This window comes from Ananas comosus, linkage group 21, assembly GCF_001540865.1.
Source record: "Ananas comosus cultivar F153 linkage group 21, ASM154086v1, whole genome shotgun sequence".
NCBI classification, from domain to species: domain Eukaryota; kingdom Viridiplantae; phylum Streptophyta; class Magnoliopsida; order Poales; family Bromeliaceae; genus Ananas; species Ananas comosus.
Window position 1 is genome coordinate 7,087,391 of NC_033641.1, and position 72,089 is coordinate 7,159,479.

The 72,089-nt window shown below is 36.1% G+C and overlaps 3 protein-coding genes across 12 annotated transcripts; 1 reads left to right on the plus strand and 2 right to left on the minus strand.

Moving 5' to 3' along the window:
- On the plus strand, positions 9,871–35,960 carry LOC109726490 (kelch repeat-containing protein 3-like). Of its 8 annotated transcripts, XM_020256098.1 has the most exons (12): positions 9,871–10,042; positions 14,532–14,595; positions 16,432–16,474; positions 18,563–18,817; positions 18,893–19,054; positions 19,455–19,595; positions 23,399–23,551; positions 24,596–24,682; positions 29,796–29,928; positions 31,432–31,705; positions 35,351–35,419; positions 35,515–35,960. In XM_020256098.1, the coding sequence occupies exons 1-12, from the start codon at positions 9,886–9,888 to the stop codon at positions 35,525–35,527; spliced, it is 1,551 nt and encodes a 516-aa protein (XP_020111687.1). In that variant the 5' UTR covers positions 9,871–9,885; the 3' UTR covers positions 35,528–35,960. The 8 variants fall into 8 exon arrangements, 7 of the variants coding, with proteins under 7 accessions (XP_020111687.1, XP_020111690.1, XP_020111683.1 ...); XM_020256101.1 differs by lacking the exon at positions 31,432–31,705; XM_020256094.1 differs by lacking the exons at positions 35,351–35,419; positions 35,515–35,960 and adding an exon at positions 31,766–33,623.
- LOC109726217 (restin homolog) lies at positions 40,729–52,859 on the minus strand. The gene is made up of 8 exons (XM_020255703.1): positions 52,350–52,859; positions 52,007–52,219; positions 48,746–51,703; positions 44,752–45,547; positions 44,006–44,658; positions 42,659–42,803; positions 42,494–42,575; positions 40,729–41,063 (listed from the first exon to the last, which is right to left on the minus strand). The coding sequence occupies exons 1-8, from the start codon at positions 52,620–52,622 to the stop codon at positions 40,961–40,963; spliced, it is 5,223 nt and encodes a 1,740-aa protein (XP_020111292.1). The 5' UTR covers positions 52,623–52,859; the 3' UTR covers positions 40,729–40,960.
- On the minus strand, positions 55,378–66,759 carry LOC109726232 (WAS/WASL-interacting protein family member 3-like). 3 transcript variants are annotated; one of them, XM_020255727.1, is made up of 4 exons: positions 66,548–66,759; positions 61,941–62,617; positions 61,510–61,588; positions 55,378–55,609 (listed from the first exon to the last, which is right to left on the minus strand). In XM_020255727.1, the coding sequence occupies exons 2-3, from the start codon at positions 62,577–62,579 to the stop codon at positions 61,514–61,516; spliced, it is 714 nt and encodes a 237-aa protein (XP_020111316.1). In that variant the 5' UTR covers positions 62,580–62,617; positions 66,548–66,759; the 3' UTR covers positions 55,378–55,609; positions 61,510–61,513. The 3 variants fall into 3 exon arrangements, with proteins under 3 accessions (XP_020111316.1, XP_020111315.1, XP_020111317.1); XM_020255726.1 differs by having other exon boundaries at positions 61,941–62,628; XM_020255728.1 differs by having other exon boundaries at positions 61,941–62,636.

Below are 72,089 nucleotides of genomic sequence, written 5' to 3' on the forward strand. Positions count from 1 at the left end.
TTTCGATGTTACAATCCTATACCACCCCGGAAAAGCAAACGTGGTGGCTGACGCGCTTAGCAGGAAGTTAGTGGAAAATTTTGCTATGTTGGTCACACGCCAGGAGCCACTGTGGAGAGAGATGGAACGATTGGATCTCGAGGTGGTAGCTCCGGAAATCCCGTCTATGCTTACGGCGCTCGTTGTCCAACCGACCTTGTTGGAGAAGATTAAAAGTTTAGAACCTACAGACCCCAATCTCCAAAAGGTGCGGCGGGACATCGAGAGTGGACACGACGGTGATTTCAGTGTAGACGCCGAGGGTGCGCTTCGATTTCGAAACCGATGGTGCATGCCGAAGAACGAGGAGATCCGGAAGTTAATATTGCAAGAAGCACATCGGACTCCCTATAGCATTCACCCGGGCGGCACTAAGATGTACCGTGATCTGAAGATGCAGTATTGGTGGTCGGGTATGAAGGCTGATATTGGGCGCTATGTAGCGCAATGCTTAGTATGCCAGCAAGTGAAGGCTGAGCACCGATTTCCAGCGGGAAAGCTCCAAAGTCTACCTATCCCCGTTTGAAAATGGGAGAATATTGCTATGGACTTCGTGGTCGGATTGCCCCGTTCGACGGGTGGCCACAACGCAATCTGGGTGATTGTGGATCGTATAACCAAGTCGGCACACTTTCTACCGATTCACACCACCTGGTCAGGCGACAAGTTGGCGCAGGTGTACCTGGATGAAGTTGTGAGGTTGCACGGGGTTCCGAAGTCGATCGTGTCAGATTGAGACCCCCGTTTTACTTCGCAATTTTGGAAAAACCTGCAGGAAGCACTTGGCACACGGCTCGATTTCAGCACCGCCTTTCATCCTCAGACAGATGGACAGTCAGAGAGGACTATAAGGGTAGTTGGGCAAACCATTTGAGGATAGCCGAGTTCGCCTACAACAACAGTTACCAAGCTAGCATTGGGATGGCACCGTTCGAGGTCCTATATGGACGGAAGTGCCGATCCCCTATATGTTGGAGCGATGTGAGTGAGCATGCGGCATTGGCCCCAGACATATTGCGGGAGGCGGAAGAGAAGGTCCGTCTCGCTCGCGAGAGGCTACTTACGGCACAGTCGAGGCAAAAGAGCTATTCTGACAAACGCCGTAGAGATTTGGAATTCACAGCGGGTAACCGTGTTTTCTTGAAGGTTTCACCTATGAGAGGTGTGAAACGCTTCGGAGTGCGGGGAAAGCTAAGTCCTCGATATATCGGGCCATTCGAAGTGTTGGAACGTGTTGGAGCGGTAGCGTACCGGCTTGCATTACCGCCGAAGCTCGCGGGGGTGCATGATGTATTCCACGTTTCTAACCTTCGCAAGTATATCCACGACTCCGAGCACGTGATGTATTATGAACCGCCGGATCTACAAGAAGATCTAAGTTATGAAGAGTTCCCGGCGATGATTATTGCTCGAGAAGTGCGGAAATTGAGAAACCGCGAAATTCCCTACGTGAAGATTCGTTGGACCAATCACAGCGATCGTGAGGCTACGTGGGAACTCGAGGAAGCGATGAAAGTGCATTATCCTCATCTCTTCGAAGAAATGCGTTGAGGTATGAGTTGATTAAGTTATTGAATTAGTTTCGAGGACGAAACTTTTTTTTTGGAGGGGAGGATGTAAGGTACAGAACTTCTTAAATTATGAAGTTACGGAAGGATGTAATATGCTGAATTTTTAATATAAAAATAAATATAAATAAAAATAGTGTGAGATACTATTTTTATTAGACTTATAGACATAAAATATAAGTCTAGAGTGACCCGTGTTGAAATCGGAGTGAAAACAGAATATTTAGAATTTTCTGTGTGAAATGGGGCAGATAAATTAGCAGAAAATGCACAGTGTCAGAAAATTCTGAAAACTGGAGAATAAGTCAAAATTATTTTTATGAGACTAGATTTAAAATTTCATATCATTCTGATGCCCGGAAGGTGGAAAATAAAATCCGACAGTTATCTGATAAAGATTACAGTTCAGTACAACTTTCGGTGACCAAACGGGGTCGAAACTGAAAGACTAAAATTTCTTTCATTAAGTTAAGAAAAACCGAACATGACTGTCAAATTTGAGCTCAAACGGATATTCAGAAAGCTCCGGCGAAAGATATCAGATTTCGAACTGCCTGAAGTGAATAGTGTATGCTACTATTAGGGTGTTGACTATAAGTAGAAGCTTCTAGTTTTTTTTTTCTTCACAGCCACCACCACCCCCACAACACCACACGTTCATGGTGGTAGTGAGAGAAATCCTCACTTTCTCTCTCTAAATAACTCTCTCATCTCTCTAGATCTTTCGCCCAAATTCACGGCGTAGGCGGAGAACAAGCTTGCGAACGCGTTGGGAGCGACGGATCGAGCTTTCGTGCGCCCGTTGGAGCGGCATGCTTCCGTCTCGGCGTTCATATTTTGGTAAACTTTTGGGAATTGGCCTAATCCTTAACCTTAAGTGTTCTAGTAGTCTCTAATGAGCATTCTTAGCATGTTGCTCCATTTAATTTGGATTATTTGGGGGTAATTGCATGTTAGGGCTCAAAAATGAGATTTTGTAATATGTGAGGGTCTCTCCCCAGCAGGGACCGGTCTCTCGCTGCGAACCCGAAAAACCAACGTTCGAGAACCGGTCTCTCCCTGCGCGGGACCGGTCTCTCACTGCAAAGGCGCGCTCGGGGACCGGTCTCGCCCGCCAGGGACCGGTTGCCTCAGGGCTGCCGCAACACTGCTCACTGGGGGACCGGTCTCTCCTTCCAAGGACCGGTCCCCGAGAGTAAAAACTCTCAGGACTTGCCCAGAATTCCAGTTTTCGAACTTTTTAGGTCGGAAAATATTCAACAACCCTCCAACAAGTGTGGAAAAGCTCGAAATACATCCAAACACTCGAATCTCGCAATTTGCAAAGGTCTAGTATGCTACAGTAGAGATCCCGGCATCTAGGATGCATTGTACATTGTGCAGCAGAGGCACATTGACCCTAGTAGACAGGGTATCCTCTTGTGAGGATTGGATCATACTCACTAGTCTATTTTTGCTTGTCGGTGGTCGCTCCACCGAGGCACGAGTCTCTGGAGTACTTCACTAGGGGCAGACGTAGTTGTCCCGCAGACGGTCTCGGTGTGCGAGTGCAGTTTCTCCTCACCTATGAGATTGAGAGTGAGTCGAGGGTTTAACCTACGGGTTAACCAAGTAGATTGGGTAATAAACATGAGATGCATAGTAGACTTGCATTATTACCTCGAGTAGGCATAGTGTATGTGGTAGATTGCATTGCTATGTACTTTTATATACTCATGACATGATTCTAGCATGATAGTAGTTGTTGCATGCATTATCATTATTTATGGCATGATAGAGTAGTTGCAGTTTATCTCTTTATATATCTATCTAACTCTCTACTATGCCAGCTTAGACCTAGTGGGAAAATCGGCGGCGTCGGCGGCCGAACCCACTGGGAACTATATTTATATAGTTCTCACCCCGTGTGGTTTTGGGGTACCGGTACACACAGAGGCGAGCCGAGCGAGAACCGCGGCAAGGGCATAGCGCCCTAAGTGAGCCTAGTTAGTAGCTTTTCCTTTATGCATTAGAGTACCCTCATGTACTAGATGATGTTTTGGATGGTTATTGGAGAACTACTTGTATTTTGAAGAAAATCTGTATTTACATTTTGGAAGAAGGAAATGTAAAATATTCAAATGATGTAAATGTTGAATGGTTGTAATAGTTAGACTATCTCTCTTTATACACTTGTACATTCACTTGTGGTTCTTGCTCTTGGTTACTTGGCACTTGTGTGTCTTAGTCGATCATGTATGTATTGAATTTATTCTCCTGGGCAAATTCTTGTACATGATCTGGTTGTTTGGCCTTGGGNAATATTGCTAGATATGAGGAATATAAGCACGTCATTACATTATTGTCAATTTACATGCAGTGCTACAATAGCAACAAGAAAAATACGAAAGATTGTTAAATCACTGTTTGTAATTCGACACTCCCGAACAAACAGGTACAACACATATCAATTCTGAATCTGTAACAGTACAGTGAATACAATGGATGCTGATTTCATGTGGGCGGTGCTCTTCCACCGTGCTGAAATTGATGTTCCTGTGGGATTTTCTTTTCCTGCAACTGTTTAAAAGGTTAATAGGATCAATTTAAAGCCAAGAATACAATACACATATATATATTGTATCAAGACTTTGTCAATACCTGTTGCAAATGAGTTGGGTGTGGCATGTGTGTCCCAGCGGCTGATTTGAAGATTGAGGACTAATATCCACTCTATGAGGATACATGATAGGATCTGATGATACAGATATATTTTTGGGGCCCTATGTTGTCTGATATTAAAAGAAAGAAAATTTAAACCTATTATTTGTATATAGATAAAATTGTATTAAAGAACCGTCCATAAGAAATATAATTTCTATTACTGTTACGATAATGGCTAAGCCGATGTGTACACCGATCCCATAAGGTAAGTCACTTGGCGACGAATTGTTAATCTTAGGACTTTGTAGATGAACCTATTTTAATAAACCAATTGGTTTTGTAGAATAAGAGATCCAGAATTTTAAAAACAAATAGTCAAATCATACTATATCGAATATTAGAAAAAAAATCTAGATATAGTAATGCATAAAATATTTACACTCTGTTGGGAGGAGGTCGAGTGAGATGATGAGAGACGATTATAGATAGAACATTCACCATTATATATCCTGTCCCCACAATGTTGCCGAACCTGTTAAAATATATCATGAATAATTATCAATCATTGTCATCTATTGTATATTAGAATCCAACAAAAAAATTGATTGAGGTAGGTCAAGATATACCTATTGCTTATTGCCTTTCATCTTCAACCGTCGTACAACTTTATCGGTCATTGACTCTTTTCTTTTGCTTGGCGGGCGGCCTTTACTGCGAACTGGTAGCGGGCTTAGAACTCTCCGGTCATTCCTTCTATCATCCGACGCACCATTCGAAGGTGTTGCCGCAATCGGCGAATATTCAATATCATTGCTCCTCTTGGATGATGAAGCGTATTCCAATTTGGTCTTCAAATCTCGCAATGTACGTAATGCAACTTCACATTTCTCATCGGACTAGCTGCTATGTCTGCAATGTCATACATATTACTACATACTATTTCATATCGATAAATTTTAGCGGTGCTCCCAAAGTTCTTATGCCATGTCTTCACACAGGTATACCTCCGTCTGACATCCTTCCTCCATCGTGTTAATATGTAAAAATTTGGGACAATCATCAACTTCCTATAAACTAGGACGGTAATTGAATGTCGACATAAAATACCTTTATACTCAAATAGACGGCAAATATAACTTACTAGAGAGCCACCCTCATCAAAATATACTGTGAAGGTTGTATCTTTACCTTCGACGCCATACTCATTAACTTGATAAGAATAGGCACTGCCCTTCGAAGACAGTAAGGATGTCTCGCAGTGCATTAATTCCTTAAGCTCTGCCTGAAATTCTCTAATTTCGCAATCGTGTACACATCTTGAAATTGCTTCTTAAATGCATAATGGCTGATACACGGTATGACTGACCTGAATGATTTGTAGTCTAATTCTGCTTCTTTTTCAGCTTTATTCTTTATAGCGCTTTCATACTGCTCAACAAATTATTTTAATAAAGTTTTCGAGTTCACATACCCATCAAAAAATGCATTCATACTTTCGCTTTGCTGTGTTGTGGACATTCCAGCCCAAAATGTATCCTTTACATAAACTGGTATCCACTTACGTCTTTCCTCGTACAGGCCTGACAACCATTCATTATTTTGAAGTCCGTAACAAGCTATCATTCTCTTCCATTTTTTCTCAAATTCAATTTCTATCAGTGATTCATAAATAGCATCCATCATAATGCTCTTAATCGAATGATATTCGCCATAGCTTCTTAGCTTCTCTGGTATCTTCTTTGTAATGTGCCATAAGCACCATCGATGCCGAGTATCAGGAAAGACATGTGCAATAGCATTTTGCATCGCTTTATCTTGATCTGTGATTATTGCTTTGGGGGCACGCTCGGACATGCATGACAATCAATTCCGAAAGAGCCATACAAACGATTCTGTATCTTCAGTGGAGAGTAGGCCGCATCCCAACAAGATCGACTGTCCATGATGGTTAACACCAACGAAAGGGGCAAATGGCATATCGTACTTATTTGTTAGATATGTCGAGTCGAAAGTAATTACATCTCCGAAACATTCATACGCCGTTCTACTCCGAGCATCTGCCCAAAAGACATTGCGAAGCCGAGAATCATCGTCTAGATCTATAGCATGAAAAAAGTTTCCATTTCTCTCTTACTTTTCTCTAAAATAATTACAAATTGCCTCGCCGTCACCTTCACCAAGTTGTAGCCGACGGACTTTTTCAATATAACTACGAGCATCCTTCTCTCCAAATATTAAGTTTTCATACCCACCAGCTTCAACAGCAATAGAATTAAAATTTTTGTTCAATCTGATTCCAGCACGATCATTAAGATCAAGCCGCCTCTTGATGCTCGGATCTATAACTCGATTGCAGGAAAAAAATCGAGACTTATAAGGACTTAGGATGTGATTATGCTCAAGTACAATTTTACTTATTACACAAGATGAATCCGCATTTATTACCACATTTATCTTCGCAAGACAGTTCGTCTTCACCAACGATGGACGAAGATGAAGATTCGTCATGGTCGGATGCCTTTTTCCATGACGAGAGCATGCGATTATTACATACGTAGCCTTGCCATCAGTCATTTTAGTTGTCCTCTTTACAACTCCAAATCCTAATTCTTGTGCTCAATGCTTATAGAAATTAAAAACGGCTTCAAAATTGATAAAAGACATTCTAATTTCTGGTGTCGAAATATTTATGCCTCTGACCTTACTGTTTCTTTCTTCATCCATCTCAAAAATGTTCAATTCAAATAATCAGTCAACCCAGAAATTTAACGAAATTGCTCACCTGTAAGACATTACATGTAGTCGAAATACACAATTGGAATAATGGTGACCGGGCAAACTATTTATCAAAATCAATACATCTAAATTAATAGTGTATACACTACATTCTACTATGCCCTAAAAATGAATCATTGTGGCATAACAAAATAATACAAGTATTTTATTATAAGCACATCCTAAATGTTTTAGTTAGTGCATGACAAATGTGAAGACAAAGAACTCTAATGAGATAGTCGCAACTTATCAGTCTTATTCTTAAAACTGATAAGATAAAGCTCACTTGAATTACAAGCCATTCACACATCATATAAAAGAGACATAAGTTTTTGCAGCTCAAGGACAAGCATCATATACTGGAAGTAATTGGACAGTGTGGACCAGAAGTAAGGAATCGTAGCTAGTAAATTGAGCACACTTGGACAGCAATTATGCGTAAGAGACGAATAGTTGGACTTTCATGTTATATAGAATATTACCGATCAACCTATCTGAACTGGCTAGTGAATTGGCCTCGCTAGTTCCAAGATAATAATATTTCAGCATCAATACAGGAAGGGCAATAAATTTGCAAAATCAACTTTGAGAAATCACTTATATACTTTATTTACGATGCATCTAAACAAATGTAAGTAAAACAATGGTGACAAAGGCCAAGTTCATTAAATGTACTTCAGTAGTAAACTGGTTAGTTGTCATTGTCATTAGGACTGAAACTTTTAAATTCAAAACTTTTTTCAACCTATGAGTAAACTGCACCATGGGATCTCGACCTTTTAGCATAGTTTTACTTTGGTCACGAACCTTTCAATTGTTAAATTGGAACTCTAGCATTTGTGTTGTGTCCCAATTTTACCTTTTTCACTTAAATTCCTCCATCTTCTCACGTTCATCATTACTTATACACTCAATAGTATAACAACATAAAAAAAAAAACCAGTTTCATTAAACATTAAAGATCACTAATTCTCTGCGATTAAATGCTTACAACATCACAATCAACTAATCTGTAATAACTACAACACGAACCCAAGTCACACATATCCACTGAGAAATAGAGAGATGAGATTTACCAAATGCAAGATGCTAATCAAGGCGCCATCCGCATTCGGCCACTTGGACACCAAATCAAACACGAAGTTCCTCTCGCCAACGACAACTCTGCAAGAAGCATCGCTCTGAAGCCCGCCCAATCTCAAACCAGCGCTTCCCCTCTCAGAAACTACGAATCAAAGACGAAGTTCTCCTCACTCTCGCTCTCGCTTTCTCTCGCGGAGGTTGCCTCTGTCTCGCTCAAGCTCTCATCTTTCTTGCTCTATCGCTTGCAGACCTCTCTCTCTCTAGATCGCAGGCACCAGAAAAGGGGAGTGAGACGCCTCTCTCTCGCTCGAGATCTTCTCTCTCTCGCTCTATCGCTCAGCCCTTTCTCTCTCTAACCCGCAGGCGCTGGAAAAGAGAAGAGAGATCAAAAAAGGGGGGGAAAGGGTGAGGAGGAAGAAAATGGGAGTGAGGATAACACTGATTTTTTTTTTTTCAAAAGCTAACTAATATCAGCCATTGGATAGGATAGTTGTAGGATGTACAACCCAAGATGGGTGACGAACAAAATGTAGCATTTGTAAACAGGATGGCCATTATAGAAACACCTGTCCACAAAATACAGAGAGAGCACAACAAGGACGTCGATATAGGACTTGTTACCTAATTTACTAGTATTTATAAAACTTTCAATATTCAACGTGCTTTTTACTAATATGTTATTAATTACAAAATCTTTAAAATTATAGATGACAGATCTAGAGGACGCGGAACTGGTTGATTCGTCCATCCTGACATAGCAGCATCTCCATAGGTCTGCATTTATCAGGAGTGAGGTGAGAGTCAAAAATATTACACTTCAAGTTATCATTAGTATTAATGTATAGAAATGTTGATCTAACTAATTTTTTTCACTGTAGGGATATCGTGGGGTTCAGTTCACAAAGCATGGCTGCAAATTAAACCAGTGGGGACTTGATCATCCTTTGGTGCTCGATCTGCTACGACAGTCTGGATTCTTTTATATTTTTCGACTTAGGCGTGTGTAGCTGGATTAGGCTTTATTAGGAGCTCTAGTCGAGAGATGGAGACGGGAGATCCAGACTTTTCACTTCCGCCACAGTGAGATAACGATTACACTTCAAGTTGTGGCGGTTATTTCTGGTTTCGTGTCGATGGAGAGCCTGTCACTGCTTCTCACGGGAGACCCAGGCTCTCCATCGACACGAAGACCAGAAATAACCGCCACATCTTGAAGTATAATCGTCATCTCACCGTGGCGGAAGTGAAAAGTCTGGGTCTCCCGTCTCCATCTCTCGACTAGAGCTCCTAATAAAGCCTGATCCAGCTGCACACGCCTAAGTCGAGAAATATAATAAAATCCAGACTGTCGTAGCAGATCGAGCACCAAAGGATGATCATGTCCCTACTGGTTTAATTTGCGGCCATGCTCTGTGATCTGAACCCCACGATATCACTACAGTGAAAAAAATTAGTTAAATCAACATTTCTATACATTAATACTAATGATAACTTGAAGTGTAATATTTTTGGCTCTCACCTCACTCCTGATAAATGCAGGCCTATGGAGATGCTGCTCTGTCAGGATGGACGGATCAACCGGTTCCGCGTCCTCTAGATCTGCCATCTGTAATTTTAAAGATTTTGTAATTAGTAACATATTAGCAAAAAGCGCGTTGAATATTGAAAGTTTTATAAATACTAGTAAATTAGGTAACAAGTCCTATATCGACGTCCTTGTTGTGCTCTCTCTGTATTCTGTGGACATGTGTTTCTATAATGGCCTTCCTGTTTACAAATGCTACATTTTGTTCGTCGCCCATTGGTTTCGTCCATTATATTACGAATATGTGTTGATCGTGGTCGACCTTTCTTCCTTCTAACGGAAGGCGGTACAATTGGTGGGTCCTGGGGTCGTGGCCAGTGTCGCCTGTCTGGAACTGGATGGAAAAGCGGTGCGTATGTCTGGCAATAACATTCTACAGTATACCAATAGGAACAAAGAGTATGAAAATCTACTCTTCTTTGCGAATTACTGCAAACTGCTAAAAGATGCGAGCAAGGTATTCCCGTTAGCTTGTATTTGCCGTAATCACAATCCGCATCTAGTCTATTCAGGAAAACATTGTAATTGGAATCTCCAATTTTGACCTCAAACTGAACAGCCCCAAATCGATAGACAATGTGTCCCCGCGCCGTTACCATATTCATTGTAATCCGACTTTGTATTTTAGGTACTAACGTGGCCGTCATACTTTCACCATTTTTACGACGCTGTAAAAAATAACTATCAAGTTTGTAAAAAGTTCCCGCGACAAATACCGTGATAGGCAGAGCACGAATTCCTTAAGTACCCCATTTAAACTTCCGGACATATTGGTGGTCATCAACCCGAAGCGTCGTCTTCCATCAAATGCCCACGCTCAATACTCTTTGTATTCTTCAAGATCATCGACCCACTTCCAAGCATCCTGATCTAACGCAAGTAACTCTTCTTTCAGTTTATAATATTCTACTGATATTGGAACACTGCCAATAGTATAGAATTTGTCTAATAACGAATCATTTTTAAAACGCTTATTCATATTTGCTTTCATGTGTCGAAGACATCACCGGTGTGCATGCCCCTGTCGCGTAGGATATATCTCAGCCACTATTTTCTTTAAGCCACTAAATCGATCAGATATAAAACAAACCTGTCGATTGCGTATAACATAATGTTGCAAGTTTTGTAAAAACCAACGCCAACTTCCACCATTTTCTCCCTCGCAAATTGCAAAAGTTAAGGAAAAAATGCTATCATTTGCATGGACAGCCGTTGCTATCAATGCATGGCCTTCGTATTTGCCATACAAGTGAGTGGCATCAATGCTGACCACCGGCCGACAATGTGCGAATCCACGAATAGAAGGAGCAAATGACCAAAAAACACGACCAAACTGACGTATTCCGTCTGATGGCCATCTATAATCAAGGCGCCAAACATTACCAGGATTACTACTCTGCAGCATAGTAAGATACCGAGGCAAGTCTGTATTTGATTGCTCCCAGCTCCCATAAATAATCTGTAATGGTTTGCTTCTTGCTAGCCATACCTTTCAATAATTTATTTCAACATGCAAAGTGGATCGCGCCGTTTCCTGCACTTCTTTTGACGTCATATTTAGTCTTGCCTTCATTAATGGGAGAATCACTTGGCATATGAGATTTGAAGTATAATTACGGTGTGTCGCATTAAGCATTAGAATAACAAAAGTTTGTTGACCCGCATATGTCTTAACTCTGAAATATATTGCATCTTTAGGAACTGAAGCGTGTAATGTCTAAGGACATCTCTCAACCGTGCATTTTACTGTATAAGTTGTTTTGGTGGATTTCAAAAACTTTATCTGAACATTGTGAGTAATGTGCCATCGATCTAAAGCGTCCACTAAAGATGCCTTATCATAAAAGATTTGACGAAGCCAAGTTCCGTCAATGCTAGACGTGCTAGGTAGATCGGTGTTGGTACGTCTAGCATCGAACTCAGTCGAATTCACAACATACTGATGTATCCAATTGTTATCTGTAGGAAATTGCTCCGGATGGTCAATAAAATCAAGTTCCTCTTCAGGATTGTCTACATATTCGTTGTTTATATGTGGGTTGTCATTCACACTGTAAATGGCATTCGCAAGGCAATTTAATCCACCAACGTGATTATCTTCAACATCAGCAGCTAGATCATTCCAATCGCCGTCCTCATCATTATGAATGGGTGCATCCTCCTGATTACCGTCATAATCATCTCCTTCATCGACAATATTAGCAAGAACTTCATTCCTATTTTCATAGAACGTAGATAGCCTGCAATAGGTCCCGAATCTTTACTATATTAGGTACATTTTCACTTACTATTAATTAAAAAAGAATCAAAATTTTTATTACCCCCAATCATAATTTTCATTAGGTGCATGAAATATCGTGGGTTCGTCATGTGAGGTCGAGGATTGCGCACGTGGAGACTGACTCTGTCTGCAGTATTTATAATTAAAATTTATCAAAATATTTCATAATTAAAGAAAATATTCACCGCAATCTAGAGATATTACTGACCTTGTAATCCTTACGCCTGGTTCATTACCAACTTCATGGTCACCAATTGGATTATCCGAAAAACCCACATCGATATCATTATATAGCAGGCTTGTGTAATAGCCTTGCGATTGATATTGTGTCTCTAACGGATAGAAATCTTTCTCGATGTATAGCGACACACATTCATAATGTTCAAACAATCCAATTAATCCCTCCAATGATTCATCATCTACTATATCGTGAGCAATATATTCATTCGCTCCCGTAGGACATCGAATTGTGAATTTAAGACAACATTCTTCTCTATTACAATTTACTAAACGATACATTCTCATATCAAAATTCTTATAGATCGTATCTGAACGAATCGCGATCAATTTCTTTCGACCACCGACATATCGGGGACCATTTTCATCCATAACTAACTGTCCATCCCAATGAACACTAAGAGACATCCGACGACTAGCCATTTTAACTACACTTAAAAAAACTTTCAAATCTTCTCTCAAAATATATAGTGAATATAATATAAAAGTTTAAACCTAAACTAGGCTAATGGCTAGTTTAAAACTAGTTTAAACTAGGTTTAAACCTAGTTTAAACCTCAACTCGCCTAATGGCTAGTTTAAACCTAATTTAAACTAGGTTTAAACCTAGTTTAAAACTAGTTTAAAGCACAAGTTTAAAACTAATTTAAACTTTAAACTAGGTTGAAACCTAATCTAAACTAGGTTTAAACCTAGTTTAAATTAGGTTTAAGTTAGGTTTAAATTAGGTTTAAACCAAATTTATACTAGTTTAAACAAAAAGTTTAAAGCTAATTTAAACTTTAACCTAATTTGAAGTTTATACTAGGTTTAAACCTCGGTTAAATTAGTTTTAAACCTAATTTAAACTAGGATCAGCATCTAGTTTAAAACGAGCTCGTCAAAATGTTTAAACCTAAACTAGCTAATGGCTAGTTTTAACCTAGTTTACACCTAAACTAGGCTAATGGCATATTTAAACCTAGTTTAAACTAGGTTTTAAACCTACTCAAAACTGTGCTAATAACTGCAGCTGAGAGAGCTACCTGCAATGTGGGTTGTTGAGGGAGGTTGGCACGGGCGGCGGATGCGGCAGTCGATGGGAACCGGCGGGGGCGACGTCGGCAGGGGCGGCGACGACCGGCCAGGGCTCCTGGAGAGGGAGTGGCAGAGAGAGAGAGAGAGAAAGAGACAAAGAGGGCGAAAGCAAGACAGGGAGGGAGAGGTTGTCAGGCTGGGCCCTAGGTATACCTAATTAAGACGGTGAATGATTCATCGTCTTCTCTAGAACACGGCCAGCCTTCGAAGGAGGTGCTGCTGTTGCACCAAAGACGGTGAACGATTCACCGTCTTATCTAGGCTACAACACCCTGGACTTGCAAAGTTTTAGGGGGTGTGGGGATTTGCTGTGAAGGCGGTGAATAGTTCACCTCCTTCAGAAGGCGGTGAATCATTTACCACCTTCACAACAGATATTACAAAGACGGTGAACCATTCACCGTCTTATCTAGGCCACAACACCCAGCACTTGCAAAGTTTTAGGGGGTGTGGGGATTTGCACTGAAAGCGGTGAATGGTTCACCGTCTTTAGAAGGCGGTGAACCATTCACCGCCTTCACAACAGATATTACAAAGACTGAACGATTCACCGTCTTTGTGAGAAATATCCTACGTAGCGCCCACGTGGCGAAAGGAGGGTTAGTTTTACGAATAAAATTTTGGCAGGGTCATTTTGCCAATTATAAATTTTTGGAGGGTCATTTTATAAAAAAGCCCTATAGATTAACCTATTACCCTTTGTTGATTTTCTCCCAATCTACATGGTATCAGAATAGGAAGTCCTGAATTCGAGTGCTGTCTGACTCTTAGTATTATTTAATTTTCTCCCATTTAATTAAGTTCATGCTTTCGGTCTATTAAAAAAATTGCGATCCTAGAAGTGAGAGAGAGTGTTGAATACTAAAATATAAAAACACTTTTCTCTGGTAGCTTAAGCTATAAGAGACAAACGGTTGTTTCATATAATTTAACAGTTCTATATTTTGCTAGATTTCTTTATTATCTAGTATTACAATGTGTTTTTTTAGTTAATTTTCCTAAACAACAGCTAACGGTTGCAATGTTGTTTTCATTGCAATTGCTTTCACTGACTTAGGATGAGATCACGTTGCAATGTGATCTTCTCCTAAATCGACGATTTTTTGGCATCTTTTGGGTTTACAGTGTATTGCTCATCAGTTCTATGCAATGTGGTTTCTCTAGTTATGTTACAATCTCTTAGAAGTTGTCTTGGTTCTATTTGAGGTTTGCTCATTTACTATTACACCACTCTTTGATGTAGGCGATGTGTTACTCAGCTTATTTATGAACGAGCTATATGGCTTCCAACTTGATAATCATCGGTGGTATGTTTCTTCTGACTATTATTGTGTGCAATGTTTTGCATTTCCTCTTTTTTTTTACTTAGTTATTTTACATACTTCACTATATTTTTTTTATCATTTGGTTGTCTAGTAATGCTTACAAAGGAGCCTGCTCAATAGATGAATATTAGAAGAATATTAGAATAATGAGTTTAGATATTCTATTATACTATAATTTTTTAATCAGAAAAAAAGGAATTATTGGATGGTAATGAAAGCCTAAAAGTTTTAGAACTTCTGAGACTAAGGTACAAACAGCTTATTAACTTATTTGTTCATCTGGACCTAAAGTAAATTGTGTTGAGGTTGATGGTTATGGTGGAGAATAATGATCATTTTTCTGCTGCCTTCAATTTGTATCAAGGCTGAAAACTTTGAAGCACAGATACTTCAATTTATGTGTACTTTGCGTATCGGATGCGGATATGGGCCCGATATGTGTCCAATACAGGATTGTAATATCTGGAGTTTTTTAAAAATAAAAAAAAGACCAGTTATGGCTCGTATATGGGGGGATACGGGAGGATACGGCTGGGATTTGCGGGGATACGGCTAGGTTCTTTTATGATCTAAAATGATCGGAGTTGAAAATTTTTTGAAAACCCCATAGGAAATAAGGAAAAGAGTGGAAAAAATGCCAATCACTCTTCAATTCGGCATTTTGGATGGTGGAAGGCACTCTTTCTCACTGTCTCCACAGAATATTAAGTTATGGTTTATGCCTTTAGCATTAAACTTTTACTTCTTAATCTAATTGGTTAAACTGTTAGCATATTTTCTTTTGCTAATGTTTTATATAGTAGAACGTAATGCTATTTGAAAACATACATATATGATGGACTAATTATCTAGTTTGTTCAAGTAAATATCTATTGTTATCATTTAGTCAAGCTAGATGATGTTTGATAGTCTTTGAATTATTATTCCTTATAGTTGGTTATCTTTTTTGATGAACAGAGCTAGAACAATTGTACAAGCTAATGTATATGTCTCTTAATATAATCTAGGTATCTTGATTGTCCTCAATATGTCATTATATATAGTCAACATATGTTTTAATATATTTAAAATAATATTTTATTCAAGTGTCCCCTACATATTGTATCCTAGAGTTTTTGGAACTTAACTGTATCATTGTATTCGTATCGTGACGTATTCGTATCCTTGTATCCGTATCTGTGCAATATAGTTTGCAAATCACAATGTAAGAATTGAACTTTATTTGTATGATAAAGAGACATTCCCTTGCTTTTAAGTTTGGATTGCTGATTCCTGCAAATCATATTGATGCTGTTTAGCATGCTGATGTGCTGGGTTGTGTATAAACAAAGATGACAACCGATGGGTGATAATACATAAATGACTGCACAAACTGCTGAATGGACTTTGGCATTGATTGCCTACTTTGCAAGTAAAAGATTAAGCTGGAATGCCTTTGAGCTTCAATGAGAAGTCATAAGAAAAAGTCACTAGAGAGAGGCTGTTAAAGTTAAATTTGATGCTAGATGTTGGAAAAGCATAACCATGTATGAAAGTATACTACATGTTATATGCGCATTCAAACCCTTGAAAGCATGCAATGGTATCTGTTATTCTTCTAGTGCAGCATGAGATGAACAAAAGAAATAGTATTGCCTAAAATCGTAAAAATTCAAACTGCAAATCCGAATTTAATGACTTTTACTGCTGACAATAATGTAACTCTTGGTTTTACATTGATGTGGAAAATATAGCTTTAGATATGATCTATAAGTTCTCTGTTGCATGTATTACCAAATGTTTGTTTCCTGAGATTTTGTTTTCTTGCATATTATTTAGGTATCCTTTGGAGCTACGCAAGGAGAAGTCTACTAAAGATAAGGTGATACAATGAATCTCTCTCTTTAACGAATTTTATATTTAAATGGAAGTCACTTTCCTTGACGAATAGCTCTAATACTTTATTGTCATGTGTTGAAATATCACACAAAAATTCGAAACCAGTTCAAGTCAGTGCCTTGCTTGATCCTAGTTGAACTTGTAAAATTCCTTTCACTTCTCTCTGAGAGAGTTGAAATTACTTGTGTGACAATCATATTTAGCATCCAAGTTTGTTAAATGTTTGCTTGTATATTTTATCTCCGTCAGTCATAAAAGCTGTACTCAAATCCCTTGAGCCATCCTCCGCAGCCTCAACCCTTGAACTGTCAGTTCTTACCTTCTTGTTCTTAAAGAGAAACAAATATTTCTATCTGAAATCTTAGATTGATGAAAAGCACGGTAGGCAGATAGTGAAATGGCTGCCCATCTACAAAATACGGTCTTGGAGAAAAGAAACATTTCTGTCTGCAACTCTTAGAAGATGAAAAGCACTTTAAGCAGATATTGAAATGGCTCTGCCCTGCCCGTCTACAAAAATTATGGATATTATCTAGTTCTGTCCAAATTAAAATCAATTTTAGTTGCTTTTATACTAGCATACGAAGCTGTTTGAAGCCAGCTAAGAAATTATGCCTCATGTAGGCGTCATATTGAGATACGTGCTGGCTCATAATTTGAGTCACGATCAAGACTAACCTGCGAACTTGATTTAACATTGAAGTGAATGGATGCTAGGGTTTCCAAAATTTGTGCCAGGCCAAGACAAGCTATGCCTTGCTTGCAGTTGACTTAGCTCATTTAACCTGGTCCTAAACATGTACATAACCTGTGCACATTATGATAGTGATTGTCCTGGATGCCTTCACAGTGTGCACCCTTTATTGGACGCGTGAGTAATCAATATAGCATGCTTTGTTGATACGGAAAGTGCAATATGAAATGTTTGGCTTCAATTAATTTAGTTTATTTTCTCAAGTTTTGATCAACTTATAAGATGCTCTTTATTAGTGTGGTCTGTTGGTTAACTCACATAAATGCCATAAAGACACCTTAATGGTATTATACCCCATTACATGCACGTTATGGTAGTACTTGGATTGTGAGATTCACAAGTTAACATTTTATTAGTTCGTAGAAAGCAAAAAGTGTAGAAAAAGACAGTAACATGTGGCAGAACTCATGGTTAAAAAAAGGGTAAAAATGTATAGAGACCGAGGATTAACGTGCCTATCGGCACTGGCCGTATTTACCATGCCGTATTGTGCCAACAAGATATCGGCACAATACAGCCCCCGTGCCGATGGCACAACTCAAAACCCTCTATTCTTGAAATTAGTAAGAAATTTTCTCAATAAAGTTCAAAAGATTTGATAAAAATATGTAATAAATAATTGGCATATTTTGCTGCTAAAGAAAATAAATATTTCATGTCATTACGTGTTGGCACACATGTATTTTTTGTGACCGACATGCATCGGCATGGCCCGACACGCACCGTACCATACCGTGCCGGCAAGTTTCCAATATGATCCCGTGCCACGGCACTTAAATCCTCGATAGAGACCTCTTCAAGTATAAGCCAATTTGATGTGCACCATCCAAATTGTTTTTTTTTTAAATTTGATTGTGGCCTCCTTAGTTTTAAATATTCTTATTTGAACTATTTTCCTCAATTGAATTGGGGATCCGTTAAAAGCAACAAATTCTTTGGCTATCAGTCATTAACGGTTTACTTAATCTGCAATTCCATCAACTGAAAACATCCAGAATCGTTAAATTAAGCAAAATCAGCATTACATATATTTACTCCCTGATTTAATTGATGAAAGTACTCAAATCACAAGAATCGAAAGTTGAGCAAGTGGTTGTCAAAAGAAAATAAATTAACGGGTTTATTTCGAAATGGCCTATCATTGAGGGCGTTGTACATGTTAACCTTAAAAAGGAATAGGGCTTACACTTTGCTGAAGTAATCTGTTTGCAGACTTTTATTCATGTCGAATTATTAAACGTTGACTTTCTAACGCCATAAACTGTGCTGTTTTATGTAATACTGAACCATATTGTTGTATCCTGTGTACTTGCACAGCAGTCAAAAGGTTGCAAGAGAAATGAACGATCAAATGATAGCCAAGATGATATGGAAATGCCTCTACAAAGTGAAATGGATGATAATACTGAGGATTCTGAAGAAGCAGCAGGCTCACAATGTGATGTTTCCAACGTTTCTAATCATTTGACTAAGAATCTATCCTTAAATGCAGTTAGTTCAACCAAAGTCTCTGATGCGAAGGTGCAGGGACTTATTGGTGATTGTGATAAGCAACAATCAACTCTGCCTGAGGTTGGTTGCATATAGATATTTTAACTTCCTATTTGTCGGCCTTTTCTCCTCACTTATCATCTTTCAATATTATAGGTGGTGAAGCCTTGTGGGCGAATCAATTCGTGCATGGTTGTGGGAAAAGACGCACTCTATTTATACGGAGGGATGATGGAAATCAAAGATCGAGAAATTACGCTTGATGATCTTTATTCGCTTAACCTGAGCAAGCTAGATGAGTGGAAGTGCATCATACCGGTTAGCTATTTTATTTCTCTTGTTCTGAGATTCATTTAATTTATTATTTTGTTCCTTCTGTAATATATGTTAGAGGCATGTAATTTATCCAGCGTGTAAGTTCGTTCCTGTCAGTTGGTGTCGTACTAACTACATATGGTCGACATCTGCTAGATGACTTAGTAGGATAGCTTTGAGAAACTAGCAAGATATTCTAAAATTAAGTATATCATCAAAGATTTCATTAGATGTTAATAACAGTAACCTACTTGAAATAAACTAATCCAACTCTATCTTGTTCTTCCGCCTATTTTTTTCCATTGAAATTGATAATTTTACATAAACAGTAGACCATTTCTTAATAGTTATCAGCCATCAGCCAAGTTGTTCTTTAACTAATTTCTAGCTTTTACATTCACAGGCATCAGAATCTGAATGGCAAGACATTTCTGAAGATGAGGACGAAGAGGAGGATGAGGATGATGACGATGGTACCGAAGATGATGAAAGCGATGATGGTAGTGACACTAGTGAGGCAGATGATGATGATGATGATATTGTGGTATTGTATACAATAATGCAGTCTGCTCTTCCATTATCTTTTCTTCACTATATATATATATATATATATATATATATATATATAGAGCTAGGCTGGTATACTATCGGTACTACCAAGTTGTTTTCAATAATGCCGCTTCCAAATCGACGATCGGCTCCATTAGACTTGATCTATACTATTTAAAGTATTTGGAAGCTAAATTTCATAATTTTTCGGCATCATTTTCCTATCAAACGAGTAGTCTAAAAATGAACGGCTGAAAATAAAAATCTCATAAAAAATGATGATAAAAGACTTGAATTTAATATCAGAGGTACTGATCTTACTCTAAATAGTGAAAAAAATTTTCTATAAAAATTTCATCAGATTTGGATTATTTTACACCGTTAAATTCACAAACGCGTCACATCAACCCTTAAAATTGTCAATTTTGAGACCTTTTGATTACTAGCCAAACGATGTCAAAAAATTATATGGTTTCCAAAGACTTTTAATAGTGTAGATCAAGTCTAACGGAGTCGATTGTCGATTTGGAAGCGGCATTATTGAAAACAACTTGATAGCACGGAGGCCTTCGTGCTATTGATAGTATACCAGCCTAGCTCTCTCTCTCTCTCTCTCTCTCTCTCTCTCTATATATATATATATATATATATATATATATATATATAGAGTGAGCTGGTATGCTTCTGGAAGCATGGAGCCTTCCGTGCTTCCAAACCGTTTTCGATGTTGGGACTTTCGAATCGACGATCAGCTCCGTTAAACTTGATCTAGAGTATTTGAAGTACCTAGAAAATAAATTTTGTGATTTTTCGATATCATTTGCCTGGTGATTGAAGGGACTCAAAATCAATAATTTTAATGGCCGTGGTGAGCTGTTTGCATGTTTAACGGTATAGAAATATCTAAATTACGTGAAATTTTGATAGAAAATTCTTTATACTATATAAAACAAGATCAATATTTTTTATCTAAAATTTTAGGTATCGTTTGGTTTAGGTATAAGCAAGAACTAGCTATTACAGGGATAGGTACAAGTATGGGGATAAGAAAAATAGCATTTGGATGAAAATTGGGTTGTTTCTGGGGATAAGAAAAATAGCGTTGGATAGATAATATGGAATAAAAAAAATATTAGGTAGTTTTATATAGAAAATGGAGGTGTTGGTGGGGATAGTTATAACCGTTTATTATAGGTAACCGAGAATTATTGTTCTCGGGTAAAAAATTAGTGTTTGGGTATAAAGGGGGGATAAGGGCATATCCCTATCCCTATCCCCTAACCAAACACTGCCTTAATGTCATATCATCATATTTTGTAAGATTTTTATTTTCAGCCGTTGATTTTGAGCCACTTCGATCACTAGGCAAATGATATCAAAAAATCGCAAAATTTATTTTCTAGATACTTAAAATACTCTAGATCAAGTCTAACGGAGCTGATCGTCGATTCAAAAGTCCCAACATCGAAAGCGACTTGGAAGCACGGAGCGCTCCATGCTGGAATACCAGGCGCACTCTATATATATATATATATATATATATATATATATTCTCTTGAAGATGATGCTGTTATATATTGATTCTATCGTGGTTAACATTCCTTAGGGTGCATTTGGTTCGCACTATCTTATCTAGATATCCAGAAATCTAGTATATATTATAGCATTTGGAATTCTAGTTAATATTCTGGTTAGAAACCTTTTATTCCGAATGGAATAAAATTTACTCCAAAAAGGGTAATGTTATTAACGGAATGAGAGAGGGGTAAGTATCTCACATTTCTAAATGCTTGTAATCTGAGATGGTTTTCCAAATTCCTAAACTACCCTCATGAAATCTTGAAACCTATTATTTATTTAAATTTTAGTTTGAAAATAAATTTAAATGCAAATTTAAATTAAAATTTAAAGTAAAATTCTTTAAGTTTTTTGAATCCAAGAATCAAATTCTCATTTTAATTCACAATTTAGATGTAGAATTTAAATTTTGAATATTAAATTGGAATTTAAGAGTCAACGCACATTTTGAATTCAACATTTGAACTCAAAAGAAAACATTGAGTTTAATGTTTTATTTTAAATACATTTCGTAATTAAATCACTAGAAGCCCTTTGAATTTAAAAATGCTTCAAATAAATTTCGTTTTAATTAATCACTAGAAGCCTTGTGAATTTAAAAATTGAACTCAAATTTGAACTGAAGCTTTAAACATACATTTCAAATTGTACATTGATCTCAAAGTTTAAGTTTGAGTTTAAACATATATTGTTTAGTTAAATCATTCAAAATCCTTTGAATTTTGATAATTAAACTCAAATCTGAATTCAAGAGTTAAATATATGATACAACTTGAATTCAATGTTGGAGCTCCAAATTTGAGTTTAATTTATTTTATGCAAATATATTTAAATTTTAATTAAATCACTATAAATCCTTTGATATTGGAAACTAAACTCAAATTTGAGTATAATTTGGACATAAAATTTAATTTATAATATAAAATTAAATTTAAATTTTTATTCAGATAAATATTTTAGTTAGATAAATATTTCAAAATTCAAATAAAAAAAGGGGCTTAAAAACAAATTGAAATATTAAGCCAGCAACATATATAACGAGTTTAAGCTTGACTTTTTTTTAAAAAAATTTCAAAATCAAAATTTTGATTTATATATTAATTTTATTTTATATTCTAATGGTAAATAATGCCTTTATGAATAAATAAAGTTCTTTCTGTCGAAAATTTCTGGAAAATTACATATATCATTATCTAAATTATAGGAAATCTAATGGTTAAATTAAACACAATAATTTTATACTCCTGATAATTTAAGATAAGACTAGAGCATGAATGAAACGCGAGAAAACTACATTCCCACTAATCTACTTACTGGAAATGATTTCCTTTAATCTGATAATTCTTGGGAATTCTTTGTTACGTGAACCGAATGCAGCATTAACTGAATTAGATGGAAGTAGGCACCAAGATCAGTAGATTGTAAGAGGTTATGCAACATGCTCGGTATGAGTCACACCCATGTTAGAGAAGCACTCTGTACTGCAAAATGTTTTTACAACATTTTGAAACTATTTTTTAAGGCAACCTAACAATCTAGATTGATAGAGATGCAATGATGATATTCTGCAGATTCCAACACATTAGCGTACAATAGGAACCTCTACATTCTGACTAAATTTTTATCTGATTACTCGGTAAGAAGATTCGAGGATCCACATTTAAGCTGATAATACTCCTATACAGCTATACTTCATTATCAGATGTTTCAGATTACATAGATTTTGTTTTTTCTTCCAGTCTTGCACAAGAATCTTATGCTGTATCAAATAGAGCTTTCCTAGTCCCATATGCTAGTTTTTCACAGTACAATTACGAAATTTGGTGTAGATTGAAATGTTAACAAACCAGCGAGTAGTTCTCTTTGATAGTGGTCTACTTTAGGAGGTGGTCTGGGTAAGACCTATTGCCAATCTAGATGAACATCAAAAGGGTGATGTTACTTACTTTGTTATTCTAGTATACAAAACCAAAATGTCTAGTCTACAAAACGAAAATGGCTATCTTATGCAAGATGCTCAAGTCTGCTTAAAGCATGAGCCTGAGCCTGTTCTTGTGTCTAGACAATATCCTGGTGATTGACATAATTAGACATTTTCTATTCACTCCCTGCATCTGATAACTATCTCCTTGTTCTAAACTTGTATTGCTTACCGTCGTTCAGTTATTATCTGTGGACCCAACATAATTTTTTTTTCTTTTTCTCGGCATGCTTGCGAAGTGTGACGTTAATGGGAAAAAGACTCTGGATATGTCCACTGCCGTGTCCTTATTGAAGGGTGAAAAAAAGAACTTGCGTAGAAAAGAAAAACGTGCAAGGATAGAACAAATCAGGGTTACTCTTGGTCTTTCAGACTCTCAGAGGACCCCTACGGTAATTTTCTATTTAATTTTTTTTTCCCTTTTTTCAAGATTTCTTATATATAATTTTTGAGCTGCCACTATTTAGAAGTTGCCGTAGTAAACTATATTCCATTTTGCGTGCTCACTCGAGGAAAATGCTGAAACAATCTTGTTCATTAAATGCTGCTTATCTCTGAAAACAATAATTGGTCAAGAAGTAATGCTTTCTAGGACTTAAGCTGTTATTACTGCTGATAAATATGGGCAAAATGTTTACAAGCACATGCAGTATCCATAAATAGAATATCAGTGCAAAAACTATGAAGCCAATATAAAAATGAGTAAACGTTATTAGCTTGAGAAGCTTCCTGCTGGCTGCAGATGACTTAAAACCGAAATTATGTGTTCCAACTAGTGGGCATTACTTAATCATTGGATTTTTTTTTTTTTGTAACCTTTATTCACAGAAAGATGTCATCATTATCTCAAAATGAGATAATTAATCTTTCAAATTTTGTTTTATCAATGGCTAGTATGGAACAAAGGGAACTACTGTTGTTCATTTCGTACTTTGGCTGTTTGACTAAAAATTTTTAGATCTTTTGGTAATCACAAATTCTAAGAAACTGGCTGGTTGATTAGAAAAATTTTAGATCTTTGGCGATGTTTGGTACCATTGCCTTTTTATTTTGGTTTTTAATCACATTCTATGTAATTGGATGCATGAGTGGATGGACTTCTTGATTTTCTGTTTTTGTTGGTGAGCTTGCAATACACCCTGGAGGGATGCTGAACATCTCTTTTGGGAAAATAAACCAGACAGAAAAAGTTGCAACTAAGTTTTTTCTTTGTTGCCAAACAAACGAGGTAAACGTACAAATTGCAAGGAAGCAGCCATCCACTGCTGCACTTCATTGCATTGGATTTTGTGTTCTGAAAAATGGACAAAAAAAAGCTGTAGTATCAAATGAGGCCTTATTTGTCAAAAGAGTTTGTTGTTGCATGGGCTTCAGATAGTTCTTTTTGTATTTTTCTGACAATATTGATCGTTTAATTCTGATTGTAAATTTTGTAGCCTGGAGAAACTTTGAGAGATTTTTATAGAAGAACAAGTATGTACTGGCAAATGGCTGCTCATGAGCATACTCAACACACTGGAAAGGTTTGTTACTCTGTTTTTTCATCCAAAATTCTGTACCAATTCCTTTTTTTTCTATTTAATTTTGTTGACTTTTTTATTGTTATATTTACCGGTATCCCGCTAGTAAGATACTTGGGTTAGGTTTTGGGGGTGGTTAGGTTCGAGCCCTTGCGTAGAGGGCATAGTGAGGGGACGTTGAGGTAAAGGTAACGGTGTAAGAGGGGAGAGTTTTTTTTTTAATGCAAAATATTGTAGTATGAATTCTTTAGAGGAGCCCTAGTATATAATTCATCCCCAAGTAGTTTGTGCCAGCCTTTTAATTGCCCAGGTCAATGCTCAAAAAACAAACAAGTAAAAATGTTATTTTACCCGAGGTTTAAAGTGCCGCTCCGTGCCGTTTAAAGTGCCACCCGGTGCCGCGGCACGTACCGTGCCACCAAAATGATGGCACGGTACGGGGGGGGTCTTGGACCCCCTTCCGTGCTGCAACATGCGACGTCGTGCCGCATGAGACAGCGGCACGACGCAGTGTGTGGCGGTACAGTGCCATGCCGACACTTTGCTATTTTTTTTTTGCTTTTTTTTGCTTTGTTTTGTTCTTTGGGGTATCCGAATCATTCTAGGTACCCTACACCCTCCAAAATCAAAAATTTACTTATTAGGTAAGTCAAAAAAATTATAGTTTATTTTTTTGTTTATCAATATACGGACAAAAGATTTGTCCGAGCCCTTCGCTTCCACCACAGACATCCATTTTTTTCTTCCAAAATTTTATCAAAATGTCGCACCGCAAAATTTTTGGCAAATTAAGGGAACAATCGAACTCGATAAACAAATTTTGACGCACATCAAACATAAAATTTCATTTTTGTGCTAGAAGATTGAAAATACTGATAAAATTAAAAGCTAAATTAAATAAATTGATACTTAAATTTATTTAATTTATTTGTCGTATAATTTATTGTTTAATTTTTTGCCCAATTTGCATAAAAAATCCACTAGTTTTTTTTGCAGAAGTGGGCTGTCTTTTTCGATTTTGCAGATTCGGGCCGGATTTTCAGCCTTTTGACCAAAATGCCCCTCGTCTACATCCGCCTCTTTTGTATACGGTGAGAAACGTATATCATAACGTACGATCCTGACAGGCATTAAATGCGCCCCTTGCGCTTTACGCAACCACACTCTCATCGGAACCCGAACCAAATCGGCCCCGCTATTTGCCAGCCTCGGTGTTTGCTGTTCGGCTTTAAGAAATTAAATTTGCTGAAGCTACATGAGAAAACCTACACGGCCGGCAATAGGAATAATAGTGCAACGCGAAGAGAAATGGTGCAACAACCCTTCTAACAGTGCATCTTTCGGCTGGTATCAGTGCAATCTCTGCCGCTCAGATGTGCAATGCAGGTATTCAACATTCTCCCTCACGAGAGCAATCTCCCATTCCCCCGTAAGGAAGGCAGTCTTGTACCTAGACCATAAGAAGCGTAGGGGAGTATAATCCAGCACTCTCCTTCCTTATGGAAGCCTGGCAGTTTATTCTATCACTGTATGCCGACCGCTGCATTTGCAGAGGAGAAATGGAAGAAGCGTCGGGAAGGGACATGGCTTAAAGGTTATGAACTGGAGGAGGGATGAGGCAGAAGGAAGGAGGGGAACAAGGCGGTCACACCAGCAAACCGCTACCAAAAGGCCCAGCAAGTATTAATTGTAAGAGCCGCTTTCTCTTCCCGAGGAAATATTTGTGCAGGTGAATAACCGGTGGATATTAATTGTGCAAATATTTGTACCGGTCTCACTCCGCCTCACCCATAATCGAGTAGAACATATACGTTATTGTACGACCTCTGCCGTGAGGATTAAATGCGACCTACGAGTGGATACGCAACCTTCGAAATATCGGTATGCGAACCAAATCTGCCCCGCTATTCGCCATACTCAGTGTTCGATGTTCGGTTCTTTGAAATTTGGAAGAAACGTCACCGGCGACGAGAATATTGATGCAAATGGAAGTGAAATAATACAACAACCCTTATAAAAGTGCAGTGCACACTTTATATTAGTGCAACATTGTGGCAAACAGTGCACTATTCGAGCAAATATTTTCCACGGTTGCTGTAAACGAACCAACCGAAAAAGGAAAGATGTTCGGTCATGTGGCAAACAGTGCACTATTCGAGCAAATATTTTCCACGGTTGCTGTAAACGAACCAACCGAAAAAGGAAAGATGTTCGGTCATGTGGCAAACAGTGCACTATTCGAGCAAATATGCTGCAATATTAGATTAAATCGTGTAAGATCGTTCGAAATAAATTAAGATTTATTTAAATAGAATAATCATGTGGCTATTCTGAATACATTTTCTCGCTGTACGCTGTTGACTGTTTGGTGTGCTATCACGTCAGGACATTACTGGATTCTTACGATGTGTGATGAATAGGTTGTCCCCAACGAGCATCCCACTAACTATCAACCGCCTTATTGCTCCCATTCCCCTATTCTTACAATTTATGCATTGTTTATAACCACCATCGTCCGCTTCGAAGCCCAAGTGGCCGTTACACTTTCAATCTATGTTGCTTGCAATGGCCTCAAAGTCGTCGCAGTCTACTGATTCTTCGTCTAACGCCGCCCGGAAGGCACTGTCGTGGCCGGTTATCGGCGGCCCGGGCGGTATATTCATTGTGAATTCGAGGTGTTTCGTTGGAGCATACAGGAAGACTTACGCGTCGGTCGTGAAGCCCCATCATCTTCCCGTCATCCACAGTACCATTTTCGGCAATATCTTATAGTTTTTCGACATCACCTCAGACAGGCTCATGCTGGAGTTCATTCTGCAACATTGGAAGGAAGGTGTAGAATTCGAAATAGGCCCGCAGGTCATATGCTTCACGGCCCAGGAGATTGCACTTCTGCTTGGATTATCCCTGTCGGGCCAAGTATCAGATCTAAATCTGAAAGTTGAATCGGAGATTCAGAAGCGTTACCTTGAGGGGAAGAAGGTCGACCGCAAGAACCTCGAGGTAGTATTGAAGGAGAATGTCGCCCAAGGAGGACGAAGGCGACATCTGCGACTTCGTCAAATTACTCATTCTGTATTTTTTTTGTTGCATTCTTTTCACAAATACCAATAATATTTGCCCAAAAGGCCTTGTTGCTATCTTGTCGATGAACTCTCTGGCCTGGGACGCTATAATTGGCCGAAGGCAGTACATCGGCTAATCATCGACAGCCTATGCTCCGCCGAAATAAAATTGCAAGGTAATGTGTAGCGGGTGGGATACGTTTTTGGATGCACCCCTCTTCTCCCTGTAAGTGTATATTGTGAAAATAGTTTTAGGTATCTATCATATTGCAAAGTATAAAAACATTTGCGACAGGTCGCAAGTAATCGTGCAAAAGGACTTTGTTCTATATGTTAATCGTGTAATTTTATGAACTATAGCGTAATATTGTGCTGATTAGTAGTGTAATATCGTCTTTGCAATGAGGTGTGGATATATGAGCACACTGGATACAGATGTCCTTTATCTTTTTGCCGTGCAATATTTTCTCGTGTCCAGATGTGGGATACAATTAGATAGATTCGGCATTCACGGGTATCGTCGAGAGTGAAGGAGGATTTTAACTTCACTAGGTGCCGACGCAGGCTCGACCTCTCCCCGGAAGAATAACGGTTGCTAGGGGTCATGGTTGATGTTCCACGTCGTCGGCGCCCCACCAAGAATGAGGAACCCCCGAGTGGCTATAAAGAGGTGATAACAGCAATTGTTCGTCTGGAGGGCGTGGTGTACAGTATTGCCACCTCCGTGGTCGCCATACTGAGCAATCCTGCTCTTCTACCAGCACCAACATCATCGCCAGCGCCTGTTGGAAGTAAAGAGAGTAAAAAGAGGCACGAAAGCGTGCAAGTTCCACCCCCCACCGTCTGAATCCTCTGGGCGCTCCTCACGACGTGTGAAGAAACGAAAGTTAGCATCGCCCGTCTTGGCGATGCCGGCAGAGATCTCGGGCAATAAGGTGAAACCCGAATTCGGGCAAGAACGAACGCCTAGATCGTCGAAATCTAAAGAAGATGGGGTCGTCACAAACTCCGCAGTCCATCTAGAGTTCCCCATGAGTGGCGTAAGAAGCGCACACCGGAGAAAGGCAAGCGAACTAGGAGCTCGTACCTTCTCCGACCGCTCTGGGGACGAAAGAAGAACGGCGGCGACCTGATCGCCGACGTATGTAACGCGCTTATTATTTACATTCTCAATAAGAGTGTGATTCTTATGTTACATTCTCAATACTAGTGTGATTGGACCACACTGAGTTTAATAAAAGTATGTTTTAATTATTTATTGGTGCAAAAGTTATAGTTATAGTGCAACATTTAGTCAAGTAGTGTAACATACAGCCGTATCAATTGTATGCAGGTTGTGTCGCCGAGAGAGAGTGCACACCCGCGGGCGGCAAGAGAATCGCATCCGCGCCCGATCATTGTTTTTGAAGAACAAATCGAAGAAGATGACCGTACAATAGTGCGTCTGTTCGCCGGCGACGTAGCAGTGGAATGCGACTAAGTATGTAAATGTGTAATTGTTGTTTAAATAGTGTAATTGTTAAACTAATAGTTCAAATGACTATTTTTTTACACAATTTCAACTGCATAATGTTGTCATCCAAGTATGTCACGACATCCAACCATTATCTTCGCTACCAGAGGCGTCGGAACCCATATTGTCGGAAGTGTCGAAGTCTGGCGAAGTGGGGGCACCCGCATCGCCGGAACTGGAGGCGGCGGCGGAACCAATGGCGGCGCCGATACCGGAGGCGGCGGCGGTGGAAGAGGAAAAGCCCGCCGATGGGGCGGCACCCGCATTGTCGAAACGGAAGGCGGTGGCGGAAGTAGTTAAGCCCACTGCGGCGGCGGAAGAAGCAAAGCCGGTCGAGGCCGCGCCACTCGTCTTGCCGGAATGAAAAGCGGAGGCGGAAGCGCCGAAGCCCGCAGAGACGGCACGCACAACTAAACGGGTAACTGAATGTTGCACCGGTACTTTTTAATTAATGCAATATTTCTTCTATTTGTGTAATATTTATCCACTAATGGTTTAGTTCCCTAAATGTTGCACTATTTTATTTTCCTGTGAATAGGCGGCTGTTTTTATCGACAACCCTCCCGACGAATGCTCGCAAATCGAAGAGACGCTAGGCTCGTGCCACACCGGCATCGAAGGCTTCTACATAAGAAGCGAAGTCCGCCAAGCCGGAACCCAACAATACAAGGGTATGTGAATGTTGCAACGATACTTTTAAATAATGCGATATTGCTTCTAATAGTATAAAAAAGTCCAGCAATGGTGTAGTTCTCTAAATGTTGCACTCTTTGATTGATTTATAAACAAACCCCAGTAATCATCGACATCCCCCACTCGGAAGATACTCTTCCAAAACAAAAAAGGGCCAAAAACTACACGTCGCAAAAGCGATGTCGACCAAGGATTTAAAGTACTATGGTAAGCGAGTGCTACCACAGGAGGACCAGAAGTTAATAAAAAAATATTTCTTGTCAACGACACCAAAACGATAAGCGTGCCCTCGAAAAACATTGGCATTGGTCAGAAGGACTTCGTCGACCTTACAAGTTACATGGCCTTCGTCAGCTCCGATATTATTGACTTCTACCAGCATCTACTGGAGAAGGCGAAAGGCCAGAGGTGCATATACTCTACAAGCTTCCTTTATCAAACCATGGATACAAATTTTGGCTCAGAGATGTTTATGACGAATGTGACCGAGGGGGCGATTAGTGACGCAAAGTATTGGTTCATCCCGCTCTTCGACTTCGAGTACTTGCACTTGCTGGCAGTCGATCTCCAAGAAGGAAAGTACCTCTACTTATCGTCGATCAAAAACGTTAAATATAACGCTGGGTTCGAAAAAGCGATAAATATTCCCTTAATAGTGTAATATTGTGCCTGGATTATTCTATTATTTTCTCTAATTAGTGCAACATTCCCTTATTCAATGTAAGTTCGTATGAAATTTCTTGGACAAATTTTTCCGATTTGTTTCGTCGCCGCGCCACCTGTCCCCTTGACTGAAAGAAGATCAACATAGAAAACATCCTAATCAAGATAAGTCAAATGACTGCTCTATCTTCATTTAGCATACGAAGAATACTTGCAGAAGGGGTGGAACATTAACTTCTCCCAGAAGGATGTGACGAAGAAACGCGACGAAATTGCAGCAGAATTTTTGCAGCATTTTTACTTTGAATGATTTGATTAATTATTTTTAAATTTTTTTTCAATTTTTTTCACATTTGAGCATTCGGTGGATTTGTAAACAGCAAATGTTTGGGTTTTACTGTGTAAATACATGACTCAAAATTTTTCTGTAATGGTGTAACACAACAACCAATTACACATATTTGTTCAAAATAGTGTAAGTTTGTATATAAAGAAGCAAATCAATGACTCCTTCACTCTCGACTATCCCCGTGAACGCCGAGTCCATCTAATCGTATCTCACCTCTGGAGACGAAGAAATATTGCACGGTGGAAAGGTAGAGAACATTTGTACCCAGTGTGCTCATATATCCACACCTGATTGCAAAGACGATATTACACTACTAATCAGCACAATATTACACTATAGTTCACAAAATTACATGATTAACATATAGAACAGAGTCTTTTTGCATGATTACTTGCGACCTGTCGCAAATGTTCTTCTACTTTGCAATATGAGAGATACCTGAAAATATTTTTACAATATACACTTACAGGGAGAAGAGGGGTGCATCCAAGAACGTATCTCACCCGCTTCACATTAGTTTGCAAGTTTATTGTGGCGGAGCATAGGCTGTCGATGATTAGCCGACGTACTAGCGTCCCAGACCAGGGAGTTCATCGACAAGAGCAACAAGACCTTTGGGGCAACAAAAAAAAATACAGAATAAGTAATTTGACGAAGTCGCAGATGTCGTCTTTGTCCTCCTTGGGTGACATCTCTTTTAATACCACCTCGAAGTTCTTGCGGTCGACTTTCTTCCTCTCAAGGTAATGCTTCTGAATTTTTTATTCAACTTTCAGATTTAGGTCTAATACTTGGCCCGACAGGGGTAATCCAAGTAGAACTACAACCTCCTGGGGCGTGAAGCGTATGATCTGCGGGCCTATTTCGAATTCTACACTCTTTCCAATGTCGCAGGATGAACTCCAGCATGGGCCTGTCTGAGGTGATGTCGGGAAAGTGTAAGATATTGCCGAAAATGGTATTGTGGACGACGGGAAGATGATAGGGCTTCACGACCGACGCAAGTCTTTCTGTACGCTCCGACGAAACACCTCGAATTCACAATGAATCTACCGCCTGGGCCGCCAGTAACCGGCCACGACAGCGCCTTTCGGGCGGCGTCAGACGAAGAATCAGTTGACTGCGACAACTTTGAGGCCATTACAAGCAACGTAGATTGAGAGTGTAGCGGCCACTGGGCTTCGAAGCGGGCGATGGTGGTTATAAACAGTGCATATATTTTGAGAATAGGGGAATTGGAGCTAAGGCGGGTTGATAGTTAGTGGGATGCTCGTTGGGAACAACCTATTCATCACACATCGTAAGAATCCAGTAATGTCCTGACGTGATAGCACACCAAACAACCAACAGCGTACAGTGAGAAAATATATTCAAAATGGCCACATGATTATTCTATTTAAATAAATCTTACTATATTTCGAACGGTCTTACACGATTTAATCTAATATTGCAACATATTTGCTCGAATAGTGCACTGTTTGCCACATGAATCTTCGGTCGGTTCGTTTACAGCTACTGGGGGGAATATTTGCTCGAATAGTGCACTAATATAAAGTGTGCATTGCACTTTTATAAGGGTTGTTGCATTATTTCACTTCAATTTGCATCAATATTCCCGTCCGGTGGCGTTTTCTTCCAAATTTCAGAGAACCGAACAGCAAACATTAGGTATGGCGAATAGAGGGGCAGATTTGGTTCGCATACCGATATTTCGAAGATTGCGTATCCACTTACAAGTCGCATTTAATCCTCGCGCCAGAAGCCGTACAGTAACATATACGTTCTACTCGATTATGGGTGAGGCGGAGAGAGACCGGCACAAATATTTGCACAATTAATACCCACCGGTTATTCACCTGCACAAATATTTTCTTGGGAAGGGAAAGCGGCTCTTACAATTAATACTTGTTGGGCTTTTTGGTAGCGGTTTGCTAGTGACCGCCTTGTTCCCCTCCTTCCTTCTGCCTCATCCCTCCTCCAGTTCATAACCCTGAAGCCATGTCCCTCCCCGATGCTTCTTCCACTTCTCCTCTGCAAACGCAACGGTCAGCATACAGTGATAGAATAAACTGCCAGGCTTCAATGTAGAGGGAGAGTGCTAGATTATACTCCCCTATGCTTCTTGCGATTTAGATACAAGACTGCCTTATGGGGGAGTGGGAGGTTGCTCTCGTAAGGGAGAATGTTGAATGCCAGCGTTGCATATCTGAGCGGCGGAGATTGCACTGGTACCAGCTGAAAGATGCACTGTTAGAAGGGTTGTTGCACCATTTCTCTTCGTGTTGCTCCTTCGCATTGCACTATTATTCCTATTGCCGACCATGTAGGTTTTGTCATGTATCTTCAGCAAATTTAATTTTTTAAAGCCAAACATTAAACATCGGGGCTGGCGAATAGCGGGGCCGATTTGGTTCGGGTTTCGATGAGAGTGAGGTTGCGTAAAGCGCAAGGGGCGCATTTAATCCCCGCCAGGACCGTACGTTACGATATACGTTTCTCACCGAATACAAAAGTGGCGGATGTAGAGGAGGGTCATTTTGGTCAAGCGGCTGAAAATCTGGCCTGAATCTACAAAAACCGAAAAAGACGGCCCACTTTTTCAAAAGCACAAAACTACTGGATTTTTTATGCAAATTGGCCTAATTTTTTGATAGATCTATTAATTTTTTGAAAAAATAATTAAAAATAATGTTTCAAATACTTTTTAAAATAATTTTTTTGTATTTTATAAATTTTAGATTGTAATATGGTCAAAAGAAAAAAAAGATGTTTTTGCATTTTAAAATTTCTAACTTATAAAAATTTTTATTCTGCATCATATATAGTTGTACTTTACATACAAAAAAATTTACAAGTATGTTAATTGATGAGTATAGTAAACTATATATAGCAAATATTCATAATTATTTGATTAAATTTTTCAAAATAACATTTTAAGAGCTTATTAGAATAAAAAAAACTGAAATAAGCCGGCACCAAAACATGCCAGTAGGAGGTCATGCGTATCCATTAGTATGCAAGCGTATCATGTGTCGGCACGGAAGCGTACCAGTGCCGTACCGTGCAAGGCAAACAGCGGCACGCCCTCGTGCCACGGCACTTTAAACCTTGCTTTTACCTCTCTTGTTTTACCTATAATGGGAATGACCAGATAGTCATGAATAAATGGCTTTGTCCTGTTTTTGAAATAAATTCTGTTCGAGTGGCTTTCCATCAACTCTTAGGCCAACTTCTTGATTTTCTTCCCCCCTTTTTTAACCTTCAAATTGTATAGGATTTTGTTTTTCATGGCTGAACTGCTCCCTCCGGGGGGCTTTTTTCCCACTCAATCTTTGCTAATGCTTCTCTCATCTTTTCCGCAAGTTGTTTTGTACCTCTGTTACCAGAATAATCAGTAGGGGTGTAGCTTCAAGACTATATCTAAATTTGATGCCTCTTGGAGGCATAAATAACAAAAGAATCAAATAGAAGACGACCTATGAAGCATGTGTGCCTAAATACAAATACAGCTTCCCGGATTGCATAGGACAATCATTGCTCACTTTTTTGAGTTTGTGTCGACTATCAAGTTAGCCGGTCAGAGTTGCGATGTTCATAAATAATGACAAGCCATAAGCTGAATTGCTGATAAAGTAAAATTGATGGGGAACTGCTATTAAGCGGGGAATAAAGTGTTGATCTTTGCTGTTATTTTATGGTTTGATTTTATTTGGACTGGAGGAAACCAAAGACCATGATTATGCTATAATAACAAGAAGAAAGTTGTAGATGCAATGGTTGTTATCTTTGCACATTGTTAATGCTATTTGTTGTAATATCTTGGGAATCATTGCATCGTCCCACCTGTACATATGCTTACAACATTCAAACAGTATATTTTATTGTTTGGATTGATTAATTCATCTTTCATTGTGCACTACGTATCAATTTGAGTCTTTTAGCCAAGTTAGGAATCGATAATGCTCCTTTACACATCATCTCGACCCAATTTTGCTTTGACTAGCCACAGTTCTGTGCTCTCAACATCTGTTCAGACAAATTTTGGCAGCGACTCTAGATTGTGGATTTTTCGGTTCTCATACAAAGACACCGTATCACTGATCAGTCGAGAGACATTAACAGCTTCTAGTTTTGGTTTTTATTCTTAATATTAAGTGCTTAGGATATAAAATGAAGCAATATTTACAAGTCACTTCAAATTAAGGATCCGATATGGATTGTTAATTACTATGCTTGAGCTACAGATTTTTAGCGACTTAATTTTAGTAGGCTTGCACAATTTTTGAAACTGTCACTTATTACTGTATGTGAATAGCCTTTTTTGTTTTCACTATGGCTTCAAGTTTTGATGTTATATGTCTATATATTTGTATTTATTTGAACATCAGGAGCTTCGGAAAGATGGTTTTGATCTTGCCGAAGCCCGATATAAGGAGCTCAAACCCATACTTGATGAGGTAACTTTTGGGCTGAATTTTACCTAGTTGCTTGATGTTTATATAGATTTTTGAAATATTTTTATTCATTTGTTTCTGTCTCACATGGTGTGCAGCTGGCAATACTAGAGGCAGAACAAAAGGCTGAAGAAGAAGCCGGTGCCGAAACAAGTTCGAGAAAAAAAGTCACTAAGAAAAACAACCGAAAAAACCCAGCGAAGTAGTTTTATTTTTCGTTGTGGCTTTTTGAAAATCTCTTGCTTCAGTAATACTTTTGTGCATTAGTCAACGACGACGTCATGGGCAAAATTGTGTGTTTTGATGCAGCATTATGATGATGAGAAAGAAAACCATTGTGAAATTTTGTCGGAGCCTATTATCAGCTTCTGTGTACATTACTAGATGTTTATTTTTGTTTTGATATTTGGGTATTTACATAACTGTGTATTTTGCTTCTGAAATACTGAGGTGGGTAAGTGAACATGTCCCGAACCAATTTTGAACTGCTTTAGAATCGAAACCTGGAAATTGGGTAATTGAAAACCTGGTTAGGGGACTGATATAAGATATTTTTAAAAATTTTTTGTACTGCATAAAATTCGTGGTTATTTGTAGTTTGTCCTTTATTTTACTTAACAAGTTAAGCGGAAGAAGTGGATTGGATACCCAAAGATATCATACCTTAAGGTGGTGTTTTAAATTTCAAAGTTTAAATTTTAAATTTGATATTTTAAATTTTAAATTTTAAATTTGATATTTTTAATTTTTAAATTTTAAATTTGATATTTTATATCTTTATTTTTTGTTTATAATTATCAATTATTTTTTTNGTGGTTATTTGTAGTTTGTCCTTTATTTTACTTAACAAGTTAAGCGGAAGAAGTGGATTGGATACCCAAAGATATCATACCTTAAGGTGGTGTTTTAAATTTCAAAGTTTAAAAATTATAATTTTAAATTTTAAATTTAAAAATTTAAATTCAAAAATTAAAAATTTAAATTTAATTTGAGAGGGATAATATCATTATTTTTTGTTTATAATTATCAATTATTTTTTTTTATTTTCAATAATCATCTAAACACAATTTTTCTAGTTTCAACTTATACTCATATTTTTATCCAAATAAAAAAATATTTTTGTTCTTACAAAAATTCATACTTGTAGCTATTCTCGGTATAACTAGTTTCAGCTTATACTTTTGTTGGCCTCAAACTTATGGGGCCTAATTGCTTGCTAGTGGATGATACAACTGAGTAAGAAACAACTAATGAAGCTCCTTATTTTGGTGTTAGAACGAGTATATATATCTAGCTTGTGCCCTACCACAGCCCCGTTTGGATACCTTATAAAATGTAGCATGATTAAACTATGCTATACCCGTAGAAAATTTATCTTATGAGATGTTTGGGAGGCTCGAAAGAGCACCAATTTTTCAAAGCATAGTTACACTACATCCTAAAAAATGGAGTAAAATGATAGCTCCATCCCCCTCCTCTCTGCCTTATGTAAAATTTTAAATTTTAATGTAAGATATTTTATTTTAAATTTTAAATTTGTAAATTTTTAAATTTAAAATTTTTAAATTTTTAAATTTTAATTTTTAAATTTAAATTTTGAAAAATTATATATAGACTTCTGAGTCTTTCAAAATTTAAAGTTTAAATTGTACATTTTAAATTTAAATTTTTTTAAATTTGAATTTTAAAATTTAAGATTTAAGATTTTAGATTTCACATTTCAGTTTTCTAATTTCAAATTTCAAGTTCCAAGCTCCTAATTTCAAATTTAAAAATTCAAAATTCAAATACTTAAATTTTAAATTTAAATTTAAATTTTTTAATTTTTAATTTTCAATTTTCTAATTTCAAATTTAATATTTCAATTTTCAATATTCCATTTTCAAATTTTAACTTTTAATTTTCAAATTTAAATTTAAATTTAGAACTTCTAATTTTCAAATTTAAATTTAAATTTAGAACTTCTAATTTCAAAATTTTTATCTCAAATTTAAAATTTTACTTTTTTAAAATTTAATTTTATGTTTCAAATTTCAAATTTCAATTTGAAATTTCATTTTTCATATTTCATATTCCATATTCTGAATTTTGAAATTTAAAATTTAAATTTAAAATTTAAATTTTTATTTTTAAATTTTGAATTTTAAATTTTAAAATTTTATTTTTAAGTTTTAAATTTTGAATTTTAAAATTTAAAATTTTATTTTTTTGTTTTGAATTTTGAATTTTAAGTTTTAAAATTTTAGTATGATACATATCCAAACAACTTAAAAATGAAGCTGTGGAATTTTTTTATAGTTATAGAATTTTATATTTTATTAAGATCAAAATCACAGAATAGAAATTTCATGATGTTTTTTAACTATATATCCAAATATGGCCTCAAAGCTTTCTTTTGTAACTACAGTTTAGAGGTTTTATTTTAACTCCTTGTAAGGTCTTGAATAGTCATATTTATTAGGACTATCCGCTTGTTATATCATTACTACATTGAATGAGTATTTAAAAAAAAAAAACAAAACAAAAGTCATGGATTCATGATGCCGAAAATGTTGGAACAATGGCCACACATAAAATCTGTTTGTGATTTAGATCTAACTAAATCTTATTATGAAAATAAATAAATCAACTTACATATGATCGCTAAATCCAAATAAATACTTAATTGATCCAGAAGCGTGCGATGCACTACCCTAAAGCGTATTCCCGTCCTTACGTGTGGGATTAACCGGAAATAACACCCCAAGGTACGACCGGAATTCCTCCTCCTGCGAGCACGATCGTGAAGGAGGTTGACGGAGATTCTTTCAACACCCAATGATAAAAAAATCAAACAAAATAAAGGTAAAATAAAAATTTAAATAATGTTTCTTCTTTTGTTTTTCCACTTGGCTCACTCTCAGTCATATATATGTCCTAGATAAACAGTGCAATCCAATGTATATATATATTGTGGAGAGAGAATGGAACGTTGGAAATTTTTCCAATGTTTCCAACGGTCATGCCTTTATGTGGCATAAAGAAGAAATTAATTACATTTGATCCATCAAATTAATTAACATAATAAAAGATAATAAATGAGAATAATTGTAAAATTAAATAATATTTAGAGATTTTGGATTTTTCACATAAATTTTGGATTTTTCACCAACAGAAAAAGGCCTTAAAACTCCTACTACAGTGAAAAAAGTGAATAAATTTATAAACTCCAAAAAATTCTTCGCTAAATTATTGAGTGTGTTTCGTAGATAGCTACTATACTAGAGCTGATTCTTGCTAGTAAAGCTTCCAAACAGGACTTGATAATATCCAAAAATACTTTTTGAGCACACCTCAATATGTTATTGTTGTAAATTTCTGATATTTTTTTTTTTATTTTGAGAGATTTTTTTTTTTTTTTAGAGATAGGTAGCATGCTACCCGCTTCGTTTATTTTATTTAGAAATAAATTTTAGCTGAAAATGTGAATCAATTAGGATTTGAACTTGGAACCTCGGATACCAACCACCAAGCCCTTTGCCACTTAGTCTAGGGACGGTTGGTGAGAAAAATTATTGAAATGTTGATAAATACAAATGACACTTCTAACTGTGTTCATAAACCAAGACACTTACATGGATAACATTCTTAGGCACCTTAGTACCCTATGTTTGAAGTGAAAAAAAAAAAAAATTCCTAATCATAATCGAAACCGATTAGATTCAGACTCAAGCAATTTTGATAGGTCTCCTGTTGACCAAAAAATTTTGGGGCCAATAATTATAATTTAAAATCTACAATAGGCCCATTCATAAATGTGAATTAATGGGCCTCATTAAAGCCCTTTAAAACTTTAGGCCTATACAATAATTCGGGCCTCGTCTCAGCCCAATGAATAATTGTGGCCAACAAGTCTCATCAAAGTAGGCTCAATTTCAGCCCAATTCATGGGATCATGGCCCACATTTTCACCCACGTTTGAAAATTCAATTTCGAATATCATATTCAAATTCGATTTTAAATTTTTAAACCCCCCGAAAATATCTGTTATCCTAATAACCTTATTCGAAATTCGATTTCGAACTTCGAATCAACTCCCAAAATATCTCTCAACCAACATTCATTCGAATTTTGAATACCTATCCATCCCATAACCCATTCAAAATTAAATTTTTGAATTTCGAATCCCCAACCAACATCCATTCGAATTTTGAATACCTAACCATCCAACAACCCATTTAAAATTTGATTTCGAATTTCGAATCCCTAACCAATTCCCAAAACATCCTCCAACAACCTATTCAAAATTCGATTTCGAATTTTGAATTCACTAACCAATTCCCAAAATATCATCCAACAACCCATTCGAAATTCGAATTTCGAATTCCCAACCATTTCTCAAAATATCTTCCAACTATCCAACAACTCATTCAAAATTCAATTCCCAACCACGCCCCGAAAATTCCATCGACCTTGCGAGGTGCGTCATTCGTGGTGGCAGACACCCTACTTTGTTAGGGCATAACACTTCTTCTTCTTCTTTTGTCATAACCTTACATTACATCTTTACTCGGGGAGAAGTGATATTTTTAGGCCATGTTTAGAAGTATGAATATTTTATTCGATATATTTTTTTAATTTATTCAAAAAATGTGTACATTTGATTGATAAAGAGTATGATCAAATGTTTAAAATTGAATACTATATTCGCCCTTCGATTCCGTTTTTCGAATAAGATAAATTACTTCGTAGTTAAGATATGTTATCCTGTTTATTCATAGATAGTAAGACTTTTGAAGTAACAAAAATCAAACTCATCACATACAATCATAATAGAACATTTATTCAAAATAAGTTATTCTTAGATAATTATTTCGATATCCAAACTTCAGTGAGGAACTCCCTAACGATGTCTCATTAAAGAGTATTAATCTATCACCACGTGTCACTTTTATCTCCATCCAAAGATTATAATCCCTCCCTCTAAAATTTAATATTTCTTTTAAGTATTAATATTTAAAAATTCTGAACAAATTATTGGATGAAAACAAAACTAACATATAACAGCGGATCGGAAGCTCTCCAATGATGCGTCACTGGGGAGCTCCTCACTGAAGTTTTATCCTGCAAACAGGGCCTTGATAAAACTGGAAGGTCATCTGCTCCTAACAAAATAGTCTATGCCAATATGAACCTCCCTTCCAAAAGGCTTGTGGTGGCAGTCCAAGAATTTCTTTTTGCGTATACAAATTTGCTATTCAAAAAAGAATAATAAAAAAAAAAATGTAACTCAACAACATTGTAAAGAATGATCCAAAATCGACATCGATGCGTGTAAAAATGTGCTAGCTTTAAATAATTTTTATTCTTGTGATATTTCATCTTACATCGTGTGTGTGAAATCTTGTAGTAGATCATTGAATACCAATATGTGTAGAAGGGCCACAAAAAGAATGACATGTGAACTAATCTAAAGAATAAAAATATAATAAAACCATGATTATACATCCTATAATACAATTTGCAAGCCATGGCCCATGGGAGGTGGCTACATGCTGGGGAATGTCATACTACGGTGACTAATAGCCATAAATGCACGAAGAGCAAATATGCTATTAGACCTAGCCTGGCTCCTGGCCTGCTCATGAGCATTCGGCCTCCCGAAACCCTGCAATAAGTTAGAAGGAAATTAAAGTCCTCGCTAAGTAAAAGCTTGTAGTTATTAACATAAATAGAAAAACAACCATACAAAAGCACCCGCAATCAAAGAAGCCAATTGAGAGAGACTATGAACTGCTTTTAATATTATGAGCAGACTGGAGTGTTAAACAATGGTCCTCTAATGGAAGCATAATATTTTCTCTCTTTTCTTTACATTCTATCACTCTGTTAGAATTTGGGTTCAGATGAGGATTTTGGGTCGACTTAAGATGAAAATCCGATCCAAACATGATCTTAACTTGGTTCAAATCCCAAATTGCAATGAAGCTGATGGAAAGGTCCTCAAAGGAAAACTGAAGTAGCAACTCATGAAACATAAATGATACAAATGAAACCACAGGGACAGGGCACTGATTTGAATATGTGCTATAACACAGCACCATTTTATTTCCGAACTTTAGCCCTTTCCCTCAGGCACAAAGGGAGAATTAAACAATTAAAGTAAACAGCATTTCTCAATTTTGGTGAAACTGACTAGGAGATTGGGATAAGCCCGTTAAAAAATTTTAAAATGTCAATTCCCTTCGTATTTCTGCATAGATTGCCAAACTGGGACAAAATAGACCATTTCACCTGGATTAGCAATTCAACTTTTGTATTTTCTTTTCTTTTTCCTAATAAATAACATATAGTCTGGGTCTGGCACATAGTGCCAAGACAGCTTGGCCTCTTTAGATTGTGGAACAATGATTACACATTTGAACTTGAAGGACAAGGTTAAAGAAATTTTAAAAAAGAGACACCCATCTGTTACTTTGTTGCAGTCATCAGTTAAACAAAAATTATGGAATGTTGCACATAAAGTTAAATGGCCGTAAAAGATGCTACAGCACTGTTATAATGACTAATAAAAGAATCCTGTAAGTTGAAAAGGACTTTTTATTCCAAATGTGAAACAGAATTTATAAAATGTATTACTACAATAGGAAAATAGGAATAGTTTGGTGAATTGCTGGTATTGCCAGAAATTCTAATAAGAAATACACGTCAAGAAGCCCACAAATAAGATGATGAAAATTGTTAAGATGGTTCGGACACATCTAAAAAAAGAGACCGTGGCATCAGCAAGAAGCGAACTGAATCAAGGAAGGTTGAAGCTGTGGCAAAAAAGATAAGAATGGACTGACCCAAAAAACTTTTGGAACATTAAACCAACACAGATCTAGCTTGATTGGTGTAAGAGATGCTTTTAATTGTTTTTGATAAAATATTAAGCACAAAGAGTCTGGAATAATAGGTTATGCATAATTTAATGGCTGGTCCATTTAGTATGTCCATTTTGTCAGAAAATATAAATGTGCATGTACAGAGGAAGAAGCAATATCAAAAGGACTAAAAGTACAATGAATTAACATATTTTTGCCATAAACAGCTTACCAAAGACCATCAACTCTATCAGCAATAAGCTTTCCTTGCTTTGGAATAAGGCCAGTTGTGTTCAGCGACTTGAAAAAATGACCTGTAAAGAAGAAGGTGCAACGATATTTAACAGCTAGATATTATTGATGAATGTCACAATAGACAAAGTATACAGCATCAAACCTTTGTCATCAGTTTCCTGGGCAGCAATTAATCTCTCGGACTCCGGATTAATATTAAGAATAAGATGGTCATTTGACCCCTTACGCATCGTTCTTGCATGGGCTGCCGTGGAGACAGGAGGTATCAAAGATTTTCCCATCGCCCCCTGCAAATATGCAAGTCAAACACAACACAATGCATATCACAAACTAGATGCAGGTTAATCTAAATTAAAAGTATTATTTTGGATCTTCGAAACATTTTTCTGGTGTTGTATAGCTTCAACAATAAAATATTTAAAATTCCAATGCATACAAAAGCAAATGCAAATAAGAATAACTATAATAGGTATCAATAAAGAGCTACAATATTGTAGATATCATATGAGTTTGACAAGTGACATTACTACAGGAGGATAAGTTACGATAATTGCTGTAACAGCGGATGGCAGGGTAGGGAGGGAGGCAGGGAATTTATTTGAAAATATAAATGAAACATTCGTTTCAGGAACAAATTTTGTGAACTAAGCAGATTTATTCCCAAGTTATCCTCCTATCCTAAGATAATGAGAATGAAGCCAATTCTGCAGTTGGTGTAATAATAACTGTATATCGTAATAATAGCTGCATAGTAGGGACAAAGTGAGGGATAGTGGCAGATTAATCAAATTTGACCAAAACAACTAACGCCAAGTACTTTCTGGCGCATTTGGTAGGGAAAAGTTTAGGTTATTCTCCAGTTGTTCTGAGATGAAACAATGCCAACATGTAGTAAAAGCACTAGAAAGTAATCACAGTATCTGATGCAGGGTGATTTAGGGATGTTGAAAGTGAGATGGGTTCTAAATGAGATTTGTTTAGAAGTTTGAATTGAATGACTCAGAAGAAACTGTAAAAAAAAAAAAGTGATGACAGGTCAGTTTGTTTTGGTCTAAAGCATCAAAACTATCACCAAAATTCGAATTTATTGATACATTTAAAAGTACTGAAGTTTCAGTCTTCAACCAGTTCGATCTTCCATGCCTTCTTCACATGGAGAACATCATTTAAATCTTTGGCATGGACGTTGTTTTCTCCTTTAATAATGAGGTGCACCAAAATTCCCAGCTCATTCCTTTTCTTTTCTTTTTTTTAAACTTCAGTAATTAACTTAAAAGAACATCCCCACTAGATTTACTAATAAAGCTACCTCTGCCTTCTGTTTCTGGCCACTATTATAGTTAGATTGACCCAAATCAAGCACAACAAAGGCGGTGATAAACTCTGAACTCTATAGCTGAATAGACAAACCTACATATATGAATTTTTTATTTATTTATTCTGTGGGAGACTATGTTGAAGATGAGAAGGATACGAAAAACAAGTCTACCAATTCTTCGATCTCAGATATCTCTGAACCAATTGCTGATGAAGATGCTTCAAAGACAGTTCTTTCTTTGGCAGCCTCTGACTGCACAAGACGAGTACGATACGAGTCTTCAAGAATTTTGAGCTTTGTTGATAGATCATCCACAACCTTCTCCTTGGCCTGCAACTTAGCTTCCACTTCCTGTAACGTAGACTTGTTATTCTCAGATTCGATAGTTGAGGCAACAGCCAATCTTTCCAACAATGACAAGAGTGCCTTCACAGTGATGGGTTTCTGATCCTCAAAGGAATCTTTTCCTCCCAACAGATCAATTATTTTTCCTAAACCAACCGTCAATTCAGCTAATTCACTCCTCTTTGATTCCAAATCCTGATAATTGGAATCAAAGAATTCCCTGGCCTTCTTTAGCTGTTCGATCTCAGTAACATGAGATGCAAGAAGTAACTGCATGTCATCCTTTTCATAGGTCAAAGTATCCAATCTATGCTGCAGATCACTGACTTTATCAACAATATACGAGAGCTTGTCAATGGGACTTGAGAAATAAATTCCTTCGCCCTGGAACTGTGACTCATCAGAAGAGAAATTTAGCTTATTTACTTTGTCAACAAGGGTTTCTACTTGGTCTTTTGAAAATTGCTGATCATTTGTACCTGAAACAACAAAAGAACTTCAACAGATATGAGAACTGAAAAGAGCTAAGGGGAAAAAGAAGTGTCAAGGATAAATCTATATTGTCTCATTACCTCCATCTTTTGCAACCAAAAGCTGGAGTGGTGCAAGCCCTTCCTCTCTAGCCCTCACTATATCCTCTCTTGTCTGATAATTCTCTATCCTGGTCTTCATCTCGGTGTAAGCCTCTTGCAACGTAGCAAGATCATTTTCCAGCAGAGTACCTCTCTCTTGATAATGATGACAGTCTTGAAAGGCAGTTTCCGCGGCCACCTCAGTTTGTTCCAATTTGTGCTTAAGATCATGCATAGATCCTGCACATAATTTTTTAACATCTACCAGCTGTCCAATTTGCATCTTTAGTCTCCCAGCAACAGATAACAGACTATCTGCTGCACTAACATTCTCGCTATCATCCACCTTTGGTCCAGTTTCCACTTTGGATCTTGATTCCAACCCAAACAGATCATTGAATCCAATTTGGACCTCTTGGGTGTCATCAATACATTCAGACAGAAGTGCCATCAGTTCTTTTTGCAGAGAAAGCAGTTTACTTTCTTCAGCCTTGTTACGAGCTTCCAGCCTATCTACATGTGACTTCAAGGATTCCTGTACTTCAAGAATATTGAAAAATTCATCCTTTGTTATTTGCAATGCTTGGAACGTACGTGCTATATGATCATCCATGTAAGCTGACAAATCTTTAAAAGAGTCTTCAAGAGATTTGACCCAATTATTCAACCCTTCAATCACCGTACCAAAGGATAGAGCTTCATCAAGGTTTGCCGAACTTGTTTTACCGTGAGCCATTTTTCTGTTAATAAAATCTTCATAATTTGGTAGAGAGAAGAGCTTCACAAATTCTGGAACCTATAAATTTTGAACAATAATTTATCAGATTATGTCCCAAGCATGAGAGGTTCATTCAGCAAAATGTAACACTGAGACAACAGAAAATTGAAAAACTTAATAGCAGAAAAAAAAAAGATAAATAGAAGAAAGACAAATTATGAGACAGCATTGATGTTTCTCTCTAGATGCTAATGAAGGAAATTTAAAAAATTTACTCCCTAAACTTAAAATTTATATCCTTTGTTCTACTTCATCACTACAGCTGATTACAAGACAAGGCCATGAATCACTATTATCAAATTAATTACATCGGTGCATTGTACAGGAAAAAGAGCTACATCATTAATCAAACAAGCATCTAGTAATAATTAATATGTTCTTCATGGTTTGCTACAACGAGCAATTAAAACATAATTTAACGAATCAAGATTACATAACATACACTCATTCAGCAACAAGTAGAATAGGCACCATCAAAATGGTCGAAATGAGCAATTCAGTCCCTATTTTCTCTTGTCGCTAACAAGTTGGCCATTACAATAATTTTTGGGATATCTAACAGCAATGAAGCAAACAAAACATTCAATTACCAAAAGTGTATAACTGCAAACATGAAGCAACAGGACTTGCAGTGAATTATAATTACATAAAGATGTTAGGATATTCTGAACTACATATGACATAATAACCAGAAGACTATTACAGAATTTCATGTCATTCACCTTCCCGACGTATATATATAGAGAGTCTCTGCCTGCTATACTATTGTAAGTACCATCACCTTCGTTCTCATAAGTTGTTTACAATGATAGAGCTTTTGAATCGACAATCCATGCCGTTAAACATAATTTAGAGCATTTAAACATTCCAGAAATCAAATTTCATAACTTTTTGACATCATATGCCCTATGATCAAAGGACCTCAAAATTGACATTTTAAATGACCCGTAAGGAGCATTTCCGAATTAACGGTATAGAAGAATCGGAATCGATAAAATCTTTAATAGAAAATTCTATTCACTACATAGATCAAGATCAATAACTCCAATCTTGAATTTAAAAACCCTATCCCCTATTTTTAAGAGATTGTTCGATGTTGATCGTTCATTTTATACCCAATTGATGGACTTTATTATACGTTCGAAAAATTACAAATTTCTATTTCTACATACTTCAAATACTTTAGATTATGTCTAACGGTGTGGATCATTGATTTGGAGGCTTCATCATCGAAAACGACTTTTGAGTATGAAGGCCTCTAGAAGAGTATAGTATGTATATATATAGAGTTGAGCTGGAATGCTAACGGTAGCAAACGGGCTCCGTTGCCACCCATTTGTTTTCGATGATGGAGCTTTCAAATCGATGATCGGCACCGTTGAACATGATCTATATCACTTGAAGTATCTAGAAATCAAATTTCAAATCTTTTCGACATCATTGACCTAATGATCAAAGGGTTTCAAATTTGTAATTTTAATGGTCAATATGAGGCGTTTTCACCTTTAACGGTGTAAAACTATCCAAATCAATTGAATTTTGGTTAGAAAATTCTTTAAACTATTTAGAACGAGATCTATACTCTCGATCTTGATTAAAAATTCCTATCATCACTTTTTAGAGGATATTCATTTTCAGCCATTCATTTTTACGCCCACTTGATAAACAAGAGAACAATATCGGAAAAGTATGAAATTTGATTTCTGGATATTTCAAGTGGTATAGATTATTTTCAACGGTACCGATCGTCAATTTGGAGGCTCTATCATCGAAAACAAATGGGTGGCAACAGAGCCTGTTTGCTACCGATAGTATTCCAGCTCAACTCTATATATATATATATATATATATATATATATATATATATATATATATATATANTATATATATATATATATATATATATATATAGGCTGGGGCTACTATACTCTTATGAGTATAGATCCTCTTGTACTCATAAATTTTTAACCGTTGATTGATGGAATGTGTGGTTAGGATGATGGTGGTCCACACTTAAAATGATAGTGGTCCCCTAGGGTTGAGTGGGTAGTTGGTTGAATAGTATGATCTAACGGGTGAAAATGATCAATTGAATAAATCTAAGGGCTGAAAACTTATGAGTATAAGGGAGTCAATACTCATAAGAGTATAGTAGCCGGACTCTATATATATATATATATATATATATAGGCTAATATTCTATTAATAGCACCAAGTCATTAGTGCTACCAAGTTTTTGGCCATTGGATTAAGTGATGTGCGGTTAGGATGATGTCGGTCCCCTAGGGTTGAGTGGGTGGTTGATTGAATAGTATAATCTAACGGGTGAAAATGATCGAAAGGATAGATCTAACGGCGAAAAACTTGGTAGCACCAAATGCTTCGTGCTATTAATAGCATAGTAGCCGAACTATATATATATATACACACGGATTATGCGGTCGGGTAAGACGCTTGCATGGCGAGTCCGCACATTCCTTGGGAAGAATCCACATCTCGCTGGATCCTCATGTATCCACCCTCGCCCCACGCCGTTCCCCATGAGTTTTTTATGAGCCAATACTTAGTTCCGTCGTCGGCCGNGTATAGTAGCCGGACTCTATATATATATATATATATATATATATATATATATATATATATATATATATATATATATATACACATATAAGAGTCCAGCTACTATACTCTTATGAGTATAGGACCCTTTATACTCATAAATTTTCGGCTGTTAGATCTACCCCTTTGATCATTTCCATCCGTTAGATCATACTATTCAACCAACCAGCCACTCAACCCTAGGGACCACTATTAACCTAACCGCATATCACTTTATCCAACGGTTGAAAACTTATAAGTACATAAGGATCTATACTCATAAGAGTATAGTAGCCCTAGCCTATATATAGAAGTCAAAAAGGGAATGCTACCACTTTATGTAAAAGACCAGTCAAATAATTGAGCTTAAGCCACATTCTTGTAGATTGCTATGTCCTTCAGGGCTTCAGTCCTGCTACTTGCACTAAAATATTTTTGGAAAAACAAGGGTATAAATGTTCTTTAAATTAATCTTTTACAGCTTTGACTGCTTTAACATTAAAAAAAAAAACTTCAAACAAATACGATGAAAATAGTCAGCATATGCAAAGACAACCAATGAATCATATAAGAATAATTCATAGAAAATGAAAAAAAGAAAAAGAAAAAAAAGAATACCTCCTCCAAGCCATGATAGTCATGAAGTCCCTTCGCAGAGAACTGCTCATGCATGCTCTGCATTACAAGGCCCATGTCTGTCAAGCTATTGGTCTTTTTTCTGAACTCTTCAGTCATCAAGGTTACAAGGTGTTCATCCATCATAAGCATCTTAAATTGTCCAAGGTGACTATGCAGTTCAGCTGAATGACTTTCCAAACTGCCACGAGTTCCTGCCAACTCTTTAAAGCATTCAGCAATCTTGGCATTCAATGAGATTATCTGCTGTTCATGCTTTTCTTCAGCTTCCCTCTTCTTTGCATCCAGCAGAGAAAAACTATTTTTTTCCCGTGATAATGCATCTTCTAATGATTCTATAGTTGCATGGGCATCAGCTAACTTGTTCGCATTTATAGAAGCTTCCTGTTTTGTTTTCTCAAACTCCTCCTCTATACAAGCCTTAGCAAGTTGAATTTCCTTCTCTTCTTCAGTAATAAAAGAAATATGTTCTTTTGCTCTACTTAGTTCATCCTCTAACGATTTGATAGTTAAAAATGCATCAGATAACCTGCTAGCATACGAGGTAGTTTCATCTTTTACCTTATGTAGCTCTTCCTGTACATGAATCTTAGCTGCTTCTGTTTCTTGAATGTGCTTTGCAATCCAGTTCACCTTCTCTAAAGGGCCTTCAAAGATGTTATCAGCTGGGAGAACAATATTTTCTATAGAACTAACTAATATTTGCAGTGAATTTTTGTTTTCATCCAACATCCTTTCTAGTTCTGTTCTTTGATTATGTAAGGACACAATATCAGACTCAAGCTTCTGAATAAGCTTAGAATGAGCAGACAAATGCTCAATTTGCTCCTTCAAGTCTGTGATTGTCAAATCCCTAGACTGTATCTCATGTTTTAGTTTCTCTATTTCAGAGTTTTTCTCATCCAAAGAATGCTTGATACCATCACGTTCTTGCATCAGGCCCTTTCCTTTCCTCACAGCCATCGAAAGCTTTTCTCTGAGCAAAGAAGTTTTCTCATCAGATTTTTCAAGCTCTTTCTGTAAAGAGTCTTTCTCATTTCTCAAATTAGTAACTTCCCCTGAAATTCTTTGCAATTCTTCATATAGTCTGGTCCTTTCAGATCTATCAATCATCTCTTCTTCAAGAATGTTCTTACACAGTATCAGTTCCTGATCAGTAATGTACAATAAACTTTGGAAACTCTCAAACTGCTCAAGATCAGCAGAAGCAGCTTTTATCCTTTCTTGGATTCTATCAACACATTTCTGTATCATCAAGTTGCTGTCCACAAGATGCTCACCATCCAACTCAACTTCAGAAACATCTACAAACGCCTTTATCAGCTCATCCTTTTGATGAGAGACCTCAGACAGCTTTCCCGTGATTCCTTCGTGCTTGGACCTTAATTCAGCATGCTCATTTTTGAGAATCTCTCTCTCCTGTTTCTCTTCCAAAAGAGACACTGTCAAACGCTCAATTTCCTCGCGCATCGAAGCTAAATCTGATTCATGTGATGCCGCAGCAAGCCGCATCTGTGCAATTTCATCCTGCATCCTGTTTACATCATCGTTAGCCTTTTTGAATGAGCTTACTAGCCAGTTAATCTGAGCATCTGATCCTATAGAAGAAATAGATTCTGGTAGCTCAATTGAGCACAAGGCATTTTTAACTTTCTGATGCTCTGCGAAAACTACATCTGCAATATTCTTTTGATCAACAAACCACCTGATCTTATCTACAGAATCTGAGGAAAGCAGTTTCTCAGGAACATTAGTCTCAGACATCACCTTATCGATTTCCTGATGAACCTTGTCCTTTTGTGAGAGCAACTCTTGAAGAGAACTGACAAGATTGTGCGATTCCTTGAGCTCAGCAGCACTAGCTTTAGCAGTCTCTAGGGCATCATTTGCTTCCTGTAACTCGAGTAAGCACTTCTCAAGATCACTAGACTTCTCAGCTAAGGACATCTTCAGCTCCTCAAGACTGGCCTCAGTGGCTTCCATGGCATCAGACTTCTGTTGCAACTCCACCATGCACCTCTCGAGCTCACTTGTCCTCTCTTCTAATGACTGCTTTAGCGAGTCACGATGTTGCACCAAGGACTTGCCCTTTTTCGCAGCCAAACTGAGCTTTTCTTTGGTAGTAAAATATCTGTTCTCCGCTTGCTCAAGTTCCATTTTCGTTTTGCTTGTCTCGGCATTAGCCATATCTAAATCATCTTTCATTTTCTTAACCTGCTCATTCAAAACAACCATTTCTTCCTCAAGTCTACCCATCTTCTCTTGCAAAAATTCCTCCTTTCTCTTGCTTTCAAGTAAGTGTTCTCGAGCAAGACCTAGAACAGAAATAGGCTCATTCCCTGAAGCAACCGAATCAGGCCTAACTTCTCCCAAAGAATCTCCAAGTTGTCTGATTTCCAACAGCAACTCTCTGTGTTTCTCTATGAGCAAATAAGTTTTCTTCTCTAACGGAGAGTCTCCTTCAACATCAGAATCAAGCAAAGACCCATGTTCTCGTCCAATGACTGTGTCAAGGGAAGCTAGCAACCTACTGGAAGCAAGATCCGATCTCTCTCTCAGAGACTCCGACCAAATCTCCCGAATCGAACCCAAGTACGAATCAATGACATTGCGCGAGATCAAAGACACAGAAGCTTTTACATTGAGGTCCTCAATCTCCTGCTCTTTGGCATGAAGAAGACTATTCAGGAACTGAATAGTGGCCTTAGTGTTTGCGTGCTCATCAACAATAGTTCTCAAATGATTGATAAATGTGGAACAGTCCTTCAACATGGAATGCAACGGCGTGGGAAACGACACTGCCATTTCGTCGTCTCCACCGGACTCAACTCGATGCGCATGCACAACTGACTCATCACTGCTTGCTGGCTGATGATCAATAATATCTTGAAGTTGCTGCCGTAGACTGACCACTTCTCTCCCAAACACTTCTCTTTCTTCCTGAATCAAGCAAGAAAAGGTCATTTTACAAAATCTACTACATCAGAAAAGCGGAAGAGTTTGGATACCACTTTACCACCCCATGGTCAAACCTACACAACTTTACCACCTAAGTTTATTTTTCCAGTAGGACGTGCCATTTGGGACCGCTTCGATGAGCGCATCGTAACACGTGCATATGGGAAACAAACTATATAAGGATTTAAGTGCTTAACCTTACTAATCCTACAATGTCAACAAGGAGTATCTAAGGTTAATTTTTCCGGGAGAAAAAGAAAAGGACGATAAATTCGGCGATCTCACCTTATACTTACAGCACTCCACCGCGGCGTCCTCGAGCCGGGCCTGGGCTCTGGCGAGCTCGCCCGCCGATCTATCCCCAGATCTCTCCGCGATCTCGATCAGGTCCGACGCATCCTCGAACGTCTCCTCCCGCCCGCCGTCCTCTCCGCGGTCCCGCTCGTCCGGCGCCTCCTGCGTCGACCCATCAATATTCACCAGAATGCCGCTAGAATCCTGCACGTAAGAGTCAAAGCCGCAGTATATAAATAAGAATATATGTGCACGAACGCAATATTATAAACGCATAGAGATCCAAACTTGCGATAGGCAATGAGGAGAAGAGATGAGATCTCTAAATTCTGACCTGATCGGGGTTGCCGGGGAGCTCGACGAGGACGCCGTCGCTGCTGCCGCTGTCGTTGCTGGGCGATCCGGGATCGGCGAAGGCGGAGGGGTCGGCGCCGGGGCTCTGCGGCGGCGACGATGGCGGCGGCGGCGGCGGAGGCGGCGGCGCCACCGCCAGCCTCGGGACGGTGACCGGCGCGTCGTCGTCGGCGGCGGCGCCGGAGCTCGAGGAGTCGGAGCTGCTCCTCGACGCCTTCGGGGACGATGCCGAATCCGAATCCGAATCCGACATTGATTCGGACCAATTCGACCGGATTCAGATCTATGGAGTTGGACTGGGAGAATTGGATCGAAGAGGGAGAGGAGAGGAGAGGAGAGGACAAGGGGATCGTCGGAGGGGATATCTTATATTAGCTCATTATTAAAACCCTAGGGAGGAGTAAGAACTAAGAAGGTGGGCAATGGCGAGAGAGAGAGAGAGAGAGAGAGGAGAAGGGGCGAAGGAGACGAAATTCTCGCCTGCACCCGGTCTACTCGTATGCATCAAATAGTATCTACACCGCGAGCGGAGCTACTATACTATATATACTCTTTATTATCGAGTCATTTTCCATATTAAAGTTTTTAGTAGAAGATTAATTAATACTTACTGTTAATTAAACATGATTTCGAAAGCTTCGGAGTACCTAAAAATCTATTTTCGAAGATTATTATAAGTTTATCAAATAAATATAACATTAATGGTCAAAATTAAATGATTTTTCCTCAAAAAAAATTTAAAAATATCTTCTGTAAAAATAAATAAAACTATCCAAAATACCCGATATACCATACCCGATCCGAACCCTACCTGGATCCAAACCGAACCGGATAAAAAATAAATAGTATACTGGTGAAAAAAAATTATTCATTAAAATTTTGAATACGGGTCCGGATACTTTATACCCATACGAATCCGATCCGAATCGGACATTTTAATAGGTAGGCTCGAGAAGAGTTTCCAAATTCGGACTCAGACGGACTTAGACCTAGACCCGGTGAAGTTTAGTAAATAAAAAAAAAATTGAAGTTGAGGAATCAATTTCAATAAAATTTATAGATGAAGGGTCTTTTTATGTTTTCATCTTAGTGAAAACTTAGTCGCTATGTTTACTCTTTTTTTTAATTTTTTTTCTATTCTTTTTTTTTTAATTCTAACTGTTTATTGCTTGAATTTTTCTTTTGAGCGAATTTTATCAGACTGAGCGCAACTAGTTAGAACGCTAGTTTTTGTAGTAAGAGGTTTATGATTTGTTTATAGACTATTTAATAAAATTTATAAAATTATATGCATATGGGTATCCATACCCGATCTAGCTCCGACCCGTACTCGATCAATTCCCGGTCTTAAGCAGGTAATATACGGATAATCACAACCCAAACTCGCTCAAATAGACCTGATGAGTACATTATTAACTTAAGTATCTAGACCCGGATCCGATTCGAAATTAAATAGGTAGGGTTTTTTTTTTTCAATTCATTTCTTTTTAGGGTACAGGTATAGTAAATCAGCTATCCAAGCCCGACCCGGTGTACGGACACCTTTAATAAAAAGAAGATTGCATACTTCAATTTAAAATTAGAGTTATTAATCTTAATCTAGATAGTATTAACAAAAAATTGATCAAGATTCAACTAATTTTAGTTATTTTATACTATTAAATGAGAAAATGTTTTATGTCAGCTATCAAAATTATCATTCTTTAGATCTTTCCAACTTAAGGCAGTTGGTGTCAACAAATTATAAAATTCAGTATTTAAGAAGTTTAAATGAATTAAATCTTATTTAACAGCATAAATCATCGAGTTGTAAGCTCTATTATAAAAAATGACTTATGGAACAAAAATAATCATACTCATAAAAGCATCATATAACATATGAGGTAGCGCTACCCGCTTCGTTTATTTCATTTAGAAATAAATTTAGCTAGAAATGTGAATCAACTAGGATTCAAATTTGGGACTCGGGTACCAACCATCAAACCCTTTGCCACTTGCTCTAGGAACGGTCGATCATACACAAGACCTCTAAAAACATATAAACCATAAAGAAGTATGAAGTTACTTAGGAGTTCAAGAGCACCATACAGAAGTGTTTTCCTCATCTACTTGGGGGAGTCAACTTGAGTTTTAGTTTTCTAAACGAAACTATTTTTTAGTTTCACGGAATGAGGGATATAATGCACCGAATAAATTAACAAAATGTGAAATAAGTCAGGTAGACATGATTAAGTTGAGGCGAGTGTGGATCGAATTGAAATGGAATTTCGAAAAGAGGTAAAGTGTGAGTTCCAAATTTTTTTATTAGATGCTTGAAACGGGAATTCGAGCATGCAGAATGGAACGCCCATTTTAGAGAATGAGGTTGGAGAGAAGGGCCACTTTCGGGCGTTCGGAATGTTTTAGACACTACTTGAGAACATCCGGACCATCTTTTGAACCCTCAACCTGAGAGAACTATCGTGTGGCACAATAAACTCTGGATTACGCTGGGACACTCAAAATGTATTTTGTATTTTGCATGGACTAGTGGGCGTCTGGATCACCAATCAGGTACAATTAAATGAAAGGCGCCCAAAAGTTCAATCGGGCGCCTAAAACCTAGTACAAAGACAGTAGGTTATTTCTTTATAAATAAATAAAAAATATTAGAGGTTTATGTGCAATAAATAAAAAATGTTAGAGATTTATGTGCTATTGCAACATTTCGATAAATGCCCATTTCATAGCCAAAACCCCAATCTCTTCCCATCTCTCTCTCTCTCTCTCTCTCTCTTCCTCTTCTCTTTCTAAAACGAATGGTTCCCTAATTTAGAGATGTCATATTCCAACCCGAAACATAACAGACGCTTGTATATCTGCTAAATTAGCAAATATATAAGGCTAGAGAATCAAAGAGAAAACAGGCAAAATAATGATTACAAAATTTTTCACTAAATCCAAGAATCAAATGTTGAGGTTAACAATTGAATTTCAACTAGAATTAAATGAATTCTCACATATATATATATAGAACTAAAGTTTATTAAAACCAGAGTTTATTACGAAACACAAATGAAATTCTATCCAATAATACCACAATATCAAAACAAAAGCAAAATAAATCCAGATAATAGTTTTACGAACTTCATTTATTCACATCTAGTAGCCAGTTATAAAAGCAAAAGAAATTAAATCCAGACAGTACTACATCTAACGTTCACTAGGTCCCACTCCCGCCCGGCAAATCAGTCTCGGTACCTGGGTAAACAATCATACGCCATATTAGTCTGATTAAGCATACAAATAAATATATAATAAATGCTCTGAAGTAAATTTTTATACAAAAATTAATTTAAGTGACTGGTCTTTAATTTGCAAAATTTTTAAAATTAGAAATGATCAGAATTTAAAATTCAGATCAAATATGGACTACAAATTTACAAAGTATTTTCTCTTTCATCAAATAAATGAAATAAAAATTAAGTTCTTGATAACTAAGTATATTGTGTGATCCGTTGGAGAGATCGAGAGGCATCCGTAGGCGCAAAACAAAATAGAGGCACACAAAGGTACATATATATAGAATAAAGGCACTCGAAAGCACAAATACAGAATAGAGATATGGATAGGCGTGACACCCAAAGGTGAAATACAGAGACGAAACTAACTTCTATAACAGAATATATACCGACATTGCCAACATTAGTATAGCAGAATATCAAAAGACATTATAATTTAAAACACTTATCTAGTCCCTAATTTATAGAACAGATTATCAAATTTCAAAATCTTTTGCTAAAAGAACTTTTCAATCACAGTTGAAACTCAGTTTACAAAAATATTTAATAGTACGCTCAACCCTTAATTTTATAATCTATAAAATAAAGATTTTTGCCCAATCAGAATATTTTTCTAAATTATTTTATGAAAAATTAACGGGTGTCCAATCGCTTATCTCAAATGTAGCTTCTAAGCTAAAGCTATCCAATCAAAAATCCGAAGGGAATCAATCACCGAAACCTAAATTAAGAATTACGATTCTCTATAAGCTACTAAAAATAAAATTACAAAGAGAATATAAGCATTCAGAAAGATAAACTTATACAAAAATTTAAATTTGGATAAGCTCACATAGATTAACAAGATTGGTTTCAAATACATGCAATTTAAGTTGAGACGGAGCACGAAGGAGGTTTAGAATAATAAGCCCAATGAAACTTAACTATCCATCAAGAAGATGAAGAGCTAGCTAAGTTTATTTCTAAATGAAATAAACGAAGCGGGTAGCATACTACCTATCTCTCAATAATAAACAAAGATTCTAATGTTCGAAAAGAGGGTTTTCAAATGTTAAATATAGTTTTAAAATTTACAATCAGATAGGATCGAAACTAGAAACAAAACGACATATGCCTTCTCTTTGGCATTTTGTCAAATATGTAAAGAGCATTCCAAAAGTATGTAGAATGTACAGAATTTACATCACTAAATCACATGGAGAATACAAGATAAAAAATTACGGTACAATCAATATTAATTTACATCAATAGAAAACATATCTTAATGGTTTTAAATTTCAATCACCAAGAAATAAGTATTCAAAAATAATCACATAACCATAGATAAGGAGTTTTGATATTGTCAAGATTTGGTAAAAGAGACAAAAGAGGTAAGAGGAAAAGAACATCTTCAAAGACAAAAACGATGACGACGAGATGTCATCGGCGACAAGCTAAAAATGCCGATAGAGGTCAAGGAACACAACTGCGGCAGCGGCCACGGATGATGGCGACGACGATGGTGATCGAACGGCATTGTACGCGCCTACGGGAGATGGGAGGGGTTGTATGGGTACAAGGAAAAGAGAGATAATGGGAGGTGGGTTGCTGATATGAATTGAAATAGAAGATAAAATTAGGGATTTAATTACACAATATACCACCAAGCCCCCAATTTTTAATATTTACGAAAAGGCCTAAATTTTAAAAAAATAGGGGTCAAAATAAAAAATACAAATGTATAGGGTGTTATAGGAGATCCACTTAGTTGGAGGCTTGGAGAAGATCGAGGGCCTCAAGAGGAGCTTCTAGGAGGAGGGAAGCAACCATTTCACCCACGTTTTTCTTGTTATGAGTTGAAAATTTTAGGGTTCATTTTGGAGCTTTTTTCAAATAAAGAATTTTTTTCTTAGAGCTCTTTGGAGATTAAGGGTCATCTCTAAAAGAGGGAATTAGAGCCAAAGTGGAGAATATCATCGAAATGGATTTGATATTTTCTTTCTTTAAAGTTTCTTTGGTTGCATGCATGTATTGTGAGTAATATGTAATCTAAAATGTAACTTTAGTTGCATGCTAAAGGATCTAATTGGTCAAAATAGTAAGTGGGCATTTGACTTATGAAAATAGAATTTAGCCCTTTATTATGTTACAAGAAAGTACTTGACAAATGCATGTAAGTATTATGTAAAGTCTGAACATTAGAAACAAGTAGGGCTGGCAAACGAGCGAGCCGGCTCGTGCTCGAATATATATATATATATATATATATATATATATAAAATGTATTTTAATTATATATAGGCTTTAATTTAATTTAGCTTGGCCCATAAAATAAACTAAACAAGTACAACCGTGCAATTGAGCTCAACTCTAAATTTACATTACACACTCTCTCTTTCAGACTTTTACTGTTGCACATAACCTAAAACATAATAACATTCAAATTTTCAAATCCTTAATTTTTTCCCCCTCTCTCTCTTTCTCTCTCTCTCTCTCTCGTTCTCCCTCATACCCATAGTTAATTAATTCGGATTTGGCAATAATTCGATATGAATATAATACGTATAAAATTCGTTTTCTAATTTTTAAATTCGTTGAAAAATTCGGCTTAAAAAACGAATTCGGTATAAAATATAAAATATAAGATATAAAATATAAAATAATTTATATTTAAAAATAAAATTATAAGTTTTTTATTCATATTTTCAATGATTCGGCAATAATTCGCGAATTATTCGCGAATAATTCGCGAATGGCCCAAAAATTGGCGAATAATTCTCTCTCTTTCGAAAAAATTCGTAAACGGACCGTTTAATTCGGATTTTCAATAATTCGCGAATAATTCGCGAATTACTAACTAGGCTCAGACCCTCACCCCATCAGGCAGTCACCCTAGCTCACATTTCTTGCAATTATTTTGTATTTTGAACTATTAGACATGTTGCATCAAATTGTAGGTAATGTTCTATAAAAATTAAACTTTTGATTATATAATGTCGAGAATTTCAATCAGCTCGTTTAGAGCTCGAGCTCGGCTCGACTCGAAATTAGGCTCGCTCGAGCTCGGCTCGAATTAATTTCAAGCCGAGCTTGAGCCTAGATTTAGGCTCGAAATTAATTTCAAGCCGAATTTGAGCTGACATAAGCTCGCTCGAGCTCGGCTCGTTTCCACCCCTAGAAACAAGTGTGGCATTTAATCTAAGTTGAAACCTAAGGTGTGAATGTAGTTGAATGTAGTGGCACATGAGCTCTAGGAAAATTTTCAACTAGAGAACATGAGAACAGGGAAAGGAACCTTATGGATTACCCCAGAAGTCATTAACTTCGGGTGAAAGATGAATTATGTTGCGACCTTCCGGAAGTGTTATACAGGAGAAGTCCAATCCTCTCAGTTCCTAATGCCGCACTTTGGGAAGTCCGACAGCTCTCGACCCGAAGTGCTTATCGATTTAAGAGAAGTCTAATCTCTCTCGACTCTCTATAAGGTGTTTAATAAGAAAGTAACCAAACTAATAAATTAGTTAAAGTTAGGAAATAAATTATGATAATAATTTAGGCAGATGACATAATAAATTGTTAGGGCATATTGTGTATATATCGAGGCATTGTAGTAGCAATTGATTTCTTACATTTGTATTGTAGAAGTAGATGTTTTGTTATTATTATTGTCTACTAATGTCTCCTTTTGATCGAATGAGTATAGAGTGCCACTTTCGGCAGTTGCACCTAATAGAAACTTAAATTCTTACCCAGTTGTTTGTCTACCCCTTTTCAAATCTTACTATCGCCTCTGAGGAGTAGAACCGCGACAGGGGCATCATGGAGTTGCTAGATCGTTGTGAATCAATCTAGTGGCTACCTTTAGGGTGTGTTTGGTTCGAAGTCGGAATTGATATCAGAATTGAAATGAGAATAAGCTGGAAACAGAATCGGAATGATTCATTACCTCATTCTGTTTGGTTCGCCACTTGAATTGGAATCGGAATAAACAATTTCCATCGTTGATATTTAGTTCAGATCGATATCAGAAACGTAATCAAATTAATATGCCAATTTTATCTTTATAATATATCAGTCTAAATTCAAACTAAAAATGAAATATTAAATATTTACATCAAAATTTTAAAATAATGTCAAAATTTTAAATATATTTTTTAAAAAATTAAAATTTGAAATTGAATAGATAATTAAAATATAAAACTAGATTTCGATTTATTCAAATTAAAACTTAAAAAGTATAATTTAAATTTAAATTTGAATCCATAAATTTAATTTAAATTTTAAATAAAATTTGAATAAAACTTTAGATTTTAAATTAAATTTAAATTTAAATTCAAATTTATAAGTTAGATTCAAAAAGCTTGATTGAATTTTAATTTTTAATTTAAGTTCAAATTTAAACTTAAATTTAAATTATTTTATATATTTTAGACTTCTTCCAACAGTTTTATATAGAAAAAATCATTCTAATTTACATAATGTAGAAAACCGATTTACAAAAATGTACATTATAATTTTTAGTTTAACGAATTATTAATTAAGATCAACAATGAGGCCTATAGGATATTTAATTAAAAAATAACTAAAGTAGATGAATCAAAGCGTTCATCAACTAAATCATAAACAAAAATCAGGTCATTCTTGGATGAAAAATATATTTATTAGCCCCACATTATATCATACAATTATTTATAATTAGGTATAACTATATAGGAGCAAATTAGTCCAAGACTCTTATATATATATGTAGTCTATATGGTGGAGGATATTTTTGCTATAATTTATTAAAATTTTTAATTTACTCAGCCCAAATCTAGAGTTATAATTTCGAAACCCAAAGTCCGACCCATATATAGCCCATTAGACCGGGCCTTGTTTAGGCCCAGACCCAATTCCTATCCTATTTCTAGTCCATACTTTTGATGATATGATAATAATTAAAATATCGCATCACTTTCATATAAGTGTTATATTAATATTTAGTTAACTAACTTAGGTTGTATTACTTGATTGCATTGTTTTATATAGTCCGAGAAAAAAATTATAATAAATTAAAATTTTAGGACCAAAATGTCACACTATTCATAGTCTGTCGACTAAACGTGAAGTTGAGCCTATAAATAAATATATAATTAGGTTAGACGATTCGTATATTATGTATCTGATTGCGTTACATTCTATGAGATATTTAGTTTTATATGTACGTAATTTCACGTTACACATATCCAATAAATTATCCAATAAGTTAGTTACAATATATTTTTTTGTAAGCATTGAAACTTTTCATGCAACTTTATTTTGCCTAATGCCTAATGGCATCTCATGCTAAGTCGATAACCCAAAAAGAATTGTTGCGGTTGCAACTCTTATCCAAGGATTGAAATATTTTTTCTAGGGTTTAAATTTATATTTGGTATTTACTTAAAAAAATAGAGGAAAAAAATAGTATGAAAATTTAGATTAATAATATTATAACTAAAAAATAATTATAGATATGGCATTGTTCAACAGAAAGGTAACAATTCAACAAATTTGTGACGATGACACCCTGAGGTTGAGTTTTTTTGTCGAATTATTAATGGATACAAAAACCCAAAAAAAAAAAAAAATTGCAAAAATTAAAAAGCTCCTTCCTTTTTTTGTTACGCCATATAAAGATGTTCGCTGAAGCACATTATAAAAATAATGCAGAAATTAAAAGTACATGAATGAGAAAGAAATTAACCCTAAAAAGAAACTTATTGCTCCTACAGAATCCAAATCATATAAAAAGATTAATTAATCTTTTTGACGAGTAGAATATTCTAGAAGTAATCTAAATGATAATATTGAACTATTTTCGTATAGATTTTTACTCGTGCGTTTAGAATTAATTCTTACCTTGTCAAAAAATATCGTCCCATGAATCCCACCACGAATGCCTTCGTATGTTCGATAAAAATTCACCAGGAAAGAGCGGCTGTAACAAAAATTAAGCCCATCAGATCATCCAAATAAAAAAAAAGAAAAGAAAAAGACTTAATATACTTTCTATCCTTCAAAGTTTGCTATACTAATATATGTTAAAGTGGGGTGCGCATGTTACACCATTCAAGATCAGTAATCTTTTGACTTCGTCGCATTAATTTTTTTTATTTTTATTAAAAATTATTTGAATTTTTACTTTGTCACATTAATTTTTTTTTTTTATTTTTACTAAAAATTATTTGAATTTTTATGAAATAGAAAGATAGTGGGTTAATTACTGTAAAAAAATAATAAGAATAGTTTGCACACAAAGGGGAACAAAGTTAAGTTAAGTTAATACGTACGCCGAGCTGTTGCTGTATGGATCTCGGCCACCTCTTCTTGGGTCGCCAGCCTGGCCTTTTTCCGGTGATGTGCATGAAGTCGTTCTTGATTTCCGCCTTGGAGAGCGCGAAGGAGAACGTCGGACTCTTTTGCCTTATGGGCAGAGGATTGTCGCGATCCGGCAGCGGCCGGAACGGTAAGCCGGTCTTCTGGTCACCGGAGGCCGCCCTTCTTCTGCTCCTCAGATTCCACATCGGCAACGAAGGCGGCGGCGGTGGCGGCAGCGGCGGCAGCGGTTCCTCATTTTCCTTTTCCTTTTCCTTTTCCTCCCCCTCTTCTGCTTGCATCTTCTTCTTCTTCCGCCGCTGCTGCCGCGGAGGCAACGCATTCGTAATCGGCGGGTTGCAACGAGTCCGGGTCTTTAGAGCATTGCGGTGGTAGGACGTATTGTTTAAAGACGGGAATCGGGGGTTCGGGAGGTGCGGCCGAGAGGGCCGCAGCCGAGGCGGACCAATGCCGTCTTCCGCCGGTGGATCTTCCTCTCGGCCTCGGACGGCATCCGGCCGGAACGCGGGCTGCCGTGTCGGTGTTTCGGGGCTGTCGCCGGATCTTTTCTGATGCGTCGGAGGCGGGAGCGTCGACGGCGTAGAGCCCTCCATGAGTGCAAGTCGATCGATCTCTCCCTTGTGTTTTCCACCTTTAATTCAACTATTTTTCTATATATTAGCAAGCAAATTGCATTATTATTATTATTATTATTATTTCGGAAAAACTTCAAATACCACCATGTGGTTTCATATTTTCTCACTTTAGTATCCTGTTGTTTAAAGTCTATCAATTTAGTACCATGTCGTTTCATTTTTATCTTTTTATTATCGATTTCACTAATTTTTTTCGTTAAACGGTGATAACGTTAAAACTAAAGAATATTAAAGTGAATATTTGATAAATCTAGATAGAGTATGTGAAGTTTTTTTTGTATATAATTTAATAAAATATTAACGAAAAAACTGACGAAAAGATAAAAATAAACTGAGAAAGTGCGAAACCACAAGGGTGGTATCTGAAGTTTATCCTTTTTTCTAGAGAAAGATAGCATGCTACCCGCTTTGTTTAAATTTTTTTAAAAAATAAACTTAGCTAGAAATATGAATAAGTTAATATTCAAACTTTGGACCTCGAGTACCGACCACCAAACCCTTTACTGCCACTTGCGCCAAGTACAATCGGTTAAATTGCATTATTAGTCCCTCAACTTTGAGTCAAATTCAATTTGGTTGATTCTCAAACTTTAAATTTCGTAATTTTTGAACTTCTAACAGTGCTAAATTTTCATCGTTATATTCGATTAAAAATAGTTTCTTGCATCTTCTCGATACATTATGCCTCCATTTGGTTCGGGAGTAAGGGGAAATAAGCTCTTGTTCTGTTTTTATACGAATTTTTGGAATAAATTGCTATAATTTGATATAAGGTTGGAACTGTTAGAAAAGTTTGTTCCCAAGTGAAAATAAAATTAATTAAAGTCTAAATTTAATTTTAATTATAATATTAAATTATTAATTAATCTAATTAATATGTTTAAATCATTATCCATTACTTAAATAATAAAATAATTAATTAACTTATTATTTATAATTAATTAGCTGGTTAATTATTAATAATTTAATATATTTATTCATAAACTAATATTTATATTGATCAATCATTAATATTTTTATTAATTTTATTAATTTTTTACTAGTTATCTAACTAAAATAATTTACTAACTAATTAAAAAATTAAATTATACTTAATATTTAATTAATGAATGAATATATTTTTATTATCTTATACAATATTCATAGCTAATAAATTTATTAATTTATTAAATTATTTTTAATTAATATTTTGATGTTAATTAATTAAATAAAATATTTTTAATTTAAAATTATAACCCTTCCAATCTAACCATTCAAACACTATTTATCTTATTCCCATGAATAAGCCAATTTTCATCCAAACACAAATTTGGTCTAATACCTATTTATACCTGAACTTGTACCCATCTCTAGAATAAGCAATTCTTACTTATATCCGAACCAAATGTAGCTTATTAAGTTTATTGTTTCTTCATATGTGTTATACTTTTAATTTAGAGATCAAAATCTTATATAAAAATTTTCATAATTTAATGGACAATAGAATTAAAATATAAAAATAAATCCGTGATACAGAAATGCAGAGATGCATTACAGGCAATAATTAGATTATTCTCGCCTAAAATAAAACTTAGGCGTTTGAGGATTAAAGGACTACTAATATTAAAATTAAAAGTTCAAGGACGAAAGTGAAATTCGACAGAAACTTTGGTACTAATGATCAATTGGTCTGAATTAACGATGCAAATTTTAAAAACATATAACTCTTACAGGAATTGATTATATATTGAGATAATATTCAACCCAACCCAACCCAACCCAAATCTGAATCTGAAATTTTTCAAATATGAGTTAGAATTTTACTAGATCCGACTCATATTCAAATTCAGAACCAGATCTCGAACTAAAATATTTTTGGATTCGGATTCGGTTTTGGGCTCACTATAATTCTTCCGATTTGGATTATTGAATTCGAAACTTGTTTTGATATATTTTCAGCGTGCTACATCCTCTTTGAATCTATTTTTAATATTATATATATTTTTAGAATTCGTAAGGTTTTTTTTTAATATTTTTCTAACTTTTTCTATAAAATTAAGAAGCGTACATATATGTTGTATATATTTTGCTTTTAGTACTATATATTACTCAAATATTTTATTCGCAGCCCTATTTATTTAATATTCAATCTTATTGAATATATATTTAAATTTTAATATCCAATCAACATCTAAATCTGTATGCGAATCTGATATAAAAATATTGATATGGATACAAGTTAAGCACAATCTAAGCCCTAAAGATATATGATATTTACTATTTGACCTGAATCGGAGTCGGAACTCGTGTGAGAATGAATATTTTCAAATAAAACCATTCGCTCACCGTTAGGAGGTGAACCTTGTTGAGCTTTTTCTTTTCTTTTCTTTTCTTTTCACTTCTAAAACCGAATTAAAGCAAATTAGAACACAAACTAAATCGAACCAAACTGAAATAATTTGATCGGCTCGTATATTCGGTTTAATTAAACCAAACATGGATTTGAACATAGCACTTTTACAAAATAATGTCTGAATTTTTAATTTGAATAATTAATTAGAGTTGAGCTTAAAAGTACAGGAGTATTTGTGCTCGTGACTCTTTAGTCGTTGGACCGCCTCAAGATTTATACATCACTTTTATCGATGTATCCTATTAATTTCACTTTTACTCATCCTGTATGGATTTTGAGATGATTCGACAGCTTAAAAGTTAGCTCCTGTGTTTTGAAAAGCACAAGAGCTCAACTCTAATTAACTATGCCTTCTAAATTTTATTAAATAATTTGATACACCTCTCTCCTCACGCAAAGTTACTAATTGAAAATATTCATGGATTTACAACAACAAACTCTACACATAAATAGCTTTCTTGATTTTTCAGATTTTTCTCATTTTAAAGACCTGAAAATAAGGTTTAAACCATCGTTTCTCTATATTGATTATTCCTGCTTTGAGTGCTCAGTCACATCATGTTGAACATAAATTTCTATAAACATCTAATTAGAGAATCTGTATTTGAAGGATGTCCAGATTTAAATTCGAATCCAAAAATCAGATTTACAAGATTTTTTTAAAAAATTTTAAAGACTCGTAAATAAGGTTTGAACAACCATTTCTCTATATTGATTATTCCTGCTTGTGTTGAAAATAAATTTAAGTATAAATATTCAAACTAGAAAATCTGTATTTGAAGAAAAATCGAATTTAAAAAATTATCATTGTTACCGAATTCGAATCTGAGCTCGATGGAATTAGCTGATTTTGAGATTTTGACTATTATCGAATTTGTATTCGGATTGGATTAGAAATATCCGAACCATTTTAACCCCACATCCAACGAGTTCTATCTTTCCTAATTTAAATAATAATAATTATATTTTAAGAAATTAATTAGATTGTCGACTTAAAAGTAAATTGGAGTAAAGCGCATTTAACTTCTCTTTATGCAAATTCTAAAGAGGAGCTTCGTATAGAATTTTTTATTCGCTTTGTTTCATCTGTCTCTCTTTCTCTTTTCTTTGACTAACTTTTAAGAGGCCACAAAAGCATGTACGAAAAAGATTTCGACCATAATAAGTTGAGAAAATAACAACTATCAATTAAAAGGAAAAAAATTGTGCAACATGAATAGGGTTAAACTTTTAAAATAGGAATACATATATTTGCTAATTGTAATCTAAATAGGCTAAATTCAAAAGCAAAATCTATATCTCTATGTTTTTAGGCATTAGGTTGAACACTTAGTAGGCATTCCAAAGAACATACAGAATATAAGAAATCTATAAATTGGTATCTAATAGAAGCACAGAGATTCAAACAGATCTCGAAATTCTACCATATAAATTTCAAAATTCTAAAAAAGTACTTTTTAAATTGAAAAATCTATCAAAAAAGGAATTCCTTCAAAAAGAGGGAAAGAACAAGATAAAGAGAACAAATAAAAACCTTTTTAATGATGAAAACGATGACGGACGAGATGCTTTGGACGAACGAAGCAACGCCAACGATGAACGAGAGACGGAGTTGCGATGTCGTTGTCAAAGAATGAGAAGCCAAAGCCTTTTAGTGCGCGCGTGCGAGAACGGGAGAGATCACGCGCATGACGGAGATGCCGACCGTGATGTGGGCGTACGGTCGAGAAAGAGAGGAGCCGCCGATTTGAGATGTCGTACAACAAAGAAAAAGGAGATTTGGACGCTTTTAATTAATTAGGGTTGCTCAATTTTACTTTGACCCCTAAACATTTTACGTTATGCAAAATAGTCCCTCTGTATCAAAAATAAATAAATAAATAAATAAATAAAATTAAAACAAAACAAAATTAAAATAATAGGGTGTTACTGTCACTTACACCGTCTTCCCCTAAAAATAAGTTTAGTCCTCTAAATTTACTTACCTCAACTCTCAAAAAGTTGAGGGTACTTCAATTTCATCTACTCCAGCTTCTAAGGCTTCGTTTGGGATTGCGGGGAGATTGCATTACGTGCGATGAGAAAGTAAGTTGGAAAAATACCTATTTGTTTTCGTACGTAATATTGCGTTCCACATATCACGATGAGTCGATTATGATATATTTTTTGCGGTTCCACCAGAGAACGCAGAAGCATATCCCTATATGCTTTTTCCTCAACTCCATTTTATCTAATAGCGTTAGATAGGCCTCAATACCAAACTAAGCCTAAGTAGTCTCACGTTCAGAATGATTACTACATTGCACCTTCACATATAGAATAGTTTGCCTTATCAGCACTTGATCTTTTCTGTCTACAATACGTATAGGCTGTTCAACATAAGATAAGTATTCTCTAAGGATATGTTTGTTTGGGTGGAAGTGGGACGAAAGTAGAGAAGAGAGAAGTCGTTTTCATTATAAATGATTACTTCCGTTGTTTGGTACGCCATAAAAAAGTTACGGTCGAAACTCGAGTTAACCTGAAACGACGTAATTAATTTTGGCCCATTATGGGTCGAAGTCAATTACGGTGAAGAGAGGCGAAAAACATAATAAAATAATATACTAGGTAAAAATAATTATATTTAAATATATTTAATTACGGTACTAATTACTCTTTTATTCAATTGGCATATTTAAAATATGATAAAAATTGATTAGTTAAGTTTTTTTTTTTTTGTTTATTTTGTACAATTAAAATATGATAAAAATTGATTAATTAAGTATTAATATTTTTTACTTTATAATTTTATTGTTGTATTACTATAATTTATGTATAAAAAATGATTTAGTTGTTTTAAATTAAATTTTAATTATATAAAATATAATTTTTTTTATTTATTAAATTATTTATTATTTATATATAAATTATAATTTTACATCATACACTTTCTACCAAACAAACAGCAGAATTAATAAAATTTCACTTCAATAACTACGAAACAAACAGCAGGAAAGAAGTGGTTTTTACCTAACTCCACTTCAAACCCAAAGTCCATTTTAACCCAAAGTCCAATTTCAGTGAAACAAACATGCCCTAAGCTGCAAAAGTGCTAACTCCATTACATAGCTTAGGTCATGAACATATTTACTTAACATGGACACATGGAACACAATATGCACGCCGACCAACGAAGGCGGTAAGGCAAGCATATAGGCCACATCTTCTACCTTCTCAAGAATTTCAAAAGGACCGATATAATGAGCGCTGAGCTTTCCACGAACTACAAAGCGCATACTACCCCTAGAAGGTGACACTTTTTGTTGGTGTATATATTTAAGAAATAGAGGTTAGTTACAAAAAAATTTAAAAAAATGTCAACGAGTCGATCAAGCCGAGGCACGGATATCTCGCTCTCTTTAAAGAGATTCAAGCTCTCTGCGGTTGGCAAAGCCTTTAAACAAATGCAACAGAGCACTGACTTGTCCCCTCCAGGATACAACGGCTCGACCCTAGTCGTGTAGCTTCACCAACTCTGCACAAGTAGATGAGCCCAAAGCTCCACCAAAAGAAACACCTTTCTTTGACCTTCTCTCTCTCAAGTATAATTGAAATAACTTTGTTGTTTTTTGAGTTGTGTTTAAGTGAATAGAGAAGCCTCTATATATAGGCTCATAAGACTAGGGGTTACAAAGGTATAAAGGCATAGGTTAGATTTCATTTAGTGTAAACTTTGCATAGTAAATGTACTAACGTTAATCTCATTTGATGTATGTAATGTATAGGTTAAAAAAGCTTATATTGAATGTGAGTAAAGTGAAGTTGTAACTTTGCTAACCATGAATTAATATGTTAAATTTTCATAATTAATAATAAAAATGTAACAACATTCTCCCACTCATTTTTATTATTAAAAATATATGAGAGTTTGATGGCTAAAGATAGACCATTATACATAATGAAGGTGTGCTCTGCATTGAACCTTCACTTAGGGGCTGTTTGGTTGCACGTATTTACAACTGCAGTACAGTTGCAAATGTGTGCAACCTGAATTCCTATGTTTGGTTTAGTGCAGTTGAGTTCAACTGCTGCAGTTCCAATTGCACAAGAAGGTCCAAATGCTACAGTTGGAACTACATCTAAATTGGCCGTAGTTCCAACTGCAGCAGTTGGTGAGGAATAGGATCACCCACAAATTAACAATAATAAATAAATAAATAAATAGCTAAATAAATAAATAAATAATATATATATATATAGATAAATAAAAATATTTGTAAATAAACTCATACTAATAAATTTTTTTAGGCAATACAAGCTTTGTGCAAAAAATTAAAATTTTTTAAATTTATTTTATTTAAAATATAAAATTATTTTTTTTCCTAAATTTTTATAGAATGTGATTGTGTATGTTAACTTAATAAGTTTTAATTAATTATAATTATTAAATTTGATAAAAAAAATGAGAGAATCGTTTAAATTTTTAAAGTTTGATTTACATATTAAAATTAAATAAATTAAAACTTTTAAATGTGTCGATTAATAAGTTGAAAATTTGTTGAAAAATATAAACATATTATATATATATATCTACTTATTTATTTAAAAATAGTAAGTTTAAATGATTAATGAATTTATACAATTATTTTATGCATAGTGAAGGTAATCTCACCACTCTATCTGAAGAGGTGACAAAATTCACAAATACAAACTATCAGCTTCATATTACCAAACAGAAGAAATGTAACTGCAGCAGTTGTAACTATATAAAATCAAACAGACTAGGTGTAGTTACAACTGCAGCATTTGCAACTTCATGTATTTTCAACTACACTGTTTCTGCAATTACATCCAACCAAACAGCCCTTTAGTGAAACAGTAATCTCTTCTCCAGAGCCAGAGTGGTCTCAGACTTGAACTTTGACTGCTTAGGGGAAATAGAAAGTTATTGCTCACATATAACAATCCAGGTGTTGACATGAGCTTTAATAGCTAGCACGTTATGGCCTTGTGCTGATCCTGATTTTCATGAGCATTTTTAGAATAAGCCCGTTCTCATAGGAAGCGGCCCTACTTCCATGCTCACATAGGTGAAATCCGTCAAGGGTGCTCCTGTAATTCTGACACCCTGCTCATAAGAGCCACAGATTTCATTAAGAGCAAAAGTTCAACCCTCTTTTCATTACAGGATGAATGCATCCACACCATAGGGATAGGTAAAGATGCGATTATATAGATCTATATATTGTGCATTCTTTACGACCACCATATGATTCGTTTTTTCTATTGAACTCAATTTTCAGAATCTCTTATCATCAAGTTGGGTATCCTTATACGTGGTTCATGATGTTATGGGCTTCATCCCTATCCCCCTCGATGTGCTCCAGATCCTTTCTCTTCCTAAGACCTTGGTTAATGAATCTGTCAAATTATCAGTAGATTTAATATAATCTACATTGATAATTTCATTATTCATATATGATCTCACAGTACTATAGTTTCTTCTCACGGATCTGGATTTACCGTTATAATAACGATTTCTTACTCTACCAATAGCAGCAGTGCTATCACAGTGTATTAACACAGATGGAACTGATTTTTCCACAAATGGAATCTCAGAAAATAAGTCTCTCAACCAACTAGCTTCCTCGCTGGCTGAAGCTAAGGCAATAAGCTCGACTTCCATAGTTGAGTTAGCAATGATAGTTTGCTTTTTAGATTTCCAACATATAGTACCACCTGCTAAAGTAAAAATATAATCAGTGGTAGAGAGAGAATCACCTGATAGGGTATTCCAGTCAGCATCATTATAACCCTCAATCACAGTAGGATACTTCCCATAAAACAAGCCAAAAGTTTTGGTACCAACGAGATATCTCATCACACGTTCCATGACATGCCAATGATATGTACCTGGCTTGCTTGTAAATCTACTAAGTATCCCTACTGCGTATGCAATATCAGGTCTCGTACAATCAGTCACAAACCGCAAGCTCCCAATCATACTAGTATATTCCTTTTGATTCAAAATTTAATTTTTCACTTTTGATCATAGTTAGTTAATTCGGATTCGGCAAAAATTCGGTACAGATATAATTCGGATAAAATTCGTCTTTTAATTTTTAAATTCGTTGAAAAATACGGTTAAAAAACGAATTCGCCAATTATTCGGATATGTGATTTATACGAATATTATACGTTCACCAATTAAAAATTCGGTATAAAAAATTTGGCTATTAAATTATATTTTTTTTCTCTCAAGTTTTATGCAATTAATATAAATACTCATAATTCTTAAGAATATAAGAATAAAGAGCTACAAAATTAAGCTAATTAAGTAAAAAAAAATAGCAACCTATATTATGTCCCAAAATAAATATATAATTAAGCAAATAGCAAACTCAAATCTGTATCTCCATATTGCTATTTCTCCAAATTCATCGGAAATTCACAGTATTGCCAGTTAATACCCATGTTTTTTAGCTTTTGTTAAATTTTCTAGGTCTCCCTTGATTTTTAATCAATGCAGATGCTTGTGACTTTCAAACCTGCTAGGCATATCAAACCTTTTGAGGTCTTAATTCTTAAAACCTTATTTGCTAATTATTCTTGTACGCTGGGCATATTCATGTATACTGTAGAGATTAAAGATAAAAAGGAAGTAATGAATCTTATCAAATGCATGTTTACAATGATGCTACATGTTGTAGTCATGGTCTTATTACTGATCAAAACCATACAGTTAGCAATTAAGAGGAGATGAAATAAAGGAAAGAGAGAGAGAGAGAGAAACAAAAGCATAAAAATTCTTGTAAAGAACCGCCCGATTACTGATCCATCGTTGGAGAGCGGAAGCGGAAGAGGAAGAGGCGACGAGGAGGGTTCTGATTTTTGAAGAATGAAGAACCCGATCTTCGATGTGGCCACGCGGGGGCTTCCGATGGCTCGAAGGGAAGAGGAGAAAGGGGAGGGAAGGGAAGAGGAGGAAGGAAAGTGATGGGGCTGGGGTCGGCGGCAGGGCAGCAGGGCGGCAGGGTTGAAGGGTTAGGGCAAAACCTTTTTTTGGGGGTGAAGGGGCGATGGTTTTGGGCGAG

Coding starts and splice junctions, on each gene's coding strand:
- LOC109726490 (XM_020256094.1), top strand. CDS start 9,886: ATGCTACATTTTGTTCGTCGCCCATTGGTTTCGTCCATTATATTACGA. Junction 10,043..14,531: donor TGGAACTGGATGGAAAAGCG/GTGCGTATGTCT, acceptor TCTTTGATGTAG/GCGATGTGTTACTCAGCTTA. Junction 14,596..16,431: donor CAACTTGATAATCATCGGTG/GTATGTTTCTTC, acceptor CATATTATTTAG/GTATCCTTTGGAGCTACGCA.
- LOC109726217 (XM_020255703.1), bottom strand. CDS start 52,622: ATGTCGGATTCGGATTCGGATTCGGCATCGTCCCCGAAGGCGTCGAGG. Junction 51,704..52,006: donor TGGAGTGCTGTAAGTATAAG/GTGAGATCGCCG, acceptor TGCTTGATTCAG/GAAGAAAGAGAAGTGTTTGG. Junction 44,659..44,751: donor TTTGGTTGCAAAAGATGGAG/GTAATGAGACAA, acceptor TTGTTGTTTCAG/GTACAAATGATCAGCAATTT.
- LOC109726232 (XM_020255727.1), bottom strand. CDS start 62,579: ATGGAGGGCTCTACGCCGTCGACGCTCCCGCCTCCGACGCATCAGAAA. Junction 61,589..61,940: donor CCATACAGCAACAGCTCGGC/GTACGTATTAAC, acceptor TTTTTGTTACAG/CCGCTCTTTCCTGGTGAATT.